The sequence below is a fragment of the Cebidichthys violaceus genome, unplaced genomic scaffold, assembly GCF_023349555.1.
Source record: "Cebidichthys violaceus isolate CVI_PGR_0920_01 unplaced genomic scaffold, fCebVio1.0.p SCAF_21, whole genome shotgun sequence".
NCBI classification, from domain to species: Eukaryota; Metazoa; Chordata; class Actinopteri; order Perciformes; family Stichaeidae; genus Cebidichthys; species Cebidichthys violaceus.
In genome coordinates this window covers 9,572,974-9,644,394 of record NW_027176384.1, presented here as the reverse complement: position 1 = coordinate 9,644,394, position 71,421 = coordinate 9,572,974, and the positions used below count along the sequence as shown (strand labels likewise).

General features: G+C 43.7%; 2 protein-coding genes across 12 annotated transcripts; one reads left to right on the top strand and one right to left on the bottom strand.

The window, feature by feature from the left end:
• Nucleotides 1-7,673: 7,673 nt before the first annotated feature.
• Nucleotides 7,674-9,916, bottom strand: rps16 (ribosomal protein S16). 2 transcript variants are annotated; one of them, XM_068717239.1, is made up of 6 exons: nucleotides 9,861-9,915; nucleotides 9,721-9,772; nucleotides 9,112-9,213; nucleotides 8,662-8,758; nucleotides 8,501-8,548; nucleotides 7,674-7,860 (listed from the first exon to the last, which is right to left on the bottom strand). In XM_068717239.1, the coding sequence occupies exons 2-6, from the start codon at nucleotides 9,766-9,768 to the stop codon at nucleotides 7,715-7,717; spliced, it is 441 nt and encodes a 146-aa protein (XP_068573340.1). In that variant the 5' UTR covers nucleotides 9,769-9,772; nucleotides 9,861-9,915; the 3' UTR covers nucleotides 7,674-7,714. The 2 variants fall into 2 exon arrangements, with proteins under 2 accessions (XP_068573340.1, XP_068573339.1); XM_068717238.1 differs by having other exon boundaries at nucleotides 8,501-8,758; nucleotides 9,861-9,916.
• Nucleotides 9,917-28,224: 18,308 nt separating this feature from the next.
• ppp1r12a (protein phosphatase 1, regulatory subunit 12A) lies at nucleotides 28,225-69,092 on the top strand. 10 transcript variants are annotated; one of them, XM_068717229.1, is made up of 27 exons: nucleotides 28,225-28,560; nucleotides 43,474-43,604; nucleotides 45,596-45,714; nucleotides 48,677-48,836; nucleotides 49,471-49,615; nucleotides 49,698-49,772; nucleotides 49,949-50,040; nucleotides 50,248-50,405; nucleotides 50,625-50,737; nucleotides 52,241-52,348; nucleotides 52,916-53,140; nucleotides 53,330-53,421; nucleotides 53,922-54,035; nucleotides 54,782-54,934; nucleotides 56,002-56,166; nucleotides 56,507-56,680; nucleotides 58,052-58,142; nucleotides 58,415-58,597; nucleotides 58,706-58,877; nucleotides 59,890-60,011; nucleotides 60,147-60,212; nucleotides 61,902-61,918; nucleotides 62,032-62,149; nucleotides 62,470-62,574; nucleotides 62,709-62,756; nucleotides 64,152-64,202; nucleotides 67,233-69,092. In XM_068717229.1, the coding sequence occupies exons 1-27, from the start codon at nucleotides 28,324-28,326 to the stop codon at nucleotides 67,317-67,319; spliced, it is 3,321 nt and encodes a 1,106-aa protein (XP_068573330.1). In that variant the 5' UTR covers nucleotides 28,225-28,323; the 3' UTR covers nucleotides 67,320-69,092. The 10 variants fall into 10 exon arrangements, with proteins under 10 accessions (XP_068573330.1, XP_068573329.1, XP_068573328.1 ...); XM_068717228.1 differs by having other exon boundaries at nucleotides 50,625-50,716; nucleotides 65,254-67,325; XM_068717227.1 differs by having other exon boundaries at nucleotides 65,254-67,325.
• Nucleotides 69,093-71,421: the final 2,329 nt, after the last annotated feature.

Sequence of the window (71,421 nt, the reverse complement as noted above, 5' to 3'; positions counted from 1 at the left end):
CGATGACGAGGATGGGGTACCCGGATCCCTGGCGGCCTTGTAAATCTGAACAGTTAACTACAGAGAGGGGGAGGAAACAGCCCTGTGCTCTGCTTGTCCAAGCCCGGCGTAATCCCACCACTTCCTCTCCTCCGCTCCGCTGCCCGGGCCCACGCCGTAATGCATTTTCTGTAACTAACAGCCGTTGTTTCCCGATTGTCACGCTCCCATCCCTGCCTCTTGGAATGTGTGTACACTTGTGTGTGTGTGTGTGTGTGTGTGTGTGTGTGTGTGTGTGTGCAGTAGGATAGGGTGTTGGGGTTTAGAGCTCTCTGCTGTGGAAATGGAGAGAAAAAAAAGAAAAATAGAGACTGGTAGTAGAAGGTCTGGAATTGCAGTTAATATTAACGCCACCCTCCTCCATTACCGCCTCCTCCTCCTCCTCCTCCTCCTCCCTACAATTCCCTGCCCTATGACTGAGCTCTGGCAGCCAGGCGGGGTGCTGCAACCTGGGCCTCCTGCTTCCGTCACGCTTGCCCCCTCTCTGTCTCGAAACAAGAACACATGGACGTCAAGTCCTCTCGTGCTGGCAGTGTCCAGCCCCTTTCAACAACTTTTACTCCGTTTAATTAGCCATGCCCCCCCCCCCCCCCCCCCCTCCCTCCTCCTTTTTACACATATAGGGGGCATGACATGCAGAAAGACACACGTACTCAACACAGGATGGCACACTGAGCGCGGTTTGGCAGCAGTCGGAGGGCAATCAATTCACACTCTTCTCTCTCGGTAACATTCTTCACAACACTTCCTGACAGGTCCGAGTCAAGTAGCTCATGTGCTCCACAGCACTTAGTGAAGGTGACTAGGAGGTCAAATCCCCCAAAAAGGAGAGCAACAGGTTTTTTGGGAGATTCACCAACTTTGCCCCCCGTAAGTGATGAGTGCATCGACAATAAAATTTACCGGCCCCCTGCTGCTGATGTTAGCGTTTCACTGAACGTTAAACGGTAAAACACGTTTCTAGTTTTACAGTCATTATGTGTTTTTTGTTATGTGATCGTAGCATCTTTTTTTTTTGTTGGAATTGTGCATGTAATTCATTCTTCTCATTGTTTCCAGATCGGATCCTTGCCGTCTGCCACTGACTAATATAGATACTGTAAGACGACGCATCATCACCATAACAGGTGAGCGTTATCATCATAAACATAATAATATTATCCTCGTTAGAAATCGTATTTAAAGGGGACACATCGTGCTCATTTTCAGGTTCAGGTTCATACTTGTATTTGAGGTTATATTCTAATGAGCCTGCAAGTGACAGGGGGAACCAAATGTGATTAGCATGTTGAGTCACATGTTTTCTGATTGACGGGGTTGTCTTTATTTCACAGTTAGTGGGTTGGTAGACACTCCAAAGAGCCAGATGTAGGTGCACAAGCACTGAAAAGTGACTTTTTACATGATATGTCCCCTTTAAAGCTGATTTGGCTAAATTTTATTCTGGGAATGTGTTAGGGGAGCAATCAAGAGCTAGGCAGAAGATCGATTCCACTCGCAATTAACTTGTATCAATATACCCTTTTACCTCTGGGCAAGAAAGCGAAAAAGTGTATTTCTCAAAATGTCGAACTATTCTACTGTGTGTAGAATTTATATGTAGTTAAATCATCCCAGTAGGGAGCTAAAGTCTGCACATTTAAATATACAGTACTTGTCTCTCTCTCTCTCAGACACACCTGTCAGAACACAGCTCAGGCACATTTCACTTAAACATTATTCACACACTTTTTTTAGGCTGTAGGAATATTTGACTAATATTTAATCACTTGACTACAACCAAATCCAAACACAATCGAACACAGCTGTAAAAACCTGACTTTATTGTAAATTATGATCAGTTGAGAGTCACCCCAAACAAATATATTATGCAGCAGAGATTCTGCAATTATATACGGGACTATAAAATGAAGGGCTGGCCCTATAAAGCTGAGATAACACTAGTGATTCATTTTGACTAGAGCTGGTAACAAAGCGTTTATCATGAAGCGCCAGAGCCGTGCATCTGAAGGGAACACACTGGTGATAGTGGTGAACGCGTTCTCATCTCCTCTCAGGTAAATTGACCAATCCCCGACGTGCTCCTTTAATCACGACGTCAAAAGAAACGTCAACAAACGTGGCAGGAATGAAAGATAACCTCTATACTTCAAAGCTGTCTGGGGTCACTGTGAACTTTAATTCTCACCCCTGCTGCACAGGAGTTGAGCCTCTCTTGTATGAACTGTGTGTTTTCTCTAAAATAGATCCTGGCCGGCCACGCTGACCCCTGAGGAGCGGGGGAGAGGGGGTCGGGATCACCGCGGGTCTTCTGCAGGTTGTCGCAGGGTATCAGAGCGCCGCAGCCAGAGCCGAAGGGTAAAGGTTGAAGGGTGTGTGAGGTAGCCTATGACCTCCCGATTTGGCTCGGGCGTAACAGCCCGAGCTCTCGGGTGGGGGGGGGGGAAACCCCTGCATGACCCGGCTCACCCTGTGTGCCGGGCCATGTCCAGGTAGTGCCACCGCCACAATGCCTGCACAAAGATAGAGGACGAGAAGGAGGCGGATTTTAATAGGAGACAAGAGGTTCTGCGGTGTGAGCGCACTGGGACTAATTCCACTTTAGTTCAAGTCTAGGTTAAATGCGTTGGGAATGAGTCAATGCTGGCCACAGAGAGTGTGACTAACACAGCGGGTCAGCAACAGGGTGCCCTTTTCTGGCTGCTTTCAGACCAAAAACAGGGCCTAGGGGAGAGCGAGCGAGGCCTCTCTGTGCAGAGTGAAACAGATGAGATGACTCCATCATCAGCTCGATATTCTCCCTCGACCCTCGACGGTAACGAAGGGGTACTTTAAGGGAGCGAGCGGCGGTGAAGCGTGGGATCGTGGAATAAAGAGCAGAGACTTGACTTTAAAGTCGTCATCAGCATTCTCAAATGTGTATTTCAAACATTCAGCCGGCTGCTTTTGCAGAAAGGCACAAACCAATTTGCACAAAGTAGAAGGAAAGTGGAAACAATAACGATGAAAACCCAAAGATTTATTTAGCTTTTCTTCGCTAAAATAAATATTCTGCAAAGAGAGAATAAGCTGGTCGGCAAATGATCCCAGGTAGACTCAGAAATCCAAACTCCTCACAGACGAATCCAGCATCTGTATTGTCTTTTACACCAAAGACCAACGAGAATAGTGTCCAAAGCTGCCTAATGCAGACACACACACACACACACACACACACACACACACACACACACACACACACACACACACACTTACACATGCAGGAGAGCTCGACTGTCTGCAAAGCACCGGCTCAAGAAGAATGAGAAAGACTCGATGATCGCTGCACTCGGAATCAGTTCTTAGAAAGTCCACAAAGTCTAGTTTGAACCCTTTAAATAAAGTTCTCTCTGTGTGCAGGGCTGGTATTTTGTCTCTTGCAGTCTTTTTAAAGTGTTTTTTATTTGGGGAGATTTGAACATTATTGCTTGCTTAAAACTATGAGAATGCTCAGTCAGCATCCTGGGCAGAAAGCAGATTTGAATAACATAGACACACTGATGTGAATGTCTTGTCATAAATCATCTTTGCATTAGCTGCTGGAACACAGAGGATGCAGAGCCAGAGACACCGAAACAGAGGATTTCACACATTCTGTCCAAGACCGTCTCCATTAGGGTCGGCCCGGAGCTGTAGTACCAGACACTGGTAGCTTCCTGTTTCCAATATTTATGCTAAGCTAAGCTAACTACTAGATGTTTATGAGAGTAATATCAATCTTTTCATCGTAATTTCCAAAATAAAATTACTCTTTTTAGACTACGACTGCAACTGCTGATTATCTATTTATTTATTGATATTACTTTCATCTCATTGTTTTTTTAATCTGTAAAAATAAATTAAATTACATTAAATAAAAAAAAAATTGCTTATTTAAATTCTAATTATTTAAACGGTTGACCGACTTTCGAAATAGTTGTTGATTAATTCTCTGTTGAATGATGAGTAATGAACAAATTGTTTAAGCACTAGTTAAGACATTTGACACTGATAAAATAGGAAGTTTGTTAAATCAGGATGAAATGTGATTGGCGGAAAAAGCATCACCTTGGAACCAGCACCAAAACTCATCCCCCCCCCCCTTCAAACATCACACATGCTCACAGTGATCACCTCCCCTCAAGGACAATGCAACAGATAAGCAGCTCATTATCACTCCCGGCTCCAAACAGCGGCGCGTCGCTTTGCTGAGCTGCGTTTCCTCTCCAACGAAGCCAACATTTGTTGCTGCCTGCTACTGTCCCCTGATCATCAGCCACTGACGCCCTCAACCAATTGTTGTTTACTCATTCAGCAGGGAGGAGGAGGAGGAGGAGGAGGAGGAGGAGAAGGAGAGCAATGGTCAGAATATATGTTAATGAAAGTCCTTCCCTCTTTCTTTTTCAGTCTCCGCAGAGAGGAAGCTGAAATAGAAAACGAATGCACTGTGGAGGTTTGTGTAGGCCTGAAGCCTGATTTTTGTGTGTATGTGCTTGTGGGCGTATTCATACGCTTTCACGCGTTAATTGCAGAGTGTGTGTGTGTGTGTGTGTGTGTGTGTGTGTGTGTGTGTGTGTGTGTGTGTGTGTGTGTGTGTGTGTGTGTGTGTCTGTGTTCACGGATGGCGTCGTTCGGAGAGGTGGGGATGAAGTGCAAGTGATGACAAAATGCATCCTGGCCCAAACACCTCAGTGTTTGTGTGATCTGGAGACCCAGAGAAGGCAGAGGTGTTAACAGAGGAAAGGCAGGTGCTGGGTTCAGTGTGTGTGTGTGTGTGTGTGTGTGTGTGTGTGTGTGTGTGTGTGTGTGTGTGTGTGTGTGTGTGTGTGTGTGTGTGTGTGTGTGCTCAGCCATAAAGCAATAAACCCTGCACACTTAATGACATAATTTAAATGCTAAAAGAATTACAAGACTTGTTGTGCAACAATAACACAGACACCTTTGTGCACCGAATCAAATTGATTTAATTTACCATCACAGCTCCTCATTTCTTTAAATTACCAGAAAAGCAGTGTAACTGAATCAAAGCAGCAGCTTGTTGAGACGGAGGAAAACGAACCAGTACAGGGGCAACGTGTCGTTAGCATCCTTTTATGTGCTACATGTGCTACTGCAAGTTACATTAAACCACACACTGCACCGGAATTTTACTTTTTACTTTATTTCCTGCAGCCATGCATGATTATATTAAAATAATCTTGCAACTGGTATCACGTTTTCATAAGGCAACAAACAGCTTTAATAATGGTTGATGAATCATTCATTAATTCATAGTTATAGGCCACTATTAAGGGCAACAATTACTGTGAATAACCTCCCATGCTGGAATTACTAGCAGTCAATTCATAAAAAAAATGCTTATGAGTTTCTTAATTACTAATAAGCCATTAAATCTGCAGATGTAAATATTGATAAATACTTCATAAATACTGCAGAGCTTTCGTAGAAGGCCAAGGGTCATATGGTCCATTGGAGGGTTTCTACATGGTGAACTTAAGTGTGAGAAACACCAGCCGGAGGGATTTTTCACAACCTGGCAACCCAAATGTTCTCAATAATAACTAACTGAACCTATTCTTAGAGACTGGCTCATTCCAACGTATTACCTGCTATCGGCTGCACGATTATGATCTGAAATATACATGTTGCAGCTTTAAAAGGTTTAAGAATGTATCACTGTGTTACTTCAGTTAAAGCAGAAAATAGTTTTGCTAATGCGAAATGCTCGTCCTACTTAAGCCAAGATACACGCACATTATTTTGAGAGAAAGAAAAAGACACATTTTCCCATCACACAGACAAAATTGGCACAAATATCTATTTCGACACAGCTTTTTTGCAGCTCGATGCGTTAGCCACATTAGCCTTGCTGCAGAACAAACAGCCATTTCCACAGGCAGAGAATGTCACCGGGGTTGCATTATGGCTTTTAGAGGTAAGGCAGTAAGCAGGGGCAGAAAATAAACAGTAATAAACAACAGTAGTAAACACCAGTAGCGGTGGGGAGTGGGCTTCCCTGCTGTGTTGATTATTGGAGGGCTGTACACAGGCCTGATCTCCAGCCCCCCGGGAGCTCACCGAGCGGGAACGGCTGCTGCTGGCTGCCCACAGAGAGGCCAACAACATCTGGGCCTCAGCTCAGCTCACCTCATTACGCTCCCGTGGTGGAGTGTTTGTGTATCAGCACTGGCACAAAAACAGGCAGCAGTAACGAGCAGAAAATGAGAGAACGCTGCGATTTGATGAAAACTTGTACGAGGTATTCTTATCAGGGTGGAAAGGACAGAAAAAAAAATACAATAAAACCTGCAACCAGAGTTATGAAATTCTAAAATTTGGGCACAGAAAGTTTCATTTAAAATGAATAAGCATTCATCAAATCAGCAGCGGCTACAATAGCTGCTTTGTAACAACAAAGCCGACACAGGCCTGGAACAATAGTCAATATTACATTAGTGTTTCTCATTATGTTGGTTACTTAGATTTCAAAGCAAAAGGCAGCTTGGGAACCATTGTCAGACTTTATTTATCCGAGCAAGGATGTATGTGGCTCGCTCAGAGGCATTTTGGCACAAACAAAAAAAGGGCAACAGTGTGGAGTTGTGATGTGGTGTATGCTCATTAATCATATATTTCTCGATCTGTATGAGACTTCTGAAATGGCAGCAAGCCAGATTTCTAATGGCTGCTGGTGAGGGAACGTCTTTGCATCGCAGATTCACCGCTGTCTTCTGGTTCCCTCTGCTGGTAAAAGGCGGTAATCATAGAAGGCAAAAACTAAAGCGAATAGATGCTGAAAGCAGTCAAAACATGATTGTGTCTGATTGTAGAAGTAAAACTAAGTATTAGCGTTCTATCTTTAAATGTGGGTAAAAAAACAATCCATGTTAATACATTTTAAGTAGAATTAGACTTGATTCCCATTCAGGTAAAACTAATTAGTTCACCTGCCTTAAAAAGCATTTCCTCAGGGAATCATTCAGGGATTTAAGTTACACGATATGTTCCATATTTTTTTTTTTCTGTCTCAATTCACTTTTTACAATTCTTTAAGCGTTCTACAGAGATACGGTTTCATAAGTGGCAGACAGAAAATTGAGCGGCCGTTAAAAACACCTATTACACTTTACTCTGTCTTTGTATCGCACTAGATAAAGCATATGTCGATAATAAAAACTAATGAAGGCTGAATGCAATTAAGCTGCTTTAGCTTCTGGTTCCTGATGTCGTGCACGCAGACTCAGTCGTGGCACACTCCATGAAACAGAGCCACCGTTAATGGGATTGGTAACACCTGTGCTGTTCTCACTCCAACAAGTCAAACACTGAAACAGGCCAATGGCGACACTGACGATTCAATTTCTCTCATCTTTCACTCTCAAAAATACCACCACTAACAATAAAAATACTTAATCACAAGAACTATTTAACGAAACGATATGTAGTTTATTGTCAACATGTATTTTTGAGCCATGCGACCAAGAAAAATAAGTATTAAGTGTTTTGTACTTAATTAATCAAGCGATTTGAAGTAGACAAACATCCCTCATTGAAACACTAGCAACAGAGGATGCAAGCAAGCCAGTCTTATGAATAAAAAAATATGACAAATTAAATTCTTTGTTCCTCCAATTTATTAAGAAAATGTACAGGGGGATTAACGGTAGGACTTCTGGTAGCGGGCACGAGCTCCAGGTCCACCGAACTTCTTGGACTCGCAGCGACGTGGATCAGCAACCAGCAGAGTCCTGTCGTACTGGATCAGGATGTCTTTGATCTCCTTCTTGGAGGCCTCGTCCACATCTGCAGGACAAAAACGCTTAACGTTATTCTGCAAGTTCTTCTCTATCCAAAGCGTTCCAACATTCAGCATACTAGGTTTGTACAGAATACTGTAAGTATAATAAACACCGATCTATGTATATTCAGATGTTCACACCCACAGGACCTTTTGTAACACAAAGAACTTCCTCAATCAATAAGAATTCTCTGAAGTGGAAAACAGTTATCCGTAAATATGAAATCCTTAATACAGCACATATAACTCAGAGTTTAGCACTTGTTAGTTCAATTTTTCTCAAGAACGCAAGCTAAGCAAGTATTTTGGATGCTAAAGCTTTAGAAATGTCTCTTTTGGGTGTTGCGTCGTATTTTAACCATCCTGATTTCTTATTTGACAACCTTTCAGTGGTCTAAGGTGGCCACAGTTTATGTCCATGTATCAACGTTACTATTAGCGAACACGTCATATCACCTAATAGATTACTTCTTTAGGCGAGCGTGTGTGCTTAAGAACAAGAACACATTTCACAAATTGACAAACACTGACCTAAAATAAAGTGTGCTTGTGAAATACATCACTTAATGAAAATCAGTTCCCACTTGTCAGGCTTCTGTTTAAAAGAAGCGTGAGTTTGAGAACTGAACAAAACATCATACTCACACTTCTGGTAGTAGGCAACCAGGGATTTGGAGATGGCTTGACGGATAGCTGGAAGACAACAACAACAACAATAAATGGCAGAAAGGGTAAAAATCCTAAGACACGATATCTGCTGATGGATAAATATGAAGCAACAAAATCGTAATGGAAGTTGTGCTTACCATAGATCTGTGCCACATGTCCACCACCCTTCACTCTGACTCTGATGTCCACACCAGCAAAACGCTCCTTGCCCAGCAGCAACACTGGCTCCAGAAGCTAAAAAGAGCACAAAAAGACGACAACCATTGAAAAGAGGAAACCGTTATAGCAATTTAATCTCTACTAGCTTCAAAAGACAGCAGGACTTAACACCACCATCTGCAGTAAGAATCCCTTCAAGTTATCAATTTAGTTGAACATTGATGTCAGCTGCTAGGCCAAGGGCAGTAACACTGTGTATAGTCTTATTAACATGCATGGTGTTAGATACAGGTTACATCTGGCACCCTTGTCGTACTGAACTGCTCATCCCCACCTATGCCGTCTCTTTCAGTTACAGATGTTAAATGCTTTGGCCCTCATCAGCCATGTGCTCCCTGATGTTGACCACCTCTCTCGTTAGGACTCACCTTGTACTGGAGGGTGGCTGGCTCCACCATGTCCAGGGGTCTGCCGTTCACTTTGATCAGGCCATTGCCCCTCTTGCAGTAAGCAACTGCTGTGGCGGTTTTCTATGACAGAAGCATTATCATCATCAGATACCATATAAAATAACCTGCACATGTATTAGGTGAACACTTGTAGCGTTCCGTTTCAATGCAAACATTAGGTTTAAGAGAAAGGTAGCCAAGTGTATCAATAACGTAAGAAATTGATGTTTGTGTGAAGAGACGTGGTCTAAAATTAACATTGACATCCTGTTTTAGGTATCAAAAGCACAACCGTTGCTAGCAACCAGGCTGGCTAGCTAGCTAACTAACTATCCAAGCTTCGATATAGTAACGCTATGCAGGGGAAAAAAGCCCGATTTTGAACCTGGCAACAGTATCACATGTGCTTTACGGTCGCGTACAACCGTAATGTAGCTTCAAACAATGTTTCATGACGTCTAGAGCAATGTAGGCCTCCATAACACGGTGTTAAACCAACAACCGCATTGTTAGCTAAAGTAGCTAATGGGCGCTAGCAAGACAGGATAGCCACACCACCACATGTGCAATACTCCTTATTTTACTTACTTTACGTCCAAAAACCTGGACAGATTGCAAAGGACCTTTCGCTGGCATGTTTCTGAAACACAGAATGAAAAAGTGTTACACTAGAAACCAGTGAATACGTATAATATATACTTTACTACGGATCAGGCTGACAAACATACCGTCTTCAGCTAGGGTGCCGTACGGAGAGACCGACGGGGTTTCACATGCAGAAAATCAGGGGCTATTGCACGACACTTCAGACGTGCTTTGGGGTAGGTTTTGCGACAGTTGCTATCGCTCTACCTCCATTTTACAGTAATATATCCATAGAAGATTCACTTAGATTGCTTAACATGATATAACAAATATGACCTTTGCCTAAACTCCGTGCCTCTTATTACCTCCCAGGAGCTAACACCTGCCAATGAATTAGATACGAAAGTAAGGTTTATTGCAGACTCTGTCCCTGTTCTTATTGTAAATATTGTCCCAGTTCCATTATTTAAGCACACCGGGTTTATATCTCCATAAACTCTTCTATCACCATTCCATTGTCATCATTATCATTACCTCACAATGTGCTATGAGCAATCTGTGAATGAGAAATGTAGATTTGATTTACAGTAACTGATGTGTGAAACTCTGAAACTGATCAAGATTTTTGATTGAATGTTTTAGTTAAAGCTCTAGAGCAGAGGTCTTCAACAGGGGGTCCGCGACCCCTAGGGTGTCTGCGCAGGTACTGCAGGGGGTCCGCGAAATTTTTGGTTGATTAAACAATTTTTTATTTTTTTCCCCAAATCTGTCCATTATTTTAATAGTTCAGTATTGTATGCAAGATAACAGGCATGTTTATGCATGGCAGTGACACTAATAGGCCATCACTCATTTTTATTTCCACATTTATGTTTAAAATAAAAACGTCAATTTGTATAGCTTGTATGCATGATCATCATACAAGGTATGTTTCTAAATGGCAGTGTCATGGCCACCTTACTGACTGTACCTTGCACATTAATAAAAAAAAATAAAAACATGAATATATCAACCTGTGTATTATTTGAATAGCTTAGTATTGAATGCACAATAACAAGGTATGTTTATACATGGCTAGGCCCAGTTTAATATTGATTGGATATCAATAACTGATATTGATATCCAATATCAATTATTGGATATTGCACACACCAAGTGTGCGATATCTGATTAAATAAAAGTTTTATATAACATATAGAATCAGTGATTCAATCACTGAATCACTGATTCTGATATAAAATCAGTTATTGGATATTGCACACACCAAGAAAACCTGTTATGTTCTCAATGTGACCGACCATTGTATTCCTAATTCTTTTATAGACAGGGTTCATTTTGTCCAGCTCCCATACCATGGGTGGTGAGCACTTTTAACACATTCAACTATCGTTTCCAAGTCCATCCTTTGATTGTCCTCATCGTCAGACAGACATGTCCTTTCCAGCCAGTTCTCCATCATGTTTGCGAAAGTGACACATTTGTGGATTAAATCACAATACATTTCAATTTCTAGGACATTTTTCCGTGTTGATATGATCTCGAGTTCGCGGTTCAGTGGGGCCAGGTCAAGTGACATTTCCTTTGTGTATTTTCTTTCTCTAATATGCCTCTTCCCAAGATTCATTTGATAATAAAATTTAATCTCGTGATAGCCCATACAGTGTTCCAGCTCATACTGAAATTGTGATACTTGACCTGAGGATGATTTCAATAGCCTTTCCAACAGCTCAAGTTGTTCATTTACAGGATGAGGTACCATAACTTTCGGAGGTCTGAAAACCTGTCTGTGGATCAGCTTCTCCTCTGTATGTAATGATTTTGGTCTATCCATGGATATTGTTTCTGTAAGCTGAAGTTGTTTATTCATAGGTTGAGGTGCCACTGCTGTTGGAGGACTGATAACAGCTTTGTTGATCAGTACCCCCTTTGTATGTAATGACTTTGGTCTATCCATGGTAATTAGATGCATTGTTGTATAAAGTAACACTGAATTAATTCTTCCGATAACCTTAGTGAATTTGAGCTGTAGGGAAACACAACGCAAAAAAAACAACAGGTCGTTGCTTGGCAACAGGTCGCGACGCACAAACCTCTTCTTCCGCACACGAGAGCAGCGGTGCTGGCTGGAGTTTCACAGGGACTCTCGAGTCATTTTGAGTGCGTGTTGTACGTCCAGTCAGCTCTGGAGAATCTCTACACATGTCGCAACGCAGCAGCATCCTGCAGTGATTACTTAGCACGCAGCAGAGACACTGCGCTCACTGCTACATACTGACTGTGCTGCTTGTTCTGACAAGTGTCTGTCTTCATAGTGAGACCATTGTACTGAAGTATAATACTGACTAGAAGACAAGAAGAGACTCTTTAACAGCCGACTAGACAAGCTAAGAGCTACGAGGTCAAATGTGAGGATTTTATGCTTTTGTTTAAAAGACATGATTGAACATTTTATTTCTCCGAGTGTTGGACTGCTTGTCGGACAAAACCAGGGATCTAAAGATTGTACCTTCACATCTGATGCATTATGACTGATATAACAATCGTGCTTTTTCTCCATTAATAAAACAGTGATTTGCTTTTTTGATTAAAAAAATCAATGTTAGAAATGATTGTTAGCTGCAGCTCTATAGCCAGCTAGGTGCTTAATGTTGACCCTAACCCTAACCCTGAACACAGTAAAAGACTGAACAGTGTGTCTCTAACCTTCATCCCAGCCAGAGAGAGGGCACTGTTGAGTGTATACTGGCCAGACTGGACCGGAGGGGTGTACATGAGTGCATCATTAAACTGAAGAAAGCACAAACACAAGAAAACTGATTCAATTAAAATACAATTTAAAATAAATTAAGATAACATTCATAATATAAAGACAAAAAAGTGCTTATCTCACTTTATTATTTACTGTAAATGTACTGTGTACATATTCCTTTCCTATTAAAATTCTGTGAATTTCACATAACCGTTTTTTTTCTACATTATTATGTTTATATACTTTTAATAAACATTTAAATATGCTTTTTACTTGATAGAGTCCTCTGAGGGTCGCCCCACGTGGATAAAGGTGGTTGCTGCTGACATTGAGGCTTGTACTTTACAACTGAATTGTGTACTTGACTGGAACATGTTCAATTAAAGACTTTGGATGCAATGAAATATTAATAGGAATGCTGAAAAAAAACATATGTAACAGATGCCATTTTGGTCTGAATTTTGCTGTTACTTCCATCATGTTCAGTTGACATTTCTATTTTAGAGATGCATCAGGATCACCAGTTAAAAAGAGCACAAAAATGTCCTAAAGTAGTCAAAAAGCAAATTTTCGGAAAATGCCCGATTCTTGGGTCACAGACCATCACACACTGGTTTTGAAGACCGCAATAGGTTATATTTCCTTTCAGTTCTCAAAAAGTTATATACATAATTAATTAAATTAATCTGAAACACTTTTATTTGTTTTATCATAGTAATGTTTTATATTAACTTTCAAAGAAAAAGTGGCACTGATAGAGCAATAACTATGATAATGTGAAATGAATTAAATAAATCTATAAAACAAAACAACTCATGAAACCTCTTTACACAACAATAGAAAAATGGCGTTTAAAATAGATTGCTTTGTACTCTAACACTATCTACCATCCGAACTGTGTGTAAGAAACAAAAAGAGGTATGTATGTCCAAAAGAGGTGGAAACATTTGGAAATAGTGAATCTAAAAACCTGGAAAGATAAATTGCCTGTTCAGAGGAGGAGAAGTAGCTGTCTAAACAACAAAAACCAGAAGAAGCAGCAGCACTGTTCTGCTGCCAACTAATGGCAAAGGATCAGGATACATTTGCTATAAAAAGTAGGAATTCTTTACATGGACGCTCCTAGGAATTGTGATAAGCTGCACCCAACTCATAAACTATAAGATAGATAAGGACGGTAATATAATAACTTGTTTACTCAACAGGATCTGGTGGAGCCAAATCACATCTATCATCTAAATTTTAGCTCGCTATATGAATATAGATTTGAATCCACATGGATGGTATTTTTATTTTGAATAATACAATCCATCAAATCAGAAATCATATCATATTAAAACCCCCCATAAACTGTGACAACTGTAGTCCCAGTGGCTTAGTTTATGCAAGTCTCCTCCTCACCTGCTGTTCAGAATCTCTGCCCAACACCACCCTCTAGTGGAAATTATCAACACAATTACTAACACAATTTTAAGTGTTACATCGTTGCCATCTCAGCTGGTGGCAAGGTTCCACTATCAACCAGATGCTGTCTGGCAGAAATCAGAGCAGAGCGTTCATTTCTCCTGTATTACAGGCCGGCGTCAAACCACACAAACTCAATGCACCTCGGTGTGTGAAAACCTCATTTTCCAGCTTGTGGTGAACCAAACGGCAGAGGTCATGTTGTTCAGTGCCGCGTGGGGCTGAGGAGCTTAGGGTCAGGGTATGGGAATGGGACATGAGCATGGGAAAAGGGAAGTGGGGAGCTTTTTGGACGTCAACTATCAAACCCTAGTCGTACACAAGAGACAGTCTTTGATCTGACCACAATGTTGGACAGTGTTGATCTGACCAAGTTAGACCCAGTTTGTTGGCGGAAACCAATCTTGCTTTCTCAAGATTCAACCGTGGACATGCAGTCCACAGAATCTCGAGCGCACACACCCTGCAGTCCGACACTGGAGACGAGAGAAAAGTGTCAGCTTCGAGGCACAGTCTTACCCTTAAAGGAGGGGAGCAGCGGGGCCATTCCCGAGTCAGAGGAGGACTGAAGATAGATAGCATCTTGGGAATCTGTATACAGTGGCGCAGAGTCATGTGTGCAGTGCCTACCTATGCCTGACATTTACTACAGCGAGACTGGTGTTTATAGTGTCGGCCACGGGTGAAATGGCACCTGGCTTCTTTTATTGTCAGAGGGAATGTGTACTCCCATCGGGGGCCGCGTGCTGAGCCTCTGTCTGGACTCCCAAATTCAAACCACAGTGGTGTGCGTGGAGCTTCATTTGTGTGAGAGCATAGATTTAAAAGTTTGTGTTGTATGTTCAAGACATTTACCTCCCTTTTTACAGCACAGACCTGTAGATGTAAAGCTTTTACCTTCTACTTTAAAAAATAAATAAATCCGTTTTGGGCCACTTGGGGGCAGTGGAACAAGTTGTAGACACAACATTGATATATAATTACCTTATCAAGTTGTTTAGCTGAACATGTTTGCAAAACAGCTAGCTGACTATACATCAAGCAGGCATCGAGCAACATTAGCATTCACTTGTAGTCTTGTTTCTGGCCACCTGATGAATAGGAGTCCAATATTCACCAGTCCACCAACTCCTGAGTGAAATATCTCTTTAGCTGCTAAAGATTATGTTTTGCATTAAAACATCTGAATTGGTCTTTGGACCTTTTCCCTGATGCTCTTGTCGTTGACGAATGGAAGAGTCATTATATGAAGGATCCGGTCCAAAGCCCAATCTGCTCTTTTCCATACAACACTCTCTCTTTTCCTTGCCCTTCCGCTTTCAGTTGATGTGTGAAAAGTCTAAGGAGTTTATTAGCCAACAGATAAATGCAAGGGATGTAGCTTTAGACTGACAGTGCCAATATCTACGCCAGAGTCAGGCAGACAGAGGAAGCACAGCGCGGGGACCCCAGGCTGGATGATAAGCTTTCAGATAAACCTGCGTTTGTGTTAGGGCTCACCGTCTGCATAGGAAACGCGTTAAGGACGCTGAATTGTCCCTGATTTCCTGCTCTGTTCGGCAGTCCTCTAAAGCATACGATCCTTTTGTGTTGCTAACTGTCAAGTTAATCTAACAATGTCCAGATCCCTCAAACATTTGAAGCTAAACGCTCTCAGATTTCGGCTTTGGGTGGTGGTGTTTTCAGCGCAACTTCTGCAGAGGGCCGAAAACCTTACGTGATCACATCATGACTTATTCTGTTGAAAATCATAATGTTCTCAAAGGATCCAAGACGCTTAAATCCCACATTTTCTAAAAGAGGCGGACGCACCGAGCCTCGGTGCTTTAGAAGAGGTGCAGGTCTTACAGGAGGAGGAGAGTCTGCACTCATCCAGTGCGAGAGCTGGCAATAAATAAAGACCACACCATATATGTGCATTTCCTCTCCACGGCCTTATGGAAACACATCACCTGGAGGCGCGACCCCTCGACCTCGTCTTGTCACAGCACCGTGAGCATGAGACAACGCTCTCAGATTTACAGGGGAAGGCGATGCCGTTCCCGGCCGGCCATGGCGGCTCAGTTGACCATAATAGGCCTTGCGGTGGTTGAAAAAGTGTTGCCGGTTAATTGAAGTTTCCCTGAGCAGAAGGAGAAGATCTGCTAAACCCCGGTAGGCGGAGAAGCCGAGAGGGGCGCGAAAATGTTTTTTTTTTGTGAAGTGTACACAAGTGCGGTCGCCACAGCAACGAGAGAAAACTCCCCCTGGGCTCATCTCGTCTGAGAGGAGAACGGCGAGGACCGTGAATCTGCAAGTCAAGAGAAATCGGATACAAGGCAACAGGTCTTACCTTTTATATCCATGTGCGAGGATCCATAAATAGCTCTCGCTATCTCACCATTTTCCTCTGAAATGTTTAAAACATCCTCCATTTCATGCAATTCAGGCTACTCAGACATGTGTCTGGAAAATACTATATTCACATTGTCTACCTACTTCTCTAAGCAACATACTTTGCTACTGTACATAATAAATTCAAACTGAATACTGAAAGCACAACACCTTCGTTGTTTTTGATTCATATTTTAAAGCATTTTCGTTTGTGGCGAGTGTTTGACATACATGTATATATTTACATGCCAGACTTTCCACTGTGTGGTGACCATCAGTCCCAGTACATCTGTCATCTTTCAAGTCTCTTTCTAAGAGCCAACAGTCCCAAGGTGGTGCACCAATGTGCCACTAAACGGGGGGGGGGATTTCCCCAAACTGTCTGATCACCCCTTGAAGTGAGAGGAACCAAAATGGCTGCCATCCCCTCTTTTTTTTCGTGCTTGTCGCTGTGCCATGGCAGCAGTAAATATTGATGTCTGCCTGAGTGGGTGACAGCTCATACCACTAAAATGTAGCCCGGTATTGAACCCTGGTTTGGACTTGAGCCCCTTCCATTAATTTGGCTATTTCAGCAGGCGTTTACCACATAGCAATGGGCCTTGCAGCTGTCCCATGCTCTGTCAACTTCCATCTGGCCTTGGAGCTGGGGCCACAGGATGATGCTGAAGTGAGCGGGCTCAGGGATGCAGCGGACATATTGTCTCTACTCCCAGAATGCAAAGCTCTGTCCAAATAGTTGATCTTTCTGGACTACTTTTCTTTAAGTGCCATGAAAAATATCATGAAGTCATGAGAAGTTAGGAAAAGTCAACAATATTACCGCAAGATTCTGACTGATTTACAGTGATTATACAACATAGCTTACTATAATAACTGTAATTTATTGGAGAACAATACACATTCAACATCTGGCAAAAAAGTTGATTGGATGAAGTGTCTTTCTGCAGGTTTAAACTATTTTGAATGTCCATGTCAGCCACCAATGCATAGATCTAATTGAAATGGGAAAAAAAGGCTTGAATATTGTTATTTTAATTGTTTCTCGTGGTTAAACAAACACTTAAACCAGCTGATTTGGTTAAATGTATGTTTTCATTGTGAGCCTTCAGGATACTAACTCATATTGTGTTTCATGTAATGTAAAAACAGGCATTTATTCAATTTCTGTGGCTTTTTTTTTGGGACTAAATAGGTTGTTTAATGCCATCGGATTTGGTTTAAAAAAAACAAAATTATTCCACCCACTTCACTCAAAAGGCCTCATTATGTATTTCAGCGACGCTTATTGTTTATGGAGCAGGTTGAGCGGCTCGGAGCTGCACTGGAAACGTTGAATTCATGGAGCTGATCTGGCAGTATAGAGCAGAGCCAAACTTGCCAACATAACAGCCTTTCATTCGCCATTCGTCTGCACTGTCACACATGCACCGGTACTTCCCCTCGATCAATCTCACACACACACACACAAACACACACACACACACACAAACACACACTCTCAGCTCGCCCACACAATCTGCTTCATCACCCTCCTCGTTCTCCTGTTCCATCTCGCTCTCGGTCTTCCCCCCTCGACTTGTTTCCCTCCTCCATCTCACCCATTCTGTGTGAGCGTGTGCGGGTCGTCCGGGGTTCATGCATGAGGCGGTGGTACTGGGTTGAGGACGGGGGCCGTGTGGGGTCTGGCTGACATCAGCAGGGATGAAGCCAGAGAGGGTCACCACTACAGCAAAGCCTTCTTTATTCCCCCGACTTCTTCTCTTTTTTCTTCTTCTCCCCCCTTCCCCTTCTCTCCAGTGTTTCTATCTGATGGGCTCTAGAACACTGAGCCCTTGACAACATCTGGGAATACAATGATGAATATTATGGCTGCCAGCAACTTGCATCCCCTCATTTCTCTCCCTGTATTTGCTTGTGCCTGCACTCATATTAAAATGTCTCATAGATGATGAAGTGTGACCTTGACACAAGTTGTAACAAGTATATGTTACAACTTGTGGTCCAGTTCTCTTTCAAGTGCACATGACAAATGATAGTCCCGCTGATGCCGCTGTCTTTGTGTTCCTTGTAGTTTGTCTTCACTGTCTCAGAGTATATTCGGTACGTTTTGTTAGCGTATTTGTGGTATGTTTTTTAAAGTATGTTATATCCATATTGTGTTTCCTGGTGTGTCTCTGAGTCTGTGCTCAGTCACTCTGTGTTCCTCTGTGTTCCAGGCTCCCAGGGGGAGAGGAGACAGGGCTGGGAAGCTCTGATGGGAAAGTGGGCCAGCTCTCTCAGCCCTCCACTGGAGAGCTCCTTAAAAGGCCTGGAGAGATGATGTCGTGGACTCCCCCCCCCCTCCCCTTAGTTTTTTTTCCTCCCTCACAAAGCAGCGGAGAAGCCCGGCAGCAGGAGCAGAGCAAGGCTTTGGCCAGACTCATCATGCACATCAGAGAAACACACGACACTGATGACTTCATTGAGCTGAAATAAGGCTTCCATCCATCAGGACCTGGAAAGGCTTGTTCTAAAAGATAGGGTTTCCCGAATTGGGAATTTGTCTGATGTACTCACTGATACTTTTTATTTTTTATTTTAGAGTGTTGCTTTCATTTGCGGAACTGCAGCCAAGTTCTCTTTATTTGCGTAACAAAAAGCAGAAATGAAGAGGAAATGCAATATCACGACAACAAGAGATGCAGAAGTAGTCTTTTGCAAGTTGTGTTTGGCTGAGAGTGAAACCTTTTCATTTAGACACTTTCCGCTTACATATCGGCGGGCCCCGCTACATCCTGGCACTTTTTCCACCACAGCTTCTGCGATAGGGGTCAACAACCGCTTCATGTACACAATGCGTGTAAGTCTAAAACAGATGCCCCCTTTAACCCCACACCCAATCATTTTAGAGCCTCTGCGTGGGCTTTTCCCAGGTGAGCCTCCAGCGCCCGGAGTGAGATGCATCAGGCGTGTGTGGGCGAGCTCTTCACCCTCTCCCCATGCGGCTCCAATCTGTGAGCCATCTGCTGTTATCATGGGGAATGTTCTCTGCACACTTCATGGACATATATGTACCAGGGCTTTGACATCTGTGCTATATTTAGCACCGGCCCGCCAATGGAGGTTGTTATGATGATGTCACGCAAGCTCTCAAAATACATCTGATTGTTTATCTTGTGCTACACTTACTGCCTGCTTTTCATGTTGTGTTTGTTTGTGTGTATTCATATATCAAACTGGATTTTTTTTTTGGGGGGGGGGGGCTTTAAGGTGTTCTCAAAATGTCATCTGAGCCTCACAAACTGGTTGATTTTAATTCTGTCTTCATTACATCAAAGTGATGATATTTAAAGGAATAGTTTTACATTCTGGGACATAGAATGTTTTGCTTTCTTGGAGCGAGTTAGGTGAGATGATTCATACCACTCTCAAGGTGTAACTTGTTAACTGGGGAGCTTTAGAAGTGTTTTGTTACCTTTGGCAATGGAGAAAGGCAAGCTATTCCCCCTTTTCCAGTCTTTGTGCTAGGCTAGGCTAGGCTAACCAGCTGCTGCCTCCCGCTATATATTCACTCTACAGATGTAAGTGTGGTATCAATTCTCTCAATTAACTTTCGGCAGGAAAGAAAATAAGCACAAATTTCCGAAACTTCAAACTATTTCTTTCAATGTGGTCAGACTGAGGTTAGCGTTGGGAGGTTGGTTACTTAAGGAGAAAGGTTACTTAAGGAGTCAGGACATGAGGCTGGAAAATCAGTCTACCTTTGGGGCACCAAGAGCATTGAACTCTGAACATTTTGGTATGTTTCCAGTACACCAGAGACAAAACTGGCATATGCTGATCCCATGTGACAGGTGAGTTGTGCTCTGTTCTCTCTGTGTTTGGAAGCTCAGACATTGGAAAGGGGAAGTCACCCTTGAGGTGTTTTGAGGGGGTAAAGTAGACTCCAACACCCCCTCCTGCTTTCCCCTCGCCATCCCATCAGTCCCACCCCCTCTATCATCCTCCCCTCCGGCTCAGGTAAGAGCAGACCGGAGCTGTCGACAGGTACCACATGTGATGAACAGCGTCAGTCGTCACCTTATCAGCTGCGACACAGCCACACCTTGCTGTGAGGCCCATGCCTGGCAGATAACGCGGCTGAATAGTTTAGGTCAATGCAATTGACAGTTTCCCAGAACACCAGACAGCGTGTCATAACAGGTGGCCAACCTCGTCCGCAGTGTTCAAAATGCATTTAATTTACATTCCTCCGGATGCACTTTGGACTCCATTATTTTAATATTGCCACTAGAACTGACTTGACCCAATTTATTGTGTACTCTAAATTGAATCTACATCACAGATAGCAGTTCACTGATTAGGCTCCCATCTCTGTAACAAAAAACAAATAGAGACATTATATAATGCCTCATTTCCACTGGTTCAGATCAACTCAACTCAACTCAATTTTGGTAGCAGGTGCTTTTCTCTATTTCTTTTTCCACTGCAGCTAGTACCCCCTCAGTGTCTATGGATCATTCAATTGGCAACCAAAAAGAGGAACTTCTGCACTTCGTCAATTGTGCGGAGTAGTGTAGTTTTGCAGGCTGCTATTTAAAAACAATCTGAGTCGAGTGAATAAAAAGATTGTGGGCGGTATTGATTGGTTACTTCTTTTTTTTTTTTTTTTAAATTAGCAGCTTTGTGTGCAGGATGTCCAGTGTTGCGCATGTGACAATTCTCTTTAACCAATCGCCAGTCTGCAATGTTTTAACTCCACCCTCTAGTATCTGCTCAGCTTGCTTGGAACCTCGACCGAGGTGACGGCAAAAAAAAGGTACCAGGCACTGCCAAGAACTTTTGCTAATGGAAAACCAATTGAATTAATTGAAATTGACCAATTTACCATTCAATGGAAATGCGGCATTACGTTATAAGAGATCCGTGGAGGTAAATCTATACTTAAAGTGTACTTTACATGAGATTACTTCTAGCCTCAGAGGGTATAATTGATTTTCTTCTTCTCTGTTTCCTGCGATTACGCACCCACCAAAGAACTGTGCTTGAGGTGTCAGCTTGCAGAAATACACATCCCTTTGATGTAACATTACAGGTCATCGCGCATAAAATCTTGTTGAAATCCAGCCAAACATACAGTGCTGCTCTAAAGTTGCATTACCTGCTGTTTTTGAGTGACAAATTCTTGATATCTCTTTTCCTGCAGGCTTTATTCTAGCTCATACAGTGCGCTGCAGAAGTTAGTGCTGATAGTACTGTCAGATGGCTGCATAAAGGGTAATAATCATATGTGGGTGGCTTCACTGCAAGAGGGAGAGTAGCACAAGTAACACTTATCTATTTTTAAGCCGCTGCTTGAGGGCCTCCTTTGTGAAGTGTGTGGATGGAGCTTTCTGTGCGATAGGGGAGTTAAAAGCTGGATTTTCAATGCTGGTCGTAATTCTTGTTTAATTCGGGTCTGATATTGACTTGATTTGCTCGCTTTAAAGACAATTATTGCCAGATAGCCTTTCATGGGTTTTCTGGTGCCCCTCAGAAAATGCAATCCATGTATTCGAAGGTATCTCTGGATCGCTGGCTGAAACACACTGAATATGATTGATGCTAGTCACGGGAAACACTGTATCCATTGTAACTGGCAGTAGATTTTGGGATCACCGAGGTCGTGGGAGATGAGCACAGTTAGGAAATAAGATATTTGACACCTGTTAATTGAAACATGAACCTGTCCGCATATGAAGCGTCCTGAAGTACTGCTCATGACAAATGAGATGGTCTGTGACCTTTCACCTCAGAGAATGCACCCCCATGGGCTTGCGCCCCCTGATCATCCACAGGGTTGAGTGCAGTTCACAATGTGTTAGTGCTATTTAAACATGATAGCGCCGAGGCTTTAAAGACTGAATGCGGCTCTGTTTTTCCGCTCATGCTTCTTTTCATCAAGGTGAATGGAAATAATGAGGGCAGAGGGTTTCAATGGCTAAATCAAGAACTCTAAAACAGGAGAACAAGAGCTTTAAAATGATCTGAGAGATCAATAGAGCTAATATGGATGTATGGCAGTATTCTTTTCAGTTTACATGGAAATCATTTTGTGGAACCACAGAAACTGCATTGTACTTTAATTAAATTGATTTGTTATTACAACAAAAAGCTCAAAAAGTGTATGATCACAAATTAATAAAAGTATCTTTTACAAAAGCCCCTATCTGGGGCCAGTGTTTGGTTTGTCCGTTCTGGGCTACTGTAGAAACGTGGAGGTGCATCGTGGCGGACTCCGTAAAGAGTGAGGAGCAGGTTTGTATGTAGATTAGAACGGCTCTTTTACACTAAAGAAGACATATTTATTCATATTATTTTGGGGCAATAGATCCCCCTAAATGCTATACACACTGGCCCTTTAATGCAAAACACATGCCCATATACACAACAAAGACTAATATAAGACCTAATAAGACCCAATACTACAAGGACTTTTACTAGAAGATATTAAATTTGACCAGCTTCAGCTGATTAATCCTCATATTTGCTTTGAGGATACTGACCTCCATCTCATATTGGAGTCACTTTACAATGGGATCTCTTAATGGCCAGTACAGACAGGAGATGTGAAGACTGTTTGATGTGAACCTATCCTTAACTTTCAGTTGCTGCTGATCGTTTGTAATCTTGTAATCTGTTTCCTTACAGGCTCCTTCACAATCTTGGTCATCGTTTTAAAGACATAAATCATGCTAATCTTCATCCGGCTGGAACAAATTGATGATTTTTTTTTTTTTCCATGGCTTGCGTGGCTGGAATGATTCATCGTAGCTTTTAGCAGTAACCTATAACAGGCTTCACCGCAGCTCCAGATTTTGGCCTATTATTAGCCTCTTTTCTCTAGGAAACAAGGTCACTCAAATAGCCTTGTCTTATTAGGCTGTCACGATTCATTTGGCCTTAAAGAAACACACACATCCCAGATTTAAATATGCCTGCATCACACACTAACACCACCGTTCATTTGCACATAACGCTGTCACCAAACATTTGAATTGAGTTTGCACAATCAAGCATCCATTGCTGTCATATTGCCAACATATCGGCCCGAGATTTACAAGAGCAGAATCAAGTGATGCTCCAGCTGTACAGCCCCTGCTAAGTGAAAGCGGCTGCCCTATTTCTGTCCGGGGGTTAGAGCTCAGCTGTTCCGTCTGGGAGCAGATCACCTCGTGAATACTCCTCAACCCTGCGATGCTTACCAAGACGTCACCTCATGTTTTCACACAGGCCATGGAGAGGCCGCAACGGCTCCGGTCTGTGCGCTTCAGTCCTGACCCAAAAAGTGCTAGTAATCTGTGCAATAATCACATGTGTGGATTCTGTGCGATACATGAGGCGCTGCTGCGACGCCTAACCTATTTGGTCCAAACGATTAAGGGACCTAGACTGGGATTATGGTGCACAAACACACAAAGCGGAACCCAAAGACAAGTGCAGTAAAGCAGCATCCAAAAACCCACAGATCAGGTCGCTGTCATTATTCGTTGAATAAAGACGATAATAATACCAACCTTACCCCACCTGCCATTCATTCAAGTCTCTCCGTTTCTCTGCCAATCGCCGTCTGTTCCTCCACTTCACTGCCTGACACATGATTGGCCTTGGACACATTGGGCTTTCTCGTTGCACTCTCCCTCTAAATACTTTGACAGTTGAAGCCCCCGGCGACATTGGGCGATTAAATCTACACATAGTTAACATGCAGTCAAATAGAGGCCCGTTCATCAGTGATGGACTTGGGTTTGAGCCCAATGCAGCACGACATGTCACCTTGGGGCTTCTGGGAAGAATGTTTTGATATTCCACCCGGCTCTTTCTGTAGACCTGCTAACTCTCGCCTGATACCACAAGCCGGGGCAAGCTCCTCAATCCACCGGTGACTAATTGACAGGGTCTGAAGGGCTGAGCCAGCACTATCGGGGTATTTCTCGACATCACTTTTTAGACGTCCTTTCGATAACATCAAAGCATGACTATTTCTATCTGCTCGATAGCGCTGCTGTCTGGACCTGTATTTTGGGGAAGGAGATGAGTGTGTCGGCGTCGCAGGCGCCAACAACAGGCACTGGGTGACATGGGAGCATGGGAGCCGAGCGTCTGGCTTCTCTCAGATGGGACCGGGTTGTCCACACGTCACCGGTCACCCCTCTGCGAGTGCTGCTTGTCTGGGTCACCTGCACTGACATGCTGGGGGATATGACTACGGTAGATACAGTTACTGTGTGGCAATTCATTATTAGGGTAGTTTCTCTGTCTGTGGCTTTTTTTTGCAGGGCTTCCTAGACTGACACCATTGATAGCTGTTCTGAAATGCAATGTCTTCGTAACAGAAAAACATTAATAAAAACCTATATACAGCATTTTCCCTGGAAATTGGTATTATTATTTATTGCCGATCGCCTCTGTGTCTAGTGTCTTGAAAACAATACAAAAAAACTCAAACTCTAAAGTGGACTTGACTTGATACCACTATACAGACTGATACTTTAAGTCAGATAGTCACCTCCAAATTGCTTTTACCTTGGTGCCTTTCCAGAACACTTGGCATGAACACCTCATCTGGTTTCACAGACCACACCAGAGAACAGTCCTCTCGGAAACACTCAATTAAAGCAGTAAACAAGAGCTTCCTCTGGGGGACGGGTCATAGGTGCCGAGGGACCTGACAGCGATGTCAATGACATGACTTACAGATCTGTCGGTGGGTTTTAATCAGCTCGCTCAGCGGCTGATGACAAACAGTGAGAGTGCGGCGGTGTAATTTTGTGGTACTGATACACTTGAGTCACTCCCAGACACTTTTATCCTCTCAAGGAGCAGGAACAACAGCAAACAGTCATCGGAGATCAAAGCGAAGGGTAATGAAAGACAGGAGTTTGTCCAGGAGTCTCATGACACATGTACTGGTAGGATGATCACAACCGCCTGTCAGGTGATGCTGATGAATGTGGAACGTATATTCCTGCTGACATCCCATCAGTTATAACGAAAAAAAATCCTCATGCATCCTCTGGCGTCACATCAATAACTGCAATTATTTGTCATCACTGAGGTAATTGCAGCTGCTGGGGGGTTACGGCGGGATGCATAAACAGGATGCTTTACTGTACATCCAAGATATTTGTTACGCTGTTGATTGGAGGATAATGCGGGTATACGTCGAGGAGTTTCCATGCCTTTCAGTGCAACAAGAGGCCCCTCTTATGTAACCATGTTGGCATTGTAGATATTAAGCAAACTGTAGGGGAGATTGGAAATATTCAAATCCTTTGACCAAATCCTTTTTTTGTGCATTTTTTCATTTTAAAGTTTGGATGTTAAATGTATTATTAAAATTTAATTTTTTTTGTCCCTAAGTTGTGCAAAATACCAGACTAAAATTCCATGTTTTCTTGTTTGTAGGACATTGAAAATGTCCATGCTATCCCATATTCAGAGCTTGAATATTCAAATGTTATGAAAATGTTTTTTATTTACTTAAAACAACCTTAAAACACTGAATCATAAAGATAAGCACAGTTTTTTTTGGCCTCCGAGTAATAACGCAGTCTGCCAGCTCTAAAACTCGCTTGTGTATCTTACCTACACACACTCTCATGAAGTTGGACGTGGCCCACATGGCTCGCCTTGTGCCGTCAGCCACCGCGAGGTCGGCCCTCCTCGCCGAGCAGCGGCCTGCACATCACTTTCCCTGCAGACCCTCCTGATATCAGCCCACTGAAGCCTCTGGCCAACGACTTCCTGACACTGACGCCGTTGGTGTTCCGCCATCTCTATGACTCAGCAGAACCACCGTAATTTCCCGTGACATTTCTGGAACATTAGGGATCAGTATCAGCTGAGACTTTCCGTGTTTTAACCTTCGTGTTCTGGCCCAGAGTCCCCTAGTGCTGCGGCCCAAGTCTCATTTACTGCATTTGCGGACTATAAATAACTTCAATCTGTCTACCTTCAGTGTCGGTGACATGAGGAATGGTTCTGAAATGGCAAAATTGGGGGTGGCGTGACTTCACACAATGGCTCATGGTCACAGTTGTATAAATGTTTTGGATCATGATTCTGCTTGAACAGCTTGTTATTCAGGAAGTCAACTCCAAGTTCAGCGGGTGGGTGGTATTTAACCAAGCACAAGCAGCATCATTTTCACTTTCTGAAATGCCTTTAACCCCCAGATAACATCATTAGCATCTGTAATGACACTATGTAAAAAAAAATGTAAAAAGAGGGCTGTGTGCGTCTTACCCACAACTTGTGTATGAGGGGGCTACACCCCCCCCCCCCCCCCCCCCCCCCCCCCCCCCCGCTGAGTACACATGGGTGTCTGCCAACAATAACACATGGTGGTGCCAAAATAAAAAACACTTTATGCCTGGCCACCTAGTTTTCACTCCAGGTTGAGTTGGACCACCCTGGTGCTCGAGTCCACTAGACATTCCTAGCACTTCAAGTGTTACCCATCAAATCATTACAGGTACTTTTGTGGTGAGGAGGCTTTTTATTTTCCCAAAGAGAGAGCAATGTGTTTTTATTAGATGTAAACTAAACATGTTACATAGGACATCTTTGGAATAGCGATTTCATTCGAGGCGTTCATGTGTGGAGGAAGTTTTGTTAGCACGCCCATTCCTGCAATGAAAAGAAGAAGGACAAGTCATCTCTGTTTGAAAAAATAACAACTAGAAACTAAGAATAACAATCATATCATGACCAGGAGGGACAGAAATTCATCTTAAACACAACTGATGACAATAGTGACCTCATCTCTGTAAAAAAAAAAAACAGACAGAATGGGAAACTATGACACAATATCAATAATTAAACTATTTCTAAAATGAAGATACTGTTTTGGTTTGTCAATATATTCATGTTTAGTTTTCATTATACCCAATGAATGTGGAAAATGTGTATTAAGAATGATTAGGGTGCAATTCTATGCAATTCAGTCCATTGAAAATGAAGTGCAGAAGCGAGGGCACGGCTGGATGCAGACTTTAGGAAAACTGCAGAGTTCTATATGTTTGTGACATGTAAGGGCTTCATAAGTGCCATTCTTTCTTTATTAATCTACATGATTAAATCTTCTCTGGTCATGCTTAACATTGTCACCTATGGTGCCTTCGGTTTGTTAAATATACCGGATTTTCTATTCTAATGGTTTTGTTGACTGATACATGATTGTTGATAACATGACTTATAGGTATTATTATATAGGTATTATGTAAAATGAATGAGTGATTTTGATGGAATGAATGCTTGATCTATTTATTTCAAACTCAGAGGGTTGCAATTAATAAAAACTTCATGATGATCACAAAAAATAAACAAACAACAACAAATATATTCATGTCTTTCAGCTCTTTATTACATTAATTACATGAAATGCACAAAAACAGTATCGATACATTTCACATTTTTACTTGATGGAAGGATATTTTAATAGAATCTCCAAACATGGTCCAGCATCTCCTAATAACAAAGAAGTCTATTTGACTTGGTGTTTGTGAAGCTATTCATATATTGTAATACCCTATGTTATTGTGACATGATGTGTCATAACTGTTATGGTCTATTTAAAATGGAGCATAGAGGAGATGTTGTGAATACGTTCTACTGTATGTAAAAGTGTCTCTTCTTTCTCTCTGAAAGTGCGTGGAAGCTATTGCTGAATGTTATGTAATATTTTCAAGTACTCTTGTCTTATTTGGTGTCTATAAGGGATTATACCCCTGCTCACTCTCCCCTCATAATCTGCTCATGATGACGTTATACTGCAGCTCCTGAGCTCCAGATCTCGCGAGATTTTGGAAAACAATCATCTCTCTCTCTCTCTCTCTCTCTCTCTCTCTCTCTCTCTCTCTCTCGCTCTCTCTCTCCCTCTCTCCCCAGCCCTCCCTTCCCACGCCCCAGTGCGCTGTGGGATAGTGGCACTATAAAGTATATCCTCTCTCGGAGAAAGATAAGAAGAAGCCCGAGACAGACAGATCAGGAGGGGGATGAAGATGGCGGACGCCAAGCAGAAGAGGAATGAGCAGTTAAAGCGGTGGCTGGGCTCGGAAACGGACCAGGAGCCTCCTGTTCTGAAGAAGAAGAAGACGAAGGTGAAGTTCGACGATGGCGCCGTGTTTCTGGCCGCCTGCTCGAGCGGCGATACCGAGGAGGTGCTCCGAATGCTTGACCGAGGCGCTGACATCAACTACGCCAATGTGGACGGTCTCACCGCCCTCCACCAGGTCTGTGTTGTGCCTGCTGTAGTTGTTAATGTCAGTCATCAATAGACACAAATATATATCGTTGCCCTGGAACACCTGTCAAATGGAAGCCATTCTCATCCCGTTGTTTACCTTCCTTTTTCGACGCAAGAGTAACGATATAGATCAACACACTGGCCTCTCTGTGAGCTTTGGTTGTGGAGTACTTAAATTCAAAACTGTGCTAACTGTGCTTGCAGTGCAATCCACAATGAGCAACAAAGTTAGAAGCTTCGTTTTAAGGACTACTTTGTGCCCCAGTAAACTAGTCTATCCTCCAGTCAGTGGGTGCAGTCTAATTGCTGTACTGCTGCACTTCAAACTGTAACATCGGGTCATTTATATGTTGTCAGTAGTGTTTCTATGGTACATTGGTGTTGTTGTTGTGCCAGGAGCTTAAACACAAATGTTGTCATTGATTGGGTCACTCACTCAGGCAAAACCATTTCCACACCGATGGCTACAACCTGGCTATAGCAGTAAAAGTGGTTTTGTTTTTGACTGCGGCTACTCTCTGGAAGAAGCCAAAGCTAGCTAGCGTTAGTTGTGTACAACGTCACTCGATTACAGGCTGATATTATCCCACCAAGGCCTTAACTGTATACGACACTTATGTAATATATACGTTGTTGACAGCACTGTTTGGTATATTAGCTTAAATGTGACAAAGGGGTGAATTAGTTCAGTGTAAATATCAGCCAAGCGAAATGTATGCTAACGCTACATTAGCTAGGATAAGCTAGCTGTCGTTAGCTGCTATGGGAGGTTTAGCTGATGTTAATTCATTCGTTAGCTAGCTTGAGAAGCGACGTCAGCGGATAACTAGTTTGTCTCCAAGTTTGACGTTGACGTTTGACATGTGTGACAAATAATGTACTATTTCACTGGAATGCCAGCAGTGCTATGCTAACTATTTGCCCGCTAACCACTGGTAGCTACGTTGACTAGCCTCTGTGCTTTCGTAGGCAAATAATGAAAATGGCAGCTCGTTCTGGCTGTCGGTAGTCAGTAACGTCAGGTGCTATCCATACATGAGGCTTTTTGAAACTAAGCATTGGCAAAATGACAGATTATAAGGTTCTTAAATCTCCAGTACAGTGATCGTAATGTTATGGCAGACAGTAGGTGCATTCAAAAGAAAGGGGAGTCCTGATGTGTCGAGTTTGATTGTTCATTATCTGCTGAGCTCCAGATGTGACATCTCTCTACCCTTTACTGTAAAATACACAATACTTGGAAAATATCAATAGTATTCTACATCAGATATAAACTATAATGCTATCGGATCTAGGGACATGTATTACAAATGGAATAAGATTATGGCATATTAACAGTATCAACAGAGTTCAGGACATTGCAATTATGTCTTAGTTACATACCTTTTAGACCTGTAGGACAACAGGAAACCTCAGGTATTTAATTAGCAACTTAATAAATCAAAGTGCCAGTTATTAATTAGAAACAACCCATGCAACAGTGCATGCCTTCTCCACCCATTTGTTTTGATAGCAAATGCTTAAATGATTTAAGAATTATTCATAGAATTCTTATATTTAATGCTTGCATAAATTTCCAGTGATGTCACCTTATTAGTCATGCCCACATGTGCTGTGTTAGTAAGCCGGAGCACTGCTAATTGCACCACCATGCTACACGGCACGCTTGTATCTCCAAGACTTTGTTGCACCTATTCCAAGTTTTGAAAGTATGTTTTCTGAAATGTGTCATTAGCTTTTATCTTTGGATGATGAGTTGATTTTATTTGTATACATATTTGCTCCGTGCGCTTATTAATGGCGTGGTTGAATCGACCATTCTTTGTGCTCAGAATCTGTTATTATGAAATCTGAACTTACCCCCCCCCCCTTACCCCCTGCATCGCCTTGAAGAAGGCGATGCAGCGATTTCTGTTTATAGCACTAGGAGGAGAGGGGCAGTCGGTCAATCATATGTCTTTGTTTTGCATTTGACGAAGCGTACACCACTGGTCATTTTGACGGTTTCTTTTTGTGCATAAAGTGCACTGCCCTATTCTGTAGAATGACTGACCTCTGGCTTTGTTGGGAAGTGTGTCATGTTGTTACACGAGGACTCTCTCCACAATAGGTGCAGCGATATCACTCCCAATGCTGGGTGGTGACCAGCGCAGGTTTATAAATACCACCGCCACAAGTTCTCCTAACTGGGTTTCAGGAGATGATACTAAGTTTGGGTATGACTCACAGTCTGCAGCTCTGCTTTGTAGTGCAGCCCTGGCATGATCTCACATCTAGGCTAGAGGTTGTGTCGCTATGCCAGTCGTGGGCCTTCTGTCACCTAAAAAAACACCGATTTGTTGCAGAAGCACCTGTAAACGTGGATCACCCTTCTGTGTGTGTCGCTACAATGATGAAGACCATTACAGGCCCGTGGACGTTGTTAGTAGCCAGGGTTAAGATGTCGACTTAATATAGCGTTACAGATTTTCACACGAACACAGACTGCATGGATTCAGGTGGACGGTAAAGAGGATGCACCAGCGAACGAGGGGTCCGTCAGACGAGTGGAGAATCCAGATCTGGTCTGCTAAATTCGCCTCAGAGAGTAGCATTCCAGGTCCTGTCGTCCAAGCCCGTACATTCCTCACATGACAGTCGCTTGAAACCACGGCAAAGAGAGAGCGGAGCAGACATTCCTCAGCTGTCACCTAAACCCCTCCCCTCCAGTCATTCTCTCTCTGGCGCGCTACTCCCAATACAACGCCAAGGCCCAGCTGAGTGTCGCCCACTGAGCTCCATCAAGGCAATTAGTGCGGAGGTAACCGGGTGCTTTGTCGCCTCGCACAAGGAAAATCTCCACGCTGACCCACACCTGAACTTTTTTTTTTTTTTTGTCTTTAGCGTTCAGAGGCCCGTGTTGATCCCCCCCCGAGCACCGAGGTGACAAGACTCAGGCCAGCTTAACATGTCAGAGTAGGGTATTACAATGCCTTCGCTCTGTTGACATTACACACCCTCATTACGGCCCTGAAGTCTATGAACATTATCTTGCACTGTCTCCATAACAACGACTCGGGGAAGGTTGCCAGTCACTTGTGTGTTGGTGGATTTGCATGTACAGAGTGGGAGGTTGCATAACAGGCTGAGCAGAGAAAGAGAGTCTCTGGCAGTGCTCAGAGAATCAATTTCATAGGATTTTGTAATGGAACAATTTACAGAGCTTGTGGTGGAAGACGGTGAAGTGGCATCCGTCATATTAACACATTACATAATTGCCATGGATCTCTCACTACAGATGAGACCGGCCCTGAGATTCTCAGCTGTGCCTTTTGACATGTCCCTGTCCTTCTGATCATGGTATCCTCCTGTCTCTCTGCCTGAGGGAGGAAAACCCTTCCGTCTCATGTGGAGAGGCCCCTCGGCTAAAACAAGCAAAGCATCACGTTGCAAAAGCGCAGATCTTCCCTGTTACTCTCACCTGTTTTGCTTGTTTCTTTACAACCGGTCAGTGTCTTATCGAGACAGGCTTAATCCACAGAAATCTGTCGGGGCTCTAGCTTCCTGCCGAATAACTCTCAGATCGGACCGTTAAATAAAGACTACCTCGACTTACTATTATCGTTTGAGGTTGAAACGTAACGCACAGCGCTGTCATCGTCTTCCCAGCAGCTCGTGGGCTTTTTCGGGGTGTACAGCATGTGGCCTAAAGTGAGCCCAGATGACGATGCTCTTTTGCATTGTGGTTTAATTAGGAAGCCGACTGATATTTGGTGCTTTCCTGCTAAGCATTGTAAATCAACTGCCTTTTGATGTGCATGATCTAAAGCAACATCCATGGGGTCTTTTTGACTGGTAGTGAATTTTTTTTTTTTACTTTCAGGTATTTTTAGGAGGGGAGCCAGATGTTCTTCTCAGTAAAGAGAAGCTCTTGTGTCGCACATTTGTTGTGTAGACTCACACAATTGAGTACTTTTATACAAACTTACTGTTGAACATCAAGGTCCAGGTAGTTTAGAAATAACTCAGCCTGACTGCAGCCTTTCAGTCGAGCTGTTGTTCACCGGTGAAGTGTTATTGTGCCCTTTGAGGCAGATTTGTGAATTGTGAAATTGGGCTATATAAATAAGATTGACTTGACCACTTAGTGCCAGGTTGTCCTTTTTCTTTTGTTGGATTGGTGCAGACAACTTGTCTCTTAGCTGCTATGACATAACCAGCAGAAGAGTTATTGTTGGTGAAACGGGCTTTAAAGTCGACGTGATGAACGTTAAACTACATTTTAAAATGTTGGCTCAGTGAAATGAAAAGGTGTCATTGGGTTTTTATGGTAAACTATTCCAGGATTTAGACTGCAACAGGATCCCCGTGCCCAACAGTTACTGCCTTCTTCAGCCACTTGATATCTGCTCATTTAGAATAAGTCTTTTTCAGCCTCCAGGTTCTTTGTTATGGTTTAAGGCCGTCTTACAGTAGCAGCTAGTCACTCATGCATTTCTAACATATTGCAGAATACATTATGGTGCAGCTTAATAATTCATGGTCTGGAATCTAGACAGTCTAGATGTTATTGTTCTTTGTCTAGCACGAATAGTTAACAGCCAGTCCTCCTTGAATGTGATTTCTAGCTATTGTCATGTTTTGGTGTAATCTATTTACTGCTTTCCATATGAGTCATGATTGTGTATCATTGCTAATGACACACCTTTGTTTGTGATCTCTGGTGTAATGTGGTTCAGTTCAATGCAGACAGGAAAATAATCTTTATTTTATTTAGCCTATTGGTGCCATTCATTCATTCTGATGAATGATCGACTTCTCAAGTAATATCAGTCTTCAGGGTACAGTAGAGAAAAATGTTATTGCATCATGAATTTATTAACCACATGAACCAAAACAGGTCTTGCAGAAGTAATTTGAGATCAAGCAGATGGTAAGAGCAACATTGGGAATACAAGAGAGGAAAAACCATGTCTGCATCATTATGGATTAAAGCCAACCAAGCCATGATGCAACAGCACAAACAATAGTTGATGGATAGTGCAGTTAGATTAAGGAATGTTTTATTCGATTTTCCACCAGCAGCTGGTTTGTGTGACCAGTGCTGAAGGTGGTTACATGTGTGAACTTTTACACAGCACATGTCGCTCTGAGCTTCTGTCAGTGTAGTTGCACTTAAGATCCACTAATCTGAGATAAACACGATGTCCTCATTTTCATTCCTCACATAAAAGAAAAGGTCATGTTGAATTCCGGTCCGCAGTGAATCACAGTAGCGCTGTTGTAACCTCAGGCTGCTCGATGATTGAGAGCGATCATTTTAGAACCCGAGCCCCGGAACATGTATACGTTACCTGTGCATAATTGGCAGGTCTCTCCTTTTGTGAAGCTGGCCCCGCTCACTGTTTCATTCAACATTTCTTACCAACCCCATAATCAACAGCAGGAAGTCCTTGTGCTGCTTTGCGCGCCAATGCTCTGCAGCGTGCCAGGTCATCTGCTGATTGTGACACGTCGGTGTTGTTTCCTCGCGCGCAGTGTCAACATGTCAACTTTTGAAAATAGACAGCCACTGCGTGAGCTACATGGGTTGGAAGGATTGTAAAAGGTCTTGCAATGGAGTTGCTTTGGAAGAGTTCATAACAGCTGTTTATAGTAGCTGAACATGTGTTAAATGGATGCGTATACACTTGAGTGTTTCTAACTCACTGGGTTTGCTGAGAAGTTACACATGAAACTGTTAAGCCTTTTATAGAAAGGAAAGTATTGATTTCCTCTGAAACAGAAAACCGTGCATGCAGCAGCGGCTGCTCCGTTAGACTTTCATTTTGACGGACGGTGCTGCAAAAAAATGAGTTTAACTGTTGTATTTATGACACTGCCGTGATCATGCATAGCAGATATTCCAGAGGATCTGGAACAGTGAGGGTTCTCTGAAGTATGTCGGACGAGCCTCGCTGCAGGTTGGAACTGGTTTGGGGTCGTACGGAGAATTCCTCAGGAGAGTGAACCTGCTGCCACGTATGTGATCTGCGCTGTCTTAACAGCGAGGCTGTGGACACAGACTTGACCTTGCACTAAAGCACATTTGATGTATATGCATGTCCCACCAAACCTTTTCACCTGATGCATTTATTCCATCGAAAAATGAGCCGTTGATTTCACACCAAAGGCTGTCGTGTTTCATCGCTTCCTTTCTGCTCAGAGCGTTTTTGATGATGAAGTTGGAGCTCTTATCCCTGCATTGTGGATGAGAAATAACATGCGAGCGTAATTGCCTGTTGGGACGTTTGTGTAGAGGAAGCTGCCAGGTGCCTCAGCAGATTACTGCCCACTGCTTGCTTTTCCAAGCCGTGCATAGTATCGAGCTGCTGTGAGATGTTTGTGGGATGACTTCAGCTTGTTGTTTTTTTTTTTGTTTCCCACCCCGTGGCACAGAGTGTCTGTCTTCTACTTAAGCCAGGTCTTCTTGAAGCCATCCCGCTGTTGTTTGCTCGGCGGCATTCACATGTCTCATGCTGAGTGTTGTTTTTTTTTTTGGTTTTTTTTGTGTGTGTTTTTTTTTTTTTTATGAGCTGTTTTTGAAGTGAAAACACCTGGACCCAGAGACCGTGAATTCCTCATTGTCTTACGGAGCAGCGAGTGCAATTAAGGCAGAGAGCGCATGTCCATTTGTTTGTCTGTGGAAGGGTGAGGTTACATTCTTTCCATTCATCTTCAAAATGGCTGCATCTTCAGCGGACACGATGAGGGATAGAGGTAAACACAATCTACACTTTGTGTTCTTGTTAAGCCCGGAGATGCAGAACAGGATATCCTTACAGTCTCAGTTATTACACGTCTGTGGCTTCTTTGATAGTGCCAATACAACAAAACTGCTTATCCTACAATCTCGCATACATCACCAGTAACGATACCATCGTACCGATGCAACATTGTCTAATATCCGCACCACAGGCCATGCTAACATATTGCTGTATAGTATAAGGCTCTTCCTTTTCGCTTAATTGGCATCGATTCTTCTTAGCGCTGATCCATGAGCGGCCATGAGATTGAGTGAAGCTGCTCTCTGCTGTGAAGCTACCCCATTAGTGTGCATACGGTGAATAAAGTGCATGCAAGTGATGCTCTTCCTGCAGATAAACGGCAGTGTCAGTAAATGGGCCGGGGACCATTGAAATGGACTTCTGTTAGCAGCATGGCCTCTGTTAGCTAGATGTTGTTTTTCAATCAGTAGATCTGTTTTTCTAATTTGAATAATCCCAAGTGCTTTCAAACCTTGTTGCACTCCAAATGTTCCTCGCTGGACAATAAAAAGATTCAATTGACGAGGTGAGAGCAGGCTTTTACTGACATCAGCGTTTCCTGCTGGAGCGTTAGTCAACAAAAGGAATATATATATGATAAATTCTCTTAAACACTTTTAACATTATACTCCTTTAATTAGACTGGAAGTAGTGATATAACATATGGTAGAGAAATAATGCTTTTGTTCATCAAAGAGGGGTAACGAAAGTCATACAATTTTAATATCGAGATGTATTTCAAAATAAGAGACGCTGAAATTCATTAGTGTCCACAAATTGAATTTTATCGCCGTGTTTTATAGAGCATAAATGTCAGGTCACTGAGTCCTATCAAGCTGAGATGTTAATTGCCTGTTAAATGAATAATTAATGAACCACAACCACTCCTAAGACCCGGGTACGGTCCTCAGTGTCTCGGCCTCTGGCTGTTTTATAGATCATGTTAAACCCTGGTCCACTGTGCAGGAATCTCACTCTGTGATCAACTGATGACAGATTAATCATAGTTTTATGTTTGCTAACCATCTAGAGTATGAGAGGGGTAGTGCTCGTCTGGCGGTGATGGTAGGTGGGGGTCAGGGTGTTGTAGATTTCAGGCCAGAGAGGAACAGGAAGTGGCTGTTTATTTTTCTCATTTCCTCTTTGAGGCTCCACTAGTGAGCCTGCTTCTTCCACTCCCTCTGCTTTTATTCCTGACACCAGCCTCACAGAGACTCATGTTGTCACACAAAGCATACAGCTATGTGCACCACTGCCTGGTCAAATAATCTACCTAAAGCCAGCCAAACACAGATGTATTCTGATCATAGTTGGAAGTCTTTTGGGCCGCACAAGGGTATTGTACTTAAAGTGTAGATCACACTGTATTTATCTTATTTTAAAATAAGATAAATGGTCTTGGACTTTCAACATGCGTAGTGATTGCAGTGCCACTCTGGTGACCGTCCATATTTTTCGTGGTTATGGCTATAAATTGGTAGAATGTCTGCGGGGGCCAGACCTCGGCGCCCACACCATCCGTTTAACCTCCCGGGCTCAGCTCGTTGGCATGAGCGGTGGGTGACGCTGCCGGGGGTGGGGAAGAGGAGCGGGGGTGCACTGTGGACCGTTGTCAATGCCTCTTTAGTCGACCGACTGTCAGTGACTGTCCTTCGTATAGTAGCCTCCACATAACGCTTCTATTATATGGAAATATTCTGCCATCTCTCCGTGGCTGCCCGACCTCGGTGCCCCCTCTCTCGCCTTTTGGACCCCTCACATGGAAACTAATTTGGCTCTCTCAAGTGGGGCTATTGTTTTGGCTGCTGAGCGAAAGCCCAAGTGAAACATACAGTTACAATCTCGCCGGCATTTTTTTTTTTTCTTTTTTTTTTTTTTTTCTTTTTCTTTTTCTTTTTCTCCCCCTTCCCCTCTTCGTCAATCCTGGTCTTCTTTTTCCATGGGAATCCCAGGGCCATATATGGTCGTCCTCGGTAGCAGAGGCTGTGTGTGTGCATGTGTGTGTGTAGTCTGGTTACAGCTCCCAACAGAGCTCATCTAGCGGAGGGACCCAGCTGGTTGCCCTGCAGCGCTCTAACCCCCCCCCCGTACCCTCTGGCCTCATGAACCCTGCCAAAAGCACAGGAGCTGTGAGCTCTTTGTCTCAGGCGTAAACACACACAGATGTACACCTTTCACACTAAAGTCTCACACAATTCTAGATTTTAAACGGTTGTTCCATTTCCAATAGCATGTTCACTTTCTCACCACGTCTTTCATTGTCTGGGCTGATTTTTGTCTTAACGCGCACATGCAGACGCACTAACGCGCTCATACTTACATGCAGGCGGTAAGAAGGAATTCCTTTTGTGGAAGTGGCTGCGCGCCTCTGAGCCGATGACGTCGCCCAGCGAGGAGTGGCCAAAGCGCTGATGCCTGAAGAGCCCCAAGGCTAGGAGTATTACTTATCTGGGAATTTCTCCACTGGTATGCTCGTCCAGGACCTCGCCGCTTACTAGGTTTTGGGTGACTGCAGATAGACGTCGTACTACTATAGAGAGACGGAGAGGAGTGAAGTCAGAGGGAGGCCGGCTCTGAGCTCCAGAGGAGGCTGCTTTTGTTGTCAACACTGTTGCTTTATGTGGGAGAAAAAGTACGGCTGTACTAAGCTTTGTTGTGGATGCCTTAAGCGAACAAGCCTCTCCATTTTGTACATGCAATGTTTGAGTAACCTTATACCACAATACCCAGATCATGTTTTGGCTTTACTGACTATCATCCATCTCACTCCAGACATGTTACCCCCCCACCCCCACCACATAACACGAAGAAGAAAACTGGCAAGGGCTCACTGAAAGCACCAGATGATTGCAAGAAATGGCAAAAATTTGCAGAAATTGTTTTAATATGTTTTCTTAGCAACAATGGTAGTGATATCACCCTTCTTGCCATGTTTTTAAAGGTGCTTTAATCACAACCGAAGTGAGAGTGGCTCAAGCCTTCTGCGGTTTGGGGGTTTGAACAGCTGTCTCTCTTCTCCCCCCCCCATCGCCGTGTTAATCTCTGGGTTTGTTGCTGTTGTAGTTTTACGTTTAGTGACTGTAGCGTAATCCACAGACATCTCTGCGGGGAGTTTTCATTGGGACTATTTATTCAGTGGAAGGTTCAGTTGGTCTGTGGATTATCCTGAGGAATCTGGACATTGTTTCTGGAAAGACATGTCTCTATCAAGCTGAGAATGACAGCCACAAACGAAATTCCATTGGCAAATAAAGGCTGGATAGCATCAGGGAACGTAAGGCTGAAAAAGGTTGTCAGTCAAGGGTGATATAGTGGCCGTGCACCATTGTCATTAAATAGTAGAATATCTGCCAGCACAATGGGCTAAGCTGGCTGCCTGTCTCGCTCTCAGCAGTAAAACATGCAGGAGCCACAACCGGAGCGTTCAGCAGCTCGAGTTGGCCATCTGAGGGTGCTACTCTAGGAAGTCAAGGAGGGGAGGGGGCTTCAAGTGTCTCCTTGATGTAGAGTGCTGCTAAATTAAGCTCGGAGGTCTCCGCACGATGGCCCAGGAGATAATAAATCTACTCTTTTATACACACACACACACACACACACACACACACACACACACACACACACACACACACACGCACACGCACACAGTGTAGCGTTACCCCTTTACTATACCATGAAGAAGACTGTCTTTTGAAAATGTTTGCTTGTCTAAGTAACTTTTTCTAGACATTTCTAGATGTTATTCAATAAATTATGTAAATGTGGTTTTAAAGAAGTCATGTAGTCTCTCTAATGTAAATTCTGACGTGCTCGCCATCACATCTGCAGAAACAAAGTGAGTAACCAAACTGTGGATTCACAACGCGTTAGATACCGTTTTGGTGTGATTGGCTTAATATCACCACATCGGCTCTTGTATTTCTGTTAACTGTTCTGTGTTTTTATTGATTTAAACCTGAGTTTATAAGTAGCAGTGGCATCCACATAATCGCTGCAGAAATCTCTTCTTTTTGTTGCCAGAAAAGGTCATGAGAATCGCTCCAGTAACAGCTAGAAGTCATGTTTAAAAACAAAGATGGCACCTCGAGATGCTCCATTCCACAGTGGGCTTTTTGATGTTTCCTCACAGTGGTTTGCTTTTCTGCGCTGCCTTCAGGGGCCGTCCGAGCAACCCCCGTGTGCTTTAAAATGAAGCCTTTTCTCTATTTATTTATGTTTCTTACAAAAGCCTGACGAGGCCTGAACCCATGTTCTCTTTTTTGGGCTTTGTTGTCGTGGCAACAGACTGGCCTCCTTTCTTAGGTGCACGTCATGGGTGCATTTTTTTTTTTTTTTTTGGCTTAGCCCATCTTCTTCTTTGCGGCGCTAACAGGGAGTCGGGCTTGAGTTCTGTACATATTATTTCAGGATTAGACCGCTGCATATGATGGACACTGTATTGTTTCTGTTCTAATCTTCTCCATTTTTATCCCTATTGGCTTCAAAAAGGTTTATTAAGTTAATCTCTTGATGGGTTCTATATTCGTCCCCGGTTAATTGATGAGTGTGAAGCCTTATTTATTGTTGTATCTCAGGGATTTGTAGCTCTACTCTTTTAAAACGTTGATGACAAACACTGTCGAGGTATTTCCATTTATCCAGTATTGATGACTACTGTTGAAATACAAAGGTGAGGCCTGATTACATGTTGATGTGCAAAGTATGTATGAACAGTATGTTTCCCAGTTGTAAGGCCAGTATGTGTGTGTTTTAAATACAGGCTGACTGTCCAGTGACGTCTGCCTGACGTTTATCTTATCGTGCTCCATCAGCATTACACCAGCTCATAAACACAGAAGACACATTTCGTGATATAGAGATCTAGAGTCTAGAGCAAAAGAACATGTTTGTAACAGTTCTCTCATGTGAAATATGACGCTAAGCAGCCTGTCGCACTCTCACGGATCAAATGGGCTCCGTGGAAGCTTTGCAGAAGATCCTGCTACACTGTGGGTTCCTACAAGATAAGGTAGATAGGCTTCAGATAGCCTGTGGTGTCGTGTTTCCGCTTTACAGCGCTGAATTAAAGTGAATCTCACTGTGAAGTCTGTTAAATGTGACATTTCTCTCTCAAGCCTCAAGGAAAATGTTTTAATGATGGCTTCTTTATTTCACAATGTACATTAAACTATGAATCAATCAAATGGACCTTCATGTATCCATTGATTAGGTTAGTAGTGGATTTTTTTTCTAAACTTCCCAGAAGCCCCAGCTTCCATTAGGGAGGTCCTATTTATCAGAAAGGCCTTCAGGGACTCATCCGGTACATCAAGAGACGCCCAACACTCTGCAGCCACATGGTGGTTAGCAAGTCAGTAGTTCTGTCTCTTTGTCAACGCAATGTCTTCAGAACGGCGCGTAGTGCCGTCCGTCTTATTGCCGTCATGCTTTACGCTCTTCTCTGCTCTCAAGCACACCGGCCAAACGGGTTTAAATGGCAACATGTCTGCTTGAGCAGTGAGTCATGACGTGTCTGAATGTCTCTCTGCGAGCGCAGCTCCTACCTGTCGATGCTGAATGTGATTGTGTGAGACCACGATGTTTCTTAACGTAACTTCAATTAGTAGTAAGAGCCTCCTGCCCTGTATAAAGCTTTTTCTCTGTGTGTATGTATATATATATATATATGTATGAACCATGGAGGTGAGTGTGGGGTTCAAAAGCCTCTGCTGCCTCCTTACATCACCTGTCAGCCACACACAATCACAGCCATTAAGGGATTACCTTTGTTGGGCTCCTGATAGCTGCTGGGAGGAGCCAGGCTGGTGACGCACTGCAGAGGGAGGTCACAGCCAACGCTGCTGCGTTCGCCTTAAGGGGCTTGTTTCCATTCCTGGAGAAGGAGAAGACTTTGAAGAGATAATAAGTGTGTGTGTGGGGAATGACTGTGGGGGAGGATTTAGATGAGGACATGGAGGACAGGTTTCAGGTGAGAGGCAGAAAGCTGCAGCGATCCATTTTTATTAAGGAAAGTCGGACTTGACTGATTGACTTTGCCGGACAGCCAGTCAGACGGCTCACTTTCACTTACTGCTTTTCTAATTCAACACCTACCAGTGGCACAAAAGAAAGTAGAATGAAATATAATGAACTGCCCATCCTCCCGCAACCTAAAGGAAAACCAACATGGAGCTTTTCATTACACCGTAGTAGAGTTAAACCGACGTGTGGCCGCTCCTGTTTAGAAGTCTTGGGTGTCCCGGTACTTTATTTGAACCGCAGGTCTTCCTTTTGCTGACGTTCCCAAAGTGTGGACTTGGATGGGGACCACAAGCAGCCATGTGTTGGCACAGAGTAGCCGCGTCATTTGCACTTGATGGTGACGTCCACCTAACAACAAACCCACACGGGTGACATTTCACCAGAGATGAGAGCTGCAGACTGCAGCACTTTCAAAAGCAACATGTCGCGTCGCTGTCTTCTTCCTCCTCGCGTTAAAGTCGGATGAACGCGGGTCTGTTAACAAGTTCATCTGCACCTGGAGCAACTCTGTGCCTGAGCTCCCACACACACAACTAAACCACATCACACACACACACACACACACACACACACACACACACACACACACACACACACACACACACACACACACACACACTGTCAGATAAGCTCAGTGAGGCCTTTTGCAGGCGCTCCTCAGCTCTGGCCATGTACGGCGTTGTAAACGGCCCAAATTTGGACAAGGATTCCAGCCAGAAAGTCGTGTTTCCCGAACGTGAGGCCGCTGTGTGTTCATGTGTATCTAGCAACCCCACGGGAGAGAGCGAGACAGTCCAGGCACTAGTGATGATTGGGGGGGTGGTGGTTCAGTTTTGTTATGGCTAAATGGTGTTACCTGTTGAGCATTTTGGGACAGCTATTTGAGAATAAAGCTTGTTTTCCACTTGAGGACTTTGCAGTTCATCTTGTTATGCGTCGAGTACCTTCTTAACCTCAGGGCCTCGGCACGTACCTAAATGAGAATTGCTCTCCATTTCTGCTTTTTCTCTGTTCTCGTTGTTTTCGATTTGTCTACACTTAAACCGTCAAGTGCTGATTTTAAATGCACAACAGAAACACAAAGTACGCCCACCCACCCCCCCCGGTGCAAATTCTGTTTCATAATGTTGGTAAAATCTCCCACTTCATTCGTCAGAGAATCTTAAAATAGATCCCTCCCACTTGCAGCTGCTATTTATTTCTGTGGGCATCACTGTGTCATCAGTCATATATGGTTTGGTTTGCTGCACAGACAGCTTTCAGAAAATGGTTTAACAGCATTATTGATGGTGCGAAGAGCATCAGACATGGTGCAATGCTAAAGCGCCCACTTCTGTTGTCTTCTGATCCCCTTCGGTGACACTTTGGCATGACATGTTTGTGGGTGGTCTGCTAGCTTTCAATCCAGTGTGTTGACTTCCCCTTTTTGAATGTACGATGTTAATTACATTAAGGGAAATCTCAGATGTCCTCGTAAGATCTGATGCTTGTCCCCAGCACCGGCGAACGGCAGAGCTCCTCATGATTAGGATTCATGTAAATAAAGAGGACAAACTCTGGGGGCAAGATGTCAAGAAATTAAAGCCAGTTTTTTGACTTTTGCACAACCACAGATGTGGATTATATTAAGCGCTTCATCCTCTCAGTGTAAGAGAAGAAAAGCCCAATGTGTTTGTGGTTATTTCAGACGTTTTTTTTTAATTTATCACACGTAAGAAACTATTTGGCTAATCTGCAAAGCTCAAGTAAAAGCAGTCTTTGAAAGTGTTTTTCAAAATGAAATGGCTTGCTGCACACTGCACCTCACCGGCTCCATCAGCAGTACTACGTTATGTGGTATTTCAAGCACCCCTGCTATGTGCAGGCGTTTTGGGAGAACGCTCCGGCTGCCAAAAATTCCCCATCAATTCTGGACGCACGGGGCAATCTATCAGACAATGCAAGCTGCTAACTATAGCTCAGGCCATCACACTGACATGAACTCCTGTACGCACGCACGCACGCACGCACGCACGCACACGCACACGCAGGGCAGGTTCACGCTCCTTACTGCTTGCATTGGCCTTACTCCTCTCCTCTCTATGTCTTTATCTCAGGCATGCATAGACGACAATGTTGACATGGTGACGTTCCTGGTGGAGCATGGAGCCGGCATCAACCAGCCGGACAACGAGGGCTGGATCCCCCTACACGCCGCGGCCTCCTGCGGATACCTAGACATAGCGGAGTGAGTATTGAGAGGCTTCTAAGAAGCGGCCGTATCTGTTTCATCAGGGTTGAGTTCTGCGAACTCATCCTTACATCCTGTTTTTGTATCCTGTTTATTCTCAGATACCTTGTGAACATGTTTCAGTTCAGATTGTGTGTAAATATCTGAGAGGTAAGGTTTCTGTATGAAGGTCCATCTGGTGCAATACAAGCTTGTGTGGATCGTCGAGCACAAAGTGACACGAGGGCTGAACATGGCGAGGCTCCAGCTGAGGTCTGCACCATCCGGTCACCTCTCTGTGCGCCCCCCCCCCCCCCCCCCCATTAGTGACCTCTATCTTTATATTGGTGCTAAGAAGAGTGATTGTCTACTTGCGCGGTGCTATAATCCTATTTGTTTCAGCTCAATAAAATGGGATTTTTGATAAGTTTAAGGTTGCACAGCAGCACACCTAACTGGTTTTGTTGTAATGAAATTAACATTTTTTTTTTTTATTCATTTCATTTGAAGTCCTCAACGGCTGCCAATTGGCGCAACGTTGACTGTTTAAAACGCTCACGGTCGTTTCAGCCAGCGTGCCAGAATCGGAACGTCAGACGCCGTCATTGTCATTCACACACAGTTCTCGTCACATTTTTGTCAGGAGCTGCGGCTCATTTGGAGGCTCAGACGCGCTTTGTTAGATTTATGTATTGAAATATGGAGATATCGGGCCACTGTATCTGGAATGGAGCGCTAGAGTACTGTAGTATTTTCCTGCCCCTGGTCCTTCTTCAGGTCAGACACGACACACAGATGTTATCAGAGGATCTTTAACTGAAGGAGCTCAGTCGTACTCATTGTTCAGCATGTTGGGAGTGTGCTGTGACCTGCTTTACTTCTGTGTTACATTACAGGAACCGGGCTTCAGATTTATTCCCACTAATATTATTTTTATTTTTTTTTAACCGAAAATTAACGAGTGCAACTGGATGTAAGAAGATAAACTTTAGAGTAGTAAAGCAAGTAGTTGCAAGGGAAAAAATGTCTGCATGCTGTTTACGTTGTATTGTAACTTTTCATTCACAAAATGTAGATATTTTAGTGTTAACTTCTGTGTCCAGCAGGCCTCTTGAACAAAGCACAACACTGGGCTAGTATTACAGAAAACAAGACGTTTCTTGTTGTCGCATAATGAATGAAAAGGTCAAGTGGTCGGCCTGATACGGGTGACTAATGGAGAAATCATGTCATAGAGGGAAAACTGACGTGGGTGGTGAGCTCCCAGCAGACCCAATTTGAATCCCAGCATCCTCGTCCACAGTAACGGGAACTCCGGAGCGGGACTCTGAGCCCTCGGTGTCACCACAGCCATCTAATGCTAGGGTTGGTTAGGAATCCCACAGTGGGGCTACACACCACAGAGCCATCAATCCAAGTGGAGTTCACCCAAAATAGGCAGAATAGAAAGTCCAATCAAGGAGACGTAAAGTTAAGTCATAAGCACTGAGCCCGTTTCAAGTGGCGTGTCGGTCTAATGACAAGGGCCCCGAGTCTCACCGCAGCTTTAACTAGAAGCAGCTGAAGTCAAGATGTCGAGGTCTTGAATCTCTGCTGGGGGCAGACAAAGATATAAAGGGTTAAATCACAGAGTGTTAATTGTGTATTTTGGTTGTCTGCTGTTATTTAAAAGGGGGTTTATGGTTTAACTCCTGGTCTGTGAATGGTCGTGCAGACACAGACTTGTGATAATTAAACTAAATCATCTTCAATTTCCGTGAATGTATGTTTGGGTGTTTGTTCCCAAAAGCGACATCACACAGCTCCTGTCCTTCAACTGTTTCCTCAGCAGTTGAAGGAAGCGACAGTTGACTCTACCTCCTCGTTACCTTTTCACCCTGTCGGAGGCGAGAGTAACTGTTCAGTACAAAAAAAAACAACCAGACTTTGGACAAATTTTGAATGACGTTTATACAAATACCTTCTCTGTTCAAACCTAAAACGTATGTGTGTTGTTGTTGTTGTTGCAGGTATCTCATCAGCCAGGGTGCCAGTGTAGGAGTTGTGAACAGTGAAGGAGAGACGCCTATGGACATCGCTGAAGAGGAGGCGATGGAGGAGCTCCTTCAGAATGAGATCAACAGACAAGGTACCGTATCAAAGACGTCATCGACTCTAAACCTCCTTCCCTCCCGACGCAAAAATGCTTCCATGAAAAAAGTATGTAAATGGCAGCATGGCTGGTAGGGGCCCGATGTGTGTTTCATGCACGTACGAGTATGTCGTCTAATCGGACTGTCAGTCACCTACTATTTTATTTTTATTTTTTCTTCTTCCCCACTGGCTTCTTTGAATAAAACTTAAATAATCTAGAAAAAGTGTCCCAGCCGTGTTTTGAGCGCTCGTGTGATGATTCGAAACTGAGAAGTCGAGTCTTTTCTATCTTGGTCCGGGGGGCCATTCTTGAGCTGATGAAAGGCCCTCCCCTACGGTGAGGGGGCCACGCTCAGACGTGTAAACTGGCCCCGGGCCAGAGGGTTGCTCCTCGGCTCACTAATAAAGGTCGGCTGCCTTATTACCCTTTTTTTTTCTGTGGCACCGTTTTAAAGCAATCTCTACGTTGTCTCTCTTTTACCACAGCATGCTGCATTTTACAACCACGGTCATCGATAGTTTACAGTAAGGTGTTAAATGCAATGTCTAAACCGGTCCTGTCAGCCCCATTTAGTAGTATATGATAGGCTTGTACTCTGAGACAGAAGATGCACAGTCTCCATGTAATATTCAGCACAATGCCTCCATTATATTCACACTGTTTTAAGAGCATTGTGCATTAGTGTTTTGCTGTCTAGTATCTCCGGCAACTTTTGAGAAACATGCTTTCTGTGAGCGGTGAGTCACTTCTTTTTTTTAAATCCCAAGTCCCGGTGTTTTCAAAGCACATGGCACCGGTGCTGCTTTTGCATGTCGCGCTCCTTCTCCCCGTTACATAACGACGGCTAGACGAGCGCCCGGCCCAACCTCAAGCATCTCGGGCCAGCGGCGGCTGTCGGCTTTAATTTGCCGGAACGGAGGAGCTGCCTGGTTCCGGAGCGTCCGAACGCTCAGATCCACCAGGAAAAAAACCCCCAAATATTTATCCTTATTAACCATACTCATAGACTTCTAATGTGCGCTTGTCGCTTATTAAACTGCTTTCAAGATAAAAAAACCCAGTGAAGAGTGTATTTGCGCTGCTCCTCCTGACCTCGGGGCAGCTGCAGAGACAATCCACAGCTCAGTTCTCTCTGTGCGAGAGGTAGCAGGCGGCATTATGCAACGAGCGGTTGTGTAACGCTTCTGTGTGATTGTAATGTGATTTTCTCCTCTCAAAGAGATACCAGTCATGAGGTTAAACTTGTTAGCCAGTGGCCATGGTTTCCCCCCTTTGGCAGAGACAACCTCTAGATCCCCTCCTTGACCCCGATTAGGTAAAGTGGCTCCGGCAGTAGTTTCCTCTTAGCGCAGAATCAAACTATCTCTTTTGTTTATTTCTAAAAAAGCCAGTATCTCTTTCTATATTTCTGTAGCTATTTCATTATTTTACCGTAGGTTTATTGTCAGTAAGGTGAAGGAAGAGGCGAGTCCTTTTTTGGTCTATAGGATTTTCTCTTTATCGTCTCATGTGGAAGATGTGCCGTTCTCCTTTTATAAAAACTCAACTTTGAACGGCTGCCAGCGCTTCCACTCCTCTTGTTCTGTAGTTCTACTTAGAGGCCATTAGGCTCCTGCTTTTTATAGACCCAGTGTAGGCTACTTCCCAAGAGATCACGGGACGCTGGCCTACCTGGCCGGCTCCCATTGCCTGCTCTAAGGAAGTCTGGGTTCAGTTTCCTCCGTAGCGTGTATGCACTGCGTTTTCCATCTAGGCTCAGTCACATTTGAAAATGACATTTCTTGTAAAAGTGCTGTCTCTAATTTACAATTTTGATCACTTTTCTCACTTAGAATTATTATTATTTTAGTGTCATAAAGTGTTGTAATTCTTCAGCTGAAGTTGTGTTGAGAGTTTTTGGTAAAAAGAAAGACTGGTCACTGAGTCACGTGGTTGAAGTGAAACTTTTAACCCAGTCAAACATAAACTCAGACACCGAGTCATCGTCTTCTCTTTGGTTTCTTTTTCTTAAACTTCAGCCCACTAATGAGCACGTCCGGTTTCTATTGATTCTACTGATATTCAACACTTGTAGGTCAAATTCTAAGAGCAAAAGCTTTCATAGCAGGTGTCTTAGTGACTCTTGTTTGGGAACCAAGCGTCCTCTTCTTGCTGAACAAGATTTCTGCGCCTCTCCAGCTAGCATTTGGCTAAACCTCTGAGTGAAGTTTCTCTCTGCTTGCACTTTTATTTAAGCCAAACGTGCAGCCGACACAGATGTCCTCTTTCATTGGTTTAAAAAAGCTCCAGGCAATCATGAAGCTTCCTAGTGTGTCGAGGAAATAAGCGATGATGCATCCTTAGGGGGTAGAACAAAAAAACCCATAAGATCAGCTGAAGTCTTGGCTCGGTCCCCGGAGCGCTCCTTGGATCACTGTTTACGTAGCTCAACACAGTTAACACTCAGCTGACAAGTCAGCGACTCATGCAGCGGTGCATTTCAGACCCGTCTCGTGTTCCAGCCTGCATGCTCTGCATGCAAGCTTATAGCTTAGACATATTGACCCACTTCACTGGATGAGGCCTGTGTTTTTGCAGACGCTATTTCATAGAAAAATTGACAGACGTTTGGCACAAGACTTATTTTTTTTTTTTTTTTTTTTTTTTTGCTGAGTGCTCTACAACACCCTCTAGTGTTTATAGAGGTTTCTAGAATAAAGTCTTCAACATCAATAAAAGCACAAAGATTCATCTCATGGCTGTGCATTGAAATATTCCCATCTCTCTCTACTGTTACCCATAGTCACATACTAATGCAATGTATTCCATACTCCCATATCTGGATTTAAGACATTATTATTGTGGTTTTTTTTGCCTCGTTCCTCCATTCTCTGGGTCCAGTTTGCTCCTCCCTAAGTAGCAGGTAATCCTTGGATGCCGCTCTTGACGGTACCTTTCGTCCTCCGTCTCTCACCAGGGGTGGACATCGAGGCGGCCCGGAAAGAGGAGGAGCGGGTCATGCTGAGGGACGCCCGGCAGTGGCTCAACAGCGGCCAGATCCAAGACAGCCGGCACACCAAGTCCGGAGGAACGGCGCTCCATGTGGCTGCTGCGAAGGGATACGTCGAGGTTTTAAAGTAAGCAGCGGTTCTCGATTTTCACAAAGCGTGATGAGTCAGTGTCTGCTTGTTGTTACATAAAGCTTTGACCGTTTGTTGCGTTATTTAAATACCGTTTACAGGCCTAGCATCGTGTGTTTTCTTTGCTAACGCCAAGCACATCTCGGTCTCTGCTTCTTGTCGATGCGGTTTTCCGGCATCGTCGCTGCTGGAGGAAAGGAACCACAGCCGCCTGTTCCTCTGGTCCGGGAGGCCCGCCGGCAGACTGCGCTGCCATAGATAGCTCTAAGATCTCTGATGTTTTGCGCCGCTACGGTATACAAGATGGGGATCTAAATGTTTCCCCCATCGCAGCAGATTTATGGGCTGAAATATTAGAGTTGTCAAATTTGCCAAAATCATTCTGCTCTCGCTCAGCAATGACTAAGATTTTCAGATTATGTGTCCGTGTGTTTAGAGGGGTGGACTCTGCATCTCATTAATCTGACCTGGGGTTACAATGCTGACGCACTTCTTAAGGCCTGGACGCTGTCAGCACCTTGAAAGATTAGTTTACAGAATCAAATCCAAGAAGACAAGATTTGCAAATTCTAACGGACTGTTTTTGTTCCCTCTCTCTTTCTCTCACACTCTCCACTCTGTCATTTCGCAGGCTTTTAATCCAAACAGGGTATGATGTAAATATTAAGGACTACGATGGCTGGACTCCTCTACACGCGTCAGCACACTGGGGCAAAGAGGAGGCCTGTAGGATACTGGTGGAGAATCTATGTGACATGGACCTCATCAATAAAATGGTGAGGAACTGTCACGAGTCCTGTCATTGAGTGCCGTGCGGTCTATATTTTAGATAACTTTTGTTTCATTTCTTTCCCTCAGGGCCAGACAGCTTTTGACGTAGCAGACGAAGATGTTCTTGGATACTTAGAAGAACTACAAAAGAAACAGAATCTGGTCGGTAGATGTGGCTGGTGACTTCTATCTGTACACAACAATGTTGTCATGTTGTTTTAATAGAGGATAAAATTCTGTTAGAATGAGATTTACGCATTTTCACTCTGATTCATTGTAAGATTGTACACCTTGCTGCTTTTTCCTCTGTTAGAATTTCTTTGTTTTCTTTATTCCAGCTGATAGGCGACAAGAAAGACGTTAAGAAATCTCCTTTGATTGAAACGACAACCACCGGGGACAACAACCAATCACTGAAGCCACTCAAGAGGTAAACAGTTTGACGGTGGAAAAATAATCAACGGAAATGGCCCACTAAATTAGTTTTATGATTATTAAGGCAACTACAGCACATGCTTATGTAAAAGTTTCAATATTTTATATTGTGTGTGTGTGTGTGTGTGTGTGTGTGTGTGTGTGTGTGTGTGTGTGTGTGTGTGTGTGTGTGTGTGTGTGTGTGTGTGTGTGTGTGTCGCAGCAAAGAAACGCTGCTTCTGGAGCCAGAGAAGAGCGCACCACGCATCGAGACCGTGGAATCAGAGAAGGTGGATGAAGGAGAGGAGGGGAAGAAGGACGAATCGAGCTGCTCCAGTGAGGAAGAGGACGACGAAGATTCAGAGTCGGAGACTGAAGCAGGTACTGTGTGTGTGTGTGTGTGTGTGTGTGTGTGTGTGTGTGTGTGTGTGTGTGTGTGTGTGTGTGTGTGTGTGTGAGAGAGACCTATTTTAGACTGCAGTAAATCAGGTCTGAAGACCAAGCATTCGCTGGTTGTCAGTTAAAACATTTCCCACAATCCTCACAGAGCATGTTTTCATTATAACGCGTCTCATTTTTCTTTCTTTCTGCTCCCTCCAGACAAGAGCAAGCCTTCAGCGTCAGTGAGCAACAGCACGACGCCCGCCCCGACCGGCATCACCGTGTCGCCACCAACTAGCCCAACCAACCAGGTGACAACCCCCACTTCACCGGTAAAGAAGGTGCGACCTGGTGGACGAGTATTCAGCATCCCACCCTGCGCAGACAGCCGTCGCAGTACCGGCATTAAAAAAAAGAAAGAAAGACGGGTCTCAACTCAAATTAGCAGCTGATTGGTTTTAAAAATGGAATTTAAATGCTGCCGCACAGCCGTGATGTAACCACGTCACTATCCTCCTCTCAAACCACTTCAAGTGCCTCGGCTTTGCTCTTCTGAGACACATCGGTGCCTCATTCTGTACACAAATCAGTGAAATTCACCATCTATTTAGGTTTTCTCCCCCTTGAACACAAACCTAATTTCACAGTCGGCTGACGTTGCTGTAAATGAGTTTCCAGTTCCGACTCCAGGCCGTCACAGAAATCGCTGTTGCCCGCTTGTGATTTGCTCTCGGTGTTGCGGCACAATGAGCGCACGCGGCTAACAAATGTCACGGAGGCCTCGAGAATGACATTTACGACTAATTGTCGGTGGCGTTCTATAAGCACGGCACCGGGGCTTTACGGTGGGGATGAATGATGTCAACAGTTTACTATAAGACTGTTGTTAGGAGTACAACAAGGGCTTGCATGGCAGTGTTCTCCTACTCTTGAGTCTGCTGCCCTCTGCTGGCAGAATGAGGCCAAGCAGTTAACCAAAGTCAACCTAGTCAACCAAGGGAACATCTGCTTCATAAGTTCACATGTTTAAACAAATACTTAATGTGACATAATGTTTATTGATAATGATAATAATAATAACAAGCTTTTATTTGTATTTTATTTGAGCATAAAATGCAGCTCAAAGTGCTTCACAAGAGAAACAAATCAATAAAACATGTATTTAAAAACGGGGGATACAAGAGGCAAAAACAATAAAATCCCCAAAATAGAGACAAAATAGGATAATACTAACAGAAGTCGCTTGTCTTCTTTGTCATGGGAGTTTGTTCTTAACCCAAACGAAAGGCTACTTTGAAGTAAGTCAGTTTAACTGTTGGAAAAATAGTTTGAAGTATTTTGTGTGGCCAAAGTTAACATTAAAATCCGTGAATAAAAGCCTGACATTCGGTGAATGCAGCCTAAAGAGGAGCGATCCTTTACAGCCTTCCATGTCTCTGAACCTGCGCCGTTTAGTCGACGTCCTGCGATCAGCGGCCGCCTCTCCAAGACTCTCTAAATGTTTCTGCTTTTCCTGCTTCTCTTCTCAACGATCTCCTTGTTCCAGTCCTGCTTCGAAGCCTCGTGCTCACACATCACAATGTCTTCTGTCTAACGAGAGTGAGAAAAAAACCATTAACAACATCCAGACACTACCAAATGTCACTTATTCCAACTGTTTTGGCAGTAAGCATTGTGTGGTGTGACTACGCCTTTTAAAACAAAAAGTAAAGTTTGTTTCTTTTGCTGCTGCTTCTGTCTTATTCTGGCTTTTTCTCTGTGTCGACCTCCTCCCCCGCCCTCCCTTCTCTCTGCGTCTTTCCTCACCCCTGGGCTCTTGTCTCGGTTGGCTTTAGTTTGATTGTGTTACTCCCCTCATGCCTGTGGCGGAGCCGGGCTGTCCTGCATTGTGGCGTCAAGGCTTGCGCAAAACTGGCATTTCTCTAGCGCCCAAAAAACCTATGGTGAGGCATTGGTGTGCACCAGAGTTGTTCTCTCATCCCACATGCACCTGTGCACTGACAGAGTACTCACCGCCCGCTCTAACCGCCCTGGTGATGCTGACTTTCACTCATCAACCCCACATGGTGTCGTTTTCACACACAACAACAAAAAAACAAAAAAAAAAAAGCACTGTCCTGGTTGTGCTTTCACCGTGTGTCTGTGTTGCGTCAGTGTTTTGTTTACTCGCTCATGGCTATGTATGCAAAAAAAAAATATAATTTGTTGCCAGAACTGAAAACTATCAAAATCCAAATCCAAAGGGTTTTAATTGCGCTACATAATTATCATATTTTGAGAATTGCATTTACTCTGAAATCACTTTTTTGTCCGGTAGTCATGGAAGTGGATGTGATCCCCTAACTGGCATGTCCTCTTTAACGGTCTCATCTTTGCAGCCCCTGGAGATTAATCCAAACTGTTTTTGACCCGGTTGGTGTTTGTGTTACTCACCAATGTGACTAACGTAACATCTTCACACTACTTTTTAACGGGTTACTTTGCACACTAAAACCGCCGTCCGTTCTCAGCCCACTCAGCCTGCCGGAAAGGTCTCGACTAAAGTGGAGGAGGAGAGGAAGGACGAGTCTCCGGCGTCGTGGCGGCTGGGTCTGAGGAAGACGGGCAGCTACGGGGCGCTGGCCGAGATCACCGCCACCAAGGAGGCTCAGCGGGAGAAGGACGCGACCGGGGTGATGCGCTCGGCCTCGAGCCCTCGCCTCTCCTCCTCTCTGGACAACAAAGACAAAGAGAAGGTCAACTATTGTGTAGAAAATGTCTTTTCTTTCTTTTAGCCATAATGAGCTTCTTTTCTTGGAGTTCCCATATAGCATGTATGTATTTGAAAAAGGAATAAACCCTCCACCCTAGATAAAAAGTAAAACAATGATGATGCAACAAATCCATAACGTAGGTCCTTTTTTTATTTGTCTCTCTGTCTGCAGGAAAAGGATAAAGGAACTCGTCTCGCCTACGTGGCCCCCACCATCCCCAGGAGACTCGCCAGTACTTCAGACATTGACGAGAAGGAGAACAGGTGAAACCCGGGAGCCAAGTGGCTCTGTGTAAACGTGCATTGGCACGAGCGCCCCCTGCTGCCCGCTGCTATGTGTTGCAGGCAATAGGCCTCTGCATGTTGTGTATGTGTGGCCCTGAAAACTGCCTTTTTAGTTACATTACATTACATTACAGTCATTTAGCAGACGCTTTTATCCAAAGCGACTTACAATTCAGTATCTATCGACACACCGTAGACGCAGCTACGGGAGCAATTTTGGGGTTAAGTGTCTTGCTCAAGGGCACATTGACATGAGACTAGTGGAGCAGGAGCCAGGGATCGAACCGCCGACCCTCCGATTGAAAGGCGGCCCTGCTCTCCACTTAGCCACGGTCACCCGTTCGGTGTTACGTTAGACAGCGATGGATTGGGTAGAATTAAGTTTAATGGGGGAAATAATTTGTACACCTCTCTAGTATGTGTCGGTATCTGTTTGGGGAAGCCTGAGGTACTATTGTAGCTTGTGTTTCCCCACCCAGGGACTCCACTGCTCTGATACGTAGCGGCTCGTACACCCGGCGGCGCTGGGACGACGACCTGAAGAACAGCGAAGGAAGCGCCTCCACCAACCGAACCCCCAGCTACCAGCGCAGGTTAGCCTCCGCGGCGATACGAACCTCCATCCCTCATGTCATCGTCAGACCTCTGCTCCGTCTGATATGTTTGCATAGCCGTGGAACTAAAGCCACTTGCGTAGACGGCATTGATAGTCGTTCATCGATCATCCGCTGTACATTTGGCTGGGATTATGTCACCAGAGATATGTACCTACATGCTTCCATGCGCAGCAGCGGCTACTGAGAAGGCTTTTCTCCGTCACTGCCACAGAGTCTGTTGCATGACTGTACCTGTCCTGTCAGGTTGCTGTGCCGCTGAGTTTGCGATGCGTTACTCATTGCATTTTAACGAGCCTGTATACCTGTCTGACTCCCAGATAAATCAAATTCATACAGTCGTTTGTAGCACAAAACCTCGACATGGACTTATGCTGCATGCATGTCATATGGGAAAAACACTTCATTTTGTTTATTTTTGATCTCTCTTTAAATTACCAGAGACCTATGTTTGTGTTAACCGAACAAGGTGTTTGCAATCACAAAGTCTCCATTTAATTCATGAAAACCTCTCTGTTGCTTTGATCCCCATATGACATGAATGCACCAGTAGTTTGTCAAAGCTTAATAGTCTTAAAATATGTGTTTCTTGTACTATATCTGTGTGTGTGTGTGTGTGTGTGTGTGTGTGTGTGTGTGTGTATGTGTGTGTGTGTGTGTGTGTGTGTGTGCGCCTCCACCGCTAACATGCCCTCTCTTCGCCCACCCGCCTGCCAACACGCCAGCACGTCCCACACGCTAGCACTAGGGCGGAGCGGCAGCACGCGGGACGTGCCAGCCAAGTCTTCGTCCACCTCCAGCTTGGACCCTAACACCTGTAATACTAAACCCTGGCAGCCACCCACCTCCCACTACCAGTCTTACAGCATTTACCGCAGGTACACCAGCCTCGCCCGGGGCCCCGCCCTCTCTACACCCACCTGTCTGTCCTCTCTGACTGTGTGCCCCTGCTCTGCTGGAGTGCCCACCATGTGTCCTGTGTTGCATTCAATGTCCAAATGATTATTGGGAAAGAGGTGGTTGTTTTGACTTTAAGAACTCTGGATGAAGTCTGGTTTACAGTTATCACTTGATGAAAGTATGTTCAGAGACGGCAAGATTAAAAATATCCTTTTTAAATCAGTTGTCATTATTAGCACTTAGAGAGAACTAACAGAACCTTTTAGCCCTTCCTGGAATAACCAAAATAAAATGCTTTGATCCATTCACAGAGACAGTTAGAGCTACTTAAATTAACAAAATAATATCACAACCGTTTACTGTAGAGGGTTTGATGGCGAGTTAGGGCCATTGTAAGTATGGCAAAATATATATAAAAATTATTTGAAGCTGGGGCTGGGGAGTAATAATGAAAGAAAATTCAGAATTTCCTCAATTTAAGGTGTAAATTTACGAGAAAAAAGTTAAATATTCTGAGATTTAAGTGGTAAAATGTTACTGAAATTTATGAGAATAATCTCATATTTAAAAAGCAGTATGTTTTATCCATAATAGGTCCAATTCACAGCAATGTGAATAAAATCATGACTATTTCCTTTTGCTAAATCCGCGTTTGAAGTATAATTTTGATATGACAAGCGGCGGCCTCTCTGATGTGACGAGGTTGATCCGAACTTGCAATTTGATTCTTTGACAAAAAAACTGTTTTCCCAAGATGTTTTCTTATATCTTGGGATAATCTTTTTTTCTTATAATAATACCGCTCTCCCCCGGCTCTGTAATTTATTGTTTTTGACAGAAAATGGCCTTAATACGCCATCATAATTAAGCCTATGTGGCATAGATTTGATATATTTTCCCCACTTGATATCATACAAGACTCTTTTTTTCCCCCCCTAATCTCATGCAGTGACAATTATTGCGACCAACATGGCTGTCATTTGTACCATCGCTCTGGCTTCCTGCTGACTCTGCATGTTTGATGTCTCGACATTTTGTCCTCCAGCGGCTCTTTTGGCAGAAGACACGAGGACTTGAGTTCCTCGACCACCTCCTCCTCCACGACCACCACCACCTCCTCATCCGTTACCTCGCCCACTGGCCATCGCGGCCTGCTCTCCAGCCTGGGCTCCTCCTCCACCCGCACTGGCTCCACCAGTCTCACCAGCAGGTACGCCAACAGCACTGCAAGAGATACCGTTCACCTTTAATGCATGGCTTGTAGATATTCAACTAGGTTTATAACTCTGTGGCTTTTCTCCTAGAGCGTTTCCACTTTTCCCGAAAAGTTGAAACACATCTCTGGAATATTTTGTCCTTCTTGGGAGCTAAAGAGGCCTGACAGGATAAACCTTTTGTATTTTATATGGGTTTAGGAATGTTACAATATCTGACCTTTTTTAAACATGTGGCTTCACTTAAAAGCAGTTGAAATGGAAGAATCTGTCAGGCTAAGCATCTTTCTTTCTAAAAATACTTGTGTATGTGTGTGTGTGTGTGTGTGTGAACAGGTACTGGTCAGAGGAGAGTGCAGAGAGGGAAAAGGAGAAGGAGAAGGAGTCTGCTGCCGTCATCCCCACGATAAACACCGGCTCCACTACGACCAGCACATCGACCACTACCACCAGCGCCATATCTACCACCACCACCACCACCGGCATCGTCACTGGCTCTGAACGACGCAGGTAACACATGCACGCGAGCGTTGTCACGATACCGGCATAAATATCTCCATACTGATACTGAAACAATGCCACGCCAAACCATTAACAAAAGTAAGGGACTAATAAACATACTTCGTCAATGCAGGGACAGGAAAAGCAGCCATAAAACAAGAGGAGTGGATTATTGTACCATAGTGTGTTCATATGTTTAAATATCCCATGGTGCCTCTGTGTATTTTATTACCTTCATAAGTATACGAGCTACGGTACTTTGGTGTCATATTTAGCTTCCTCATCTTTTCTTATTAGCCTTGGATATGATGCATTTAGTTTGATTATGTACAAGTTGTAGTTTTGTTTAGTTCGGAGATTTGAGTTGGTGTTTATTTACTGTTTTTTGTTTAGTATATTCATGACATTTTCAAACTCGGGCAGTGTGGAGTTTGGAACAAAACATTTACTGTAAGCAGCTTCAAGAACGACTGGCATTAACCTCAGAAAGCTCCCGTCAGTCAAACAGTAATCCGGATGCATTTCCTCTGTTTGAGAACAGGGTGTGTGTGTGTGTGTGTGTGTGTGTGTGTGTGTGTGTGTGTGTGTGTGTGTGTGTGTGTGTGTGTGTGTGTGTGTGTGTGTGTGTGTGTGTGTGTGTGTGTGTGTGTGGAACTCTGTACACACAGTGGAGAGGGGAGGAGAGAGTCTGTCTGTGTTTGCATGAGTGGGGTTGAGTGCATGTCTTCCTGTTGCAGTGCTGAAATGAGCCACCTGTCCTGGTGGGAGTGGGTCGGGTCTGTTTCAGAGCCTGGACCGCTCCAGAGACTTTTCCTTTTAAGGAAGGTGTGCAGAAGCTGCACTTTTTCCTCAAGGCTCCTCGCTGCACCGATGCTCCTGTGTGGCCAACAGAGGCACACGGAGAGAAAGTGCTAGAATGAAGCACTGAGCTGCCTGCTGAACCCGATACTGTAGCCAAATACATGTGTATCCTCTTTCACCACAATAACCTCAAGCTTTCTCTTAGGAAACTCAAACATTTTGAATGCTCCACATATATCTTCATTACAGGAAATCCTCTTCCACCAACATTTCTTGATGTAGATGTCTGCCTCACATTACACAAAATGTATTTTAGGCACCTAAAAGAAAGGTTAACATGACTACCATACACAACAATTACAATTTCCAGACACATTGTGTTCATCCAGTTTGCCCATCTGATGCTAGAGTGTTTTTGCTCTTATTTCCAAAATGATTAACCGTGTGTGTGTGTGTGTGTGTGTGTGTGTGTGTGTGTGTGTGTGTGTGTGTGTGTGTGTGTGTGTGTGTGTGTGTGTGTGTGTGTGTGTGTGTGTGTGTGTGTGTGTGTGTGTGTGTGTGTGTGTGTGTGTGTTTTAGGTCCTACCTGACACCAGTGCGAGATGAGGAGTCAGAGTCCCAGAGGAAGGCTCGCTCCAGACAGGCCCGACAGTCAAGGAGGTCCACTCAGGTTAGTTAACCGATATCATCTCCTCTGATGTGCTGAGACTTAAGTTATTATTCCATTACTCCAAAAATAGTCACCATTTGTTAGAAAGAACAAGAGTACAATTTCAGCTTCCCACATCAGGATGACGGGTCTCCTCTTCTAATCAAGAACGTTTTGATTATTTGAGAAATCTGTGATGATTTTTATCAATTTTATAACTAGAATAAGTACAAAAAATCAACAAATTTAGAGGATTCAGATTCTGAAGATGGTGCATTACTCTCTTCCTGCAGGGTGTGACTCTGACTGACCTGCAAGAGGCCGAGAAAACAATCGACAGGAGTCGTACCCCAAAGACCCGAGAGGAGGAGAAGGAGGAGAAAGAGAAGCAGGACAAGGAGAAGCAGCAAGAGGAGAAGAAAGAGATTGAGGTCAAGGAAGACGATTACCGATCGAAGTACCGCAGCTTCGAAGAAGTAAGTTTCTGTTACAGCCTAACCAATCGCTGAATCAACACTTTTAATCTACACCTTAAATATATCTGAATACCCCCCCCCCCCCCCCCCCCCCTCTCTCCTTACCAGCGCTACCGGCCTTCGTCTTCCTCCTCTACCTCGGCCATTTCCACAGTCAGCACTGCCTCCACCCCGTACACTAGCACCGCTTTGTCCTCCAGTTCCAGCTCCCTCAACAGGCCGAACAGCCTGACGGGCATCACCTCCTCCTATAGCCGTTCCTCCAGAGACACAGAAAAAGGTCGGTGCCTTTCTCCATCCACATCCACGTCTACAGCAGCTCCTTCCTGACTGGATCTATTCATCCGCTTTAGATTCACTACGTAGATGGTGTTGTACAACTTATATCTGATCCAGTCTTTGTGTGCGTGTGCTCTTAAATGGGTGTGCTAACATGGCTAAAAAGCCAGCTTTGGCTATCTTAAAGCTGGGAGGGAAGTTTATTTTTGGCATCATTGGGGAAAAAAATTCCATAACAACCTTTCAGCATATTGTAATCAAGTGGTCTGAGAGAGAACTAGACGTCTGCACCTTTTCTTGGCTTCGTGACGGGAGATTTTGACCGATCGCTGGTCATTTCAGAGACGGAACGCTCCTGTTGGCTGTTCGATGTGCGTGCACCTCCCTTCACACAGTGACGTGCACGCTTTAACAGTGGACTATCCTTCAGGGAAAAGAAGCTGCTATTCCAGCGTTGGCAACAACATCGCAAAACAACCCAAAAGAGTCCGACAGTTAAACGCAATAAAACACGCGTCGATATCAGTGAAGCGTCTCGGAGTCGGAGAGAGAACCACATTCTCATGGGCAAAGTGCCACATGCTGATTAAGGGCAGACAGACAGAGAGGGGATTGGGTTGCGTTTAATATTAAGTCACTCCTCTCTCAACAAATAAACCCACGAAGGATCTCTGGGAAAATAGAAGGCAGTTTGAGTCTTTTCAACGGAAGGAAACACTGACCTCTTTGTTCTCCCACGAACACAATGGCCTTTTATTTCCCCCTCTGAACTCCAGCCAAGTCAAGTTGTTGTCCTGATCGTTTCACTGCTTTTATACACAAACTCCTGGTCTTCTCCTTTGATTGAAGAGTTGACTAAAGATCTAATAGTGTAGTACTTACTGTAACTAAGTTTACACAAGCTGTCATCATTTTTACAGGATTTCTTTTCTTTATTCTGTCTTTTAATTTGCGGTAATTTCAGCAGTGTGTTTGTCTAGTGTAACCTGCTGTCGCTCTTCTCGATTGTGCAGAAATAGACAAAAGGGAGGAGGAGAAGGAGGGAGAGGACAAGTCTCAGCCTCGCTCCATCCGGGATCGCAGGCGGCCCCGCGAGAAGAGGCGCTCCACCGGCGTCTCCTTCTGGACCCAAGATGTAAGGGACATTGATCATCACAAGTATTTAAAGCGCTCTCTCGATGAGGAGCAGCAGTTCACAACACGTTCTGTTCCTCTCTGATCATTTGAAAGGTAACCCTTGTGATCTGTGTTTTTTTTTTTTTAATTCCAGGGTGATGAAAATGACCCTGACCAGCTGTCCGACTCAGAGGAGGGCAGCACCAAGGGAGAGCCACAGGTAACACACACACACACACACACACACACACACACACACACACACACACACACACACACACACACACACACACACACACACACACACACACTCACAGAAAGTAGATCAAACTGACTTTTTTAAGCAGCAGTCCTCCAGCCAAAACCAAAGCCCTATTGCTTTTCTCCTGTGGCCCTGACCTCCGTTTGATCTTGCCCTCCTTCATTTCTTCTTCATCCTGGTCCTTCCTCATGTCTCATCTCATGAAGTCAAGGCCAAGCAAGTCCAGCAGTCTTTGATATTCTCTTCTCCTTCCTGTCCAGCTATGATTTCCTCTCCTCCCACTAATCTTCCCTTCTCACCGTCTGCAGCCTTTGATTTTTTTTATTTTTTTTGCAATAAAAATCGTTTCCATCTTCTGGTGATTGTCTGGTTGCTGCGGTGACCTTGCAAACCAAAAGTGGCCTCAGCCGTAGATCAGTGGGTTTTAAAAACATACAAAGTCAAGGAAGGCTGGGTCACTGGGTCAGACCACACACACACACACACACACACACACACACACACACACACACACACACACACACACACGAAGGAGATGTCAGAGATTTTACAATTTGAAATGAGATTTAGGAGCAAAAACCCCCACTTTTTAACCCTCTTTTTGCTCTTTTTGTTTCACATATAACCAGCGATAGGCTAAATGAACATGTGAGCCATGGACTGACCACTCTTCCACTCCCTGAAATAAACAATAAAAACTACCCATGAGCTTTTGCAACCAATTTTAAATGAGTTCATTCTATCGAAGGAAGAGCAGAATCAGTGTTGTGAAAATACTGCTGGCTGGATGAACATCCTGTCTCAATGGGAGTCTCTCTTTGCAGCAATAACACAGAGAGCAGACAGTAGTGGTTTACTCGAGTACAGTCAGCAGGGATACACACCGCTTCACTCTCAGTAGGACAAAAGAGAGGGTGGAGCAGCAACAGAGCGCTAGATGGGGAAACGAGCAATTATCTCCACACGGAGATTGGAAAGCATTCCTGCCAATTAAAAGCACCATAATGTAAAAATGTAATCTTTGACTGATGCTGAGAATATCTTTAAAAGAATCGTGAAAAGTTTACATTGTAAAGTATTGAACTTCATTAGATAAAATCAAGACTAGGGTTATATAACTTTGTTATTCACCAGTCGTGTCTTACATCTGTAGTCGTGCTCTGGATGGAGCCAAACTGTTTATCTGATCAGTTGAACTCGTCCGTTGTTCCTTTCCCTCGGAGGCTTCAGGACTTCTTGACTCAGACGGTAGCGTTGTTGTGTCACCGCCCTCTGTCCGCCTCAGGAAGCTGTGACGGCCATTTTAAAATAGCTGGAAGCTCGACCCTCCCTCTGTGATGTCGGGGCCCCGTTTCTCAGAGCACAGCAGGCCTGCAGACGCAGTACGCCTCGAGGCGCTTTGCTGGCATGGCAGCTGTTTGTGTGTGTGTGTGTGTGTGTGTGTGTGTGTGTGTGTGTGTGTGTGTGTGTGTGTGTGTGTGTGTGTGTGTGTGTGTGTGTGGCACAGATTGCAAAGGAGTGAGAGCCAGGTGCTGATTCATCCAGAGAGGCTACAGAATGACAACTGGCTTCAATCAGTGCATCTAGGGTCAGGGTTATCTCTAGTTTGATTTTGTCAATATTAATTCCTTTTTTTCTTTCCTACAGAGTGACAGATTGGCCAGGTATGTTTCACCCCCTTCACGTTATTATGCTCTTTCTTATTACCTGTCATATGTTGTCTGTATTTTTTTTGGTATCTGTATTTGTCAACGACCGCCTGTTGTTCCCGCTGCAGGAACGAGAGCACTTCGTCAATAGATCGCAACGACATTCTCTTCAGCCGTGGCTACGGGGAGAGTCGGAGGACATACTCGAGCCGACTGGACAGAGACGACGCCACTGACTACAAGAAGGTGTGTGTGGGAAACAAACGCGAACTGCTGCGTCGGCTCATTTCGGATCCTGGGGTTTAATCCCACCGCACGGGCCAAAAAACCCACACCCATCACTTTAAGCTCTCCCTGACGCATGTGAATAAAATGCAAATGTATGATGTTACTTGTTACTTTAGAAAGTACCAAGTGATAGAAGTGGGTCCCAAAGCTATTTGGGCAGTTTCCTTCCCACACAATGTGGAATAAACGAAAGACTCTACCTTTTTAGGTTTTAACCTATTTATTTTTGGTGGTTTGCTCGTCTCACACGTTGGATTTGTTTGCCTTCCTCCCTTCAGCTCTACGAGCAGATCTTAGCTGAGAACGAGAAGTTGAAGGCCCAGTTACGTGACACAGACCTGGAGCTGGCAGACTTGAAGCTACAACTAGAGAAGGCCACACAGGTACTCTCTCTCTCTCTCTCTCTCTCTCTCTCTCTCTCTCTCTCTTTCTCTCTCTCTCTCTCTCGCCGCGTCAGCTGATCAGTATTGATAAAGACGATTAGGATTCCTGAGAACTTTATTTATTTTCATTGCAGAGGCAGGAACGCTATGCTGACCGATCACAGCTTGAGATGGAGAAAAGGGTAACGACGGAGTTTCATAAGCTCTATAACAAATGTCCTTTGTTTGGTAACACTATGAACTGACAATACGTATAACTTCTGTCTCAACTTTATCTCAAAGTAAACCTAGAACTCAGAAGTCCTTGTGTTGTTTTTGATTAATCCGTCCCTGCTTTAAACATGCTGGTAACACTACCAATGGGTTTATGTCTGAAGGTAACAAGCAGGCCCCAATATCATCTGGGTAGTGGTATGATCTTAACCTGACTCTCTGTATCGGTCTGCTCTCTGCTGCTGGCTGTCACATGTAGTCGAGGGTCAAAGGGACTTCCTCCCTCCTCGCCACCCAGAACACCGCCAACTTCTCTCTCACCTGTGTTTAAAGCCTCAGAGGCAGCGTGTGGTCACCTCTTCTCCAGACTGCTTACTTTGATCTTTTTATGTGTGTGTGTGTGTGTGTGTGTGTGTGGAAGTGTGTTTAACTCAATTTATGCAGGAAGTAGAACAATTGTAGACCGTTGATTTGAACCTGTGCATGTGTGTGTGTTTGTGTTTTTTTTTTTTTGTCTCACTCATTCAGTAATAATGCTGACGTCTTCAGCTGCAGAGCGGTGTAGCCGTGAAACCATAACCAATCCATCCATTACTCTTTAAAGCTGCTACAAGGAACTTTGGTTTTGTGTTGATTCTGGCGGTCCCTGTGGACTAAAGCGGTAGTGTTTCCTAACACCAGACTCCCTTTAGAAAACCTCTCATTTTACTACAACATGGGTCTGACAGTCTGGCCCCTCCCGGTTCTGGTTCTCCCGTACCTCGCAAATCCGGATCGGGGTCTGGCCCCTTCTGCTGGAGTCGGTGCTGAAGAAGTTTCTGGTGGACTTGTAAATGGTTTAGTCTGATTTTGAGTGTTAATTCCGACATAGAAACCCAGTCTTCTCATGTAGGTCATATAGAGGCGTCAGTATTAAACTGAGACTGTTACAACCAGTTCAAAGTTCCTTGTAGTAACTTTAAGACCGTCCTCCATTTGTCTTCACAGCTTTTTATAAGACAAGAATGTCTTTTTTTTTTGTTGTTCAAAAAAGACATTCTGACCATGTCATCGTCTTTCCATTAACATCTACGTCTCCCAATCTTTGGATATCTCAACATATAAATTATAAATTCACTGAACGTGTAAGTCTGTTACTGACTGTTGCTTGCAGACGCCACACAAGACATGCGTGTGATCGTGTGTGTGTGTGTGTGTGTGTGTGTGTGTGTGTGTGTGTGTGCGTGTGCCACCGCTACACCCTCACCATCCTCCCCCACCTTGTTCAATGCAGTGTGTAGAGGCTGCACCACAGCGTGCTTTCTGCCGGTCGACTCTGTGAAACGGTCCCGAGTTTAACCCCGCTCTGCTTTTCCGCCCCGCAGGAAAGAAGAGCTCTAGAAAGGAAGATTTCTGAGATGGAGGAGGAACTTAAGGTACCACACACGCAGTCACACATTGTATTCTCTCGTCATGTGCAGTTCAGTTTAGGAACATTTCCATTAGTGGAGTCAGGATCACAGCTAGTGTGTAGGTGGTACTTGTGAGTTCCAACATAGTGCTAACAGCTGTCACTTACGTCTCCGTGTCCCTTTATATACAAATCTGAATCATTTTTACATTTATTCTGAAAGGAGTGGTGAGTTATCCCAAATGCCTCGATGCTTGAGAAGTAATATTGCTATAAACTACAAAAACAGGACCCTGGTTTTATAAAAAGGGAATTGTCCTTGAGATATTCTGTGTGCACATGTGGACTGTTTATTAAGAAGCTGTTAATACCGGACAAGTATGATATGGCTGATGAGGAAAATAAAGCTGGCACAGTCACCGAATACGTTATTCGGTTAAGTTTTGAACCCCAAATAACGTATTGGCCCGAATAAAGTGTTTTGTATTCAGCCCGTACGGTCCCTCACCTCGTCCCCATGCTTGTCTACCTGCTAAATGTGCATCTCTTATTCTGTTCGGGGCACATCTCAGGTCAGTTATAATCTGTGTTGACATTCTATTGAGGCGGCCAATTAAAGTTTCCTTCTTTTTTTTTTTTTTTTTTATAGGAGGACAGATTAAATTCTAGTAAGCAAGTGTTGTTCCCATCGCTGTGATAACGAAGTGTGTTTATTTTTCGGCAGCTGGCTGATCTTATCAGTGTCACTTTCCCATTCTATCTACAAGCATCAGGCTGACCCGGAAAGCTCTTAATCATTCCGTCGGTTTCCAAAGTCTGTCCCCATTTTTCTAACAGTCTTCCTCTTCTGTCTTCCCCCTTCTCCTCCTCCTCCTCCTCGGCCCCTCTTCTCTGTTAATTTCTATTGTCCTGTCTTTCATTAAACCTTTTCTCTCCTAATTTGTTTAAATATGGTCCTCTTCTGCCATTCTTCCTCTCCTCTCTGCCTCCTCCTCCTCCCTCTCTCTCTCTCTCACTTTGTTTTCTTTGTGTTGTGGTTGTTGTCCCCCCCCCCCCACCCCCTCCCCCCCCTGCAGAACCTCCCCCAGGTAAAGCAGGTTCAGGCCCTGCGGCAGGTTAAGGAGCGGCTGCAGGCTGAGAACCGGGCCCTGTCCCGAGTGTTGGCAAAGCTCTCGCAGTCCGCCTGCAGCCAGCTGCCCACCGTCGACCTCTAAGCTACGTCCGTCTGTCCACCACCACCTCCTCCTCCTCCTTCTCCTCCTCCTCTTCTTTCTTCCTCACCTTCCCCCTTCCCAAACCCCATTCTTCTCATGCTCCATTCGTGCTCTGCCCGCACCCATAGACAGGCAGGTGTCCGGCCGCTCAACCACCTCTGGTTTTGTAAACTTTCAGCCCCCTCTGCCTCCCCACAGCTTTTGGTTTTCACATTGGGGAGGGTGTTTTTATTTTTTTTTTTAGTTCTTACAACAGGACACTCTCCTTCTACAGAACACATCTGGCAGGTGATTTCTACACATTTCAGTCTATAAAAACATCCTAAACCAACATGATAGATACCAAAAAAAAAAGCCTCGGGTAAGTATGTCAGACGTCTGAATTGACTCCATTGAATTCGCTGTAAAGGAAAGTGTCCTCTGTAGTTTCTAGTTGTGACGCTTCCATCAGAGGGAGCTCACTTGTTCAGTTTGGCTTGTTCTGGCTTCTTTGCATGAACTGGCTTCCCTGTTTTTAAACCCAAAATCTTCAAAGACTGCTTTTCTTTCTTTACTCCCCAAATTTTTAATTTGACAGATGACATCAACAAATACATAAAAGTGAGCTGCATGGACCGACAGCAGTGTCTGATCAGCATCGAGTATAAAATATCTCGCTATACGTCAGAACATGAATATTTAAGCTAGCAGTTGATCGTCATCTGTATTAAATAAATGACTTTGTTTTTAAGGGGACTGAATTCTCTTGTCGTTGAGTGTCGATCATGATTTTCTATTTGAAGTTGTCGTCGTCTCAGCATCGCTACATTTTTCAGGAGCCATTCAAATTTTTTTTCTTATATATGTATTATATATTATACTATGGAACCCGGGAGGTGTCACGTTGGGAAAAGATGCCTTCTGCTCTTAAATGATTTACATCATACTCTTCATGTGCACAAAGTAACAGAACCAAACATTAAACAATCTGTAATTAATAATCTCATATTGGCATTCGCTTAATGGATGTTCCCAAATCTCAGATTTAATATTGAATCCACACGTTTCATTCAGATTAGCTTCTCCTTAGTGGAGCCCAGAGCACACTGCTAGCAGCTAGCGACCTGTCGTGGCACCCACCTGTCACTCAAAGGGGCCCTCAATTCATCAGAGCTTTATGCCTCAATATGATGTAAACAGGTGAGTTGTATAAAGAATTCACTCCCGTATACAATAGCATGTTGAGGGTAATAAAAATGCTAACATAATTATATTTATATGATGGAATGAATTCAGTATTTGTAGCCACTAGCTAATCGCTAACACTGAGCAGCTGTAGCAAAATGTAACGTAAGGTCCTTCAGTTACAGTAACGTGACAGTATGTCTGACAGTGTTAGTTCCTTACAAATCAAAGAGTGTCTCCTGCCACCCGCTGGGCTCTGTGAGATCCTATACGATGACCCACAAGTGACTTCTTTGTGTCTCTGCTGTGTATTTTAATGGCTGCCGGTGAGCAGCCGTTCAGATGCTGCATGGCTTCCTCCAGATCTTTGGCCTGTGGTGTGCCCCGCTTTGACTTCTCTCTTCTTCTTTTTTTTTTTTGTTTTTTTGACTTGGAACAAGGAAGTGTGTTTTTTTTGTTGTTTTTTTAAAGAGGAAAACAAAACATGAGAGATGCTGTGTGACTCCAAGATTGCGAGGCTGCAATTAACAGTTTGTAAAAAAAGAAAAAAAAAAAGTGGCCTGACCGGTGTAACGACTCCATGCATCAGTCGAGACTTGTCTAAGCCTTCTCTCTCTCTCTCTCTGTGTGTGTCTCCTCCTCCCTTCCCTCGTTTCCTTTTTTTTATTCCCTTTCAGATGCTCCCAGACTTGAAAGCAGACAACCAGAGACTAAAGGACGAGAACGGAGCACTCATTCGAGTCATTAGCAAGCTTTCCAAGTAGAAACAGACCCCCCCACCACCACCACCACCACCACCCTGACCCGCCCCGTCTTCTGCACCCCCTAGTCCCCCATGGCAGTGACTAATGGAATTGCACATTTAGATATTAATTGCAACAGACATCAGAGATGACTTTTTTTTGTTTTGTTCCTTTTTATCTCCTCTCAGCTCTTTATCTCCCTTTTGCTCCACCACCACCACCACTGCAGCATCCATCCATCCAACATCCATCCTCCTCGACTATTCCCCACTTGATTGTGTGGTTGCTGTCCCGATAGAACCACTGAGTTTACAGAGCAAAAGGAGAAAGGGTTGTGTGATCAGCATGTAAAAGGATAGTGGGCGGGGAAGCCTGAAAACTATTTAACCAATAAGCCTTAGTTGTACATAAAGAGGAAAAACACTTGCAGCGATCTCTTCTCTCTCTCGGCTATCACTGAAGAACAGATATTATCCAACACCTGATTTTCTCTCTCTCTCTCTCTCTCTCTCTCTCTCTCTCTCTCTCTCTCTCTCTCTCTCTCTCTCTCATATTTTCCTCCTCCCTGTGTTGGTGTTGTGTGCTGTGCAGTTCCCTCCCTCTTTAACCCCACAAAGTGCCACTTCTACCCCATATTGAATCCTTGTGGCTCCTAACTTCTCCATTTACTTCCACACACACACACACACACACACACACACACACTCCCCACCACCTACTTTTTGTTACCTCTGTGTCTTCCTCCAAGAGGGAATTTTTTTTTTTTTTTTAAATCTCGCTTTAGCGAAACGAGGCGGACCTGGTGGAATTTAAGCTTTCACTGTATGTGCAATATGCATTTCTTTATTTTTTATTTTGATGCTTTAATGAGTCCATCACATGTAGGATTTTTCACTCTTCCACCGCTTTCATCGCTCACCTTCCTTCCCTTTTTTTTTTTTTTTTTTTTTTTTTTTTAAGTTTGTAGTGTAGTCAGTTTATACTCTGTATTTCTCACTTTGTTTTAGCAGGTACTGAGTGATGCTGTATATACCTGTATGTATTTGTTTGAGACCAGCACATGGCATGCATTTATGGCTCCCGTCTGTTACTATTAAAAGTATACAAATTCCAGAGGACGAAAAGGTGTGTTTTTAATTATTTTTTTCTTTTATAGTCTGAAGACATTGGATACAGTTAGAGCCTCTCTCTCCTACACCGGACGGTGTTCAGTGCTTCTTTTTGTTTTCCAGTTTAAAATAAGTGTTCACATAATTGTGAGATAAAGAAAATAATCGCTTCACTACATTTCACTTTCGTTGTATTCAGTAACTTGGAAGAGTGCTGTTCATTTTGTTTCTTTTTTTTTTTTTTTTTTTTTTTTTTTTAAAGCTGTAGTATTATAGCCAAGGTGTTGTCACTAAAAAAAAATAAAAAATAATATCTTAGGTATCGCTAACCCAGTCCTTTTTACAAATGTCTACATGCACTGTTGATGCCATGTGAGGAGTCTTTATGTCAGGTTGAAGCAAATCGCCACGGTCAAATATTCCATGCATCTGAAAACATTTTATGCATTTCAGTGGCCTTTTAAGGATATTTTAGCAAAAGAAGTTTAAAGAAAAGTCACTGTAGATGGACTGATGACCATCTACGCTGGTTTAGACTTTTTCTTTTTGTTTGTTTCTTTTCTTTATTTTTTATTTTTTTCCCGTCATCTTGTAAAATAGGTGTGTGGCTTAATACATGCAAGCTGTGCTGTGACTACCAACCACTGAAGAGTTCATTAAAAATAAACTTGTACATTGTAAAGTTCCCCCGTCTGATTATTTGAATATGTTTTAATGATTATTATGTTAAAGGTATATTTACACTATATGATTATGGTATATATGATATATAATGCATTATAATCGCTGTTATAGTGTGATTCAAAGTTACTCCAGCTATGTAAATTATCTCATGATCCTTGCAAAAATAGTCAGTGATTATCATAACCAGAAATAATGAAGTATTATACTTGACCTTATAATATAATGCTTTACGATATATTATGATTATTGGGTTTAAGCATTATGAATATGTATGCTTGTAACTATAATTATACAGTGTAATAAGCAGATTCTAATGCATTGTAAGGGTTTTTAATGCGTTATAAACATGGGTGTCGTGTGTTACCAAACAATCCTATTTTTTTACATTAATAACATTTAAATTGAACAATTTACTACCAACCCTGTCTTAGTTTCGACTACATGATGAATAGCACTACATGAATATTGTGATTACTTAAATGGCTGAGGAGCTTGATGGCCAGTAGATGGCGCACATCTTTGCAGACTCCGAGTCAGGTGGACTTCACATTGTTATGATGTAGTGGAGGGATTTCTCTTAGCGAGTGATTCTGCAATCCTGGATACCGAAACACTCTAATCCGTATAAATTAGACATGCAGAGTCCTACCCAGCTTCAGCACTGTGTCTGGATCTGAAACCCTCATTGTGATCCACTGTGATCCACTGTAATCCCACATGACAGAAGATTTAGATGATAAAGTGAACCGAGTGTGAGAGCGTTTGCTGCAACTTGTTCCTCAGAATGAGACCGATTCTCTCTTTTATGTGATTTCTACGACGGTGATGATGAAACCAACTTTGCTTTTTGCCTCGGTGTTCACTCACTGGGTGTGACTCTGCTCTTTGTCTCCGTGATGAAGGGCCCCGATGTTGCAGATGAAGCTTCGCAGGATAAGCGGTGGGATCTTCTGTAATTGCTCAGAGTCATGCTAAAGTGCCTGGCCTCTCTGTTTTTCCGTTGCCTCAGCACGTTGTTGGGAGGTCTGCTTTGTGCCGTTACTGCGCTCCCTCAACCATCACGAGCAGAAAATGAACTAAAAACACGTTTAGACAGATTTGTGGCTTTAAAAAGTGGCATTATAGTAAGAAATGGTTTGAATTAATGCTGCTTTTAAGTGACGGTTGCTTGACTCAAAGGCATAAAGGACATTTTAGGTTTGTTAAAACTGTATCTCCAAACATTTTAGGATCCATAATTGGGTTTTGTGAGTTATTGTGTAAGAAATAAAATGTCAAATTTGGGGAAAGTAGAAATCCCCTTTTAGCAGAGAATGATAAATGTAATTCAAAACCTTATTTTTTTTACATTAAAAGAAATTGCAGGATGGATGAATATAATCTTAGGTAATTTGGAAACAGAGTTAAGTTTATTAAGAATTTATTTGGATAAAGGAACAATTTTAATTTCCTTGGAATTCATTATGGATTTGTCATTGATTTATAATTGTGATTGTTTGTTATGCGAATAAAGTATAGTTTGTTTTTTTTGGTCATGATAGCAGCTGTACCTCAACGTGTGTGATGTGTAACCTGCATTTCTTATTTCACAGGTTACTCAGCTGGCTGTCATCTACATGTCCTCCCACAATGTCCTCCTCCTCGTCAGCAGGAATGTAAAGAACTTAGTGTCGTGAATTTGAATAAAACATGTAGAAAACACTTGAAGTGTCATAGAAATGTGGCCATGAATATGTCTCAGCTGGAGCTGCAGAGACATGTAAAAAAAAAAAAAGAAGAATGAAGAAACCTCCTGATTGCTGGCTGGTGTCTTTGATTGTTGACGGCAGCTCCACCGTGAGATGACGGGCTGCGCTTTTCTAGGTTGGAAATAATCCACAAAGAAGGAATTAGATCAGAGACTCCTCTACTCATTCTCTACCGTAAAGTGCAGCAGCCAGCCAAACAAACCTCCTCCCCAGTTGCAATTTTTTTTTTATTTTTTTTTTTTTAAACCCGCTGAGACTTAGACACACTGGATGAGCAAAACCTCTCCGTGCTGAGGGACAAACAGCAGCGGGGTTTCTCTCTCTCTCTCTCTCTCTCTCTCTCTCTCTCTCTCTCTCTCTCTCTCTCTCTCTCTCTCTCTCTCTCTCTCTCTCTCCGCTGACGATGACAAATCAAGGCGTCCTGATGAAGCGACAGCTCGAGTCTGTCACTCAAACAAAGACAAACACTCAGAAAAGAGTGAGGATGCGTCTAGAAAAGAGGACATAGAGACGTCTGTTTCTGTGTCAGCAGCTGCATTAGTAAATATCCTGCACTGTAATGTATCGGCGTTTAGTGTCACA

What these genes read in the sequence shown, in the direction of transcription:
- ppp1r12a (XM_068717227.1), top strand. Translation starts at nt 28,324, where the DNA reads ATGAAGATGGCGGACGCCAAGCAGAAGAGGAATGAGCAGTTAAAGCGG. An exon ending in AACTAGAGAAGGCCACACAG is followed by an intron (nt 62,575 to 62,708) that starts GTACTCTCTCTC and finishes TTTTCATTGCAG; the next exon opens with AGGCAGGAACGCTATGCTGA. An exon ending in AGATGGAGGAGGAACTTAAG is followed by an intron (nt 64,203 to 65,253) that starts GTACCACACACG and finishes CCCCCCCTGCAG; the next exon opens with AACCTCCCCCAGGTAAAGCA.
- rps16 (XM_068717238.1), bottom strand. Translation starts at nt 9,768, where the DNA reads ATGCCAGCGAAAGGTCCTTTGCAATCTGTCCAGGTTTTTGGACGTAAA. An exon ending in CAGCCACCCTCCAGTACAAG is followed by an intron (nt 8,759 to 9,111) that starts GTGAGTCCTAAC and finishes TGCTCTTTTTAG; the next exon opens with CTTCTGGAGCCAGTGTTGCT. An exon ending in GGTTGCCTACTACCAGAAGT is followed by an intron (nt 7,861 to 8,500) that starts GTGAGTATGATG and finishes TTTGTCCTGCAG; the next exon opens with ATGTGGACGAGGCCTCCAAG.